Genomic DNA, 71,546 nt, shown 5'->3' with positions numbered 1-71,546 from the left:
CTCAATATCCCTTCCAGGAAGGCTGGAGCACACTCATACACACACAGACACATTTGATGATGTGGCATGCAGGCCTACTGGGCCAAGTCACAGCAGACATGTGCCTGCCACCCACTAGGCATTTGGAGAATGTCCTGTGACAAGATATGGCTACAGACCCGGGACAACCATGATTTGTTTGTCTTTATGGGTTCATCAAGGACAATCTCAGGGATGTTTCTTGTCCAATACCTTCTTCACATTCAAGGGGACTGGGTCCAGGGTGGCGCATCATGTCAGGGCAGCCCGTGGGTCTCCAGATGCTCAGTCCTTGCTTGGCACATCCCATGTTTATAAAAAAAAAAATCTGCTGAATATATACACAAATTACTTCAGGACTAAAGGTGGGGCCATGAACCAAGGCTCTGCAAAGCCAGATTTTTGGTGGAGAAAGCCAAATATGCATATACACATGCACATTAAATTGAATCAACAAAAAATACTGTTCCCAATAATTTCTGAACAAACAAAATCATAATCAAATCCAGAACCGTGAGTACTAGGGCCCCCACCCTCAGCCTTGCTTTGCCAGGAGGCATGGGGGCCCCAAACAGGCAGAACAGGGAGACTCTGACTTCTAGGGATGCAGTCTACCTGGGCTGGGGTCTTGAGGAGGCCCGGGGAGCACCCTGACCATCAGGATCCCAGGAGAAGGGAGTGTCCAGCAAAGGACAGTTGCATCTTACATTCTCCACTAAATGACCAAATGCCCTCTCTGAGCAGCTCTGCTCCACGCCCTCCTGTGCCCCCACTGCAGCTCTACTGGCCACTGAGCCACAGACACCCCCAAGGACATCCTCTGCTACCTCATATACCCCAGGCGAGAGCCCTTCCATTCCCAGAGTCAGAGAGAAGGAAAAGCTGGCCCAGCCTGCCAGGCCGATTCAGTGAGAGGACATTGCTCCCCATCTGGATCCCTATCGCCAACTCCCGTGGTCTCCCAAAGGGGCTTCCCCTGTGTTCGCCTGCAGCAGCCCTCCTTGTCTAGTGGTGGACATTCAATGTACCCTTTGTCACAAACCTCTTTCAAAAGCACAGCTATTCAGATGGGGCAGCAAACTTCGGGACGATTCATTACCAGGCGGAGAAGCAGCTGGCAGATTGACTCCCTTTTCTCCCCATCTCCATCCTTCCTTTTGGTGGGAGTGGCGTAGGGGGCGGGGGGGGGGTGGGGGGGACGGGCTCAGCCTGAGTAGGAGCTCCCCTCTGGGGCTTCCTGTGGGGGAGGGGGAATAGACTAAAACAGGGCATGACTGACAGGGCGGCCCTCGTGGCTTCTAGGGGCATGTCCTCGGAGAAGTGCGCCGATCCAGGCACCAAGTGGCAAGGTGGGAGGTAGATACCGGCTGTCCAGAAACAGGCAGATCCATTTCCTCAGGGCTGCAGAAAATTATGAAGTCCCTGCTCCGCATCACTCTGATCCCCTCTCCTACGGCAGCTGGCACAGAAGACGGGCCTTGTGCCCAGCACAGGCCAGGCACACAATAGTTGGTTGACAGATACTACTGAGTAATGAACAGGTGGCCTCTATCCACTATCCACTCTATCCCGCACCCCTGGGGGCATGACCTGGGCCAGAGCCTCCAGGATCAGGGAACCCACCTGTGCTCAGGCCCCAGCCCAAAGCCAGAAGCTACCCTCCCTCCTTCCCTTCTGACCTGCCCCCCTGAGCCCTGGCCTATGACTCCACTTCCTTTCTCTCCCTCCCCCAGCACTCCACCCCATTCTCTTCTCATTTTTCTGTCTCAGCCCGTGTTCCTCTGTCTCTTCTCCCTTCTATCTACTCCACAGACATTTTCTGCACTTTTACACTGTGCTGGGCCCTGTGGGAACAGATCAGATGGGCCTTGGTCCCTGCTACCAAACAAGCAAGGGGCAAGCAGTCACCTTATGCTACAGTTTAGGTGCCAGGGGTTCCAGAGTCCCTGTCCTGCCTGGGAAAGGGAAAAGGCTTCTTTGAGGAGGGGCCGTTGAGATGAGTCTTTAAGCTGAGGGCTGCGGGAGGGCAGGGGGGCAGGGGGATGAGGTAACTGGGTGATGGGCATTAAGAGTGCACATGATGTTATGAGCACTGGGTGTTATATAAGACTGGTGAATCACTGATCTCAACCTCTGAAACTAATAATACGCTATGTGTTAATTGAATTTAAATATTTTTTTGAAATGTATGGGTGGTTAGGAAATGGAGAAGGTGAGGTGGGGGCGGTATTGCTGCTAGGAGGAGAAACCAGACTGAGCTTGGCATGGTGGGGAGGGGGCCCAGGGATCCAGAGTTCCTGAAGTGGAGTTACATCAAAACCCTCGGGCCCTTGTCACCTCCTCGTACCCAGGACCCACTTCTCCCTCCTTTTGCCCCAACCTGTCTCAGAATAGCTCCCCACCCCGACCATGGAATCATAGGCGGGCACTGGAGAGGGGTGTTTGGAGTCATTGCCTGGCGCTGCCGCCTGTAGGGGGCCTGCTACCGGCCTCTCTGCCCAGCCCCTCCACCTTTCCCCAGCATCAGTCCCTCACTACTTGCAGTTCTGGCAGGACAACCAACTCCTGTGGAATAGGGAAGGCCTGGGATCAGAGACGGCCAATCACAGGATCCTATCCCCTTGGCCTGAATGATTGGCCCCAGGATGGGCACGTGATTCGAGGCCTTGCCTGGATTTTGCCTCCAGCCACCAGGGAACGGGGATGCTCAGCAAAGAGCAGTATCGGAGCTGGGGTTTGAAGATTAAGTAGGGTCATAATACATAGAGTGAAAGTGTTTCATTCAATGCCTCCTGAAGAGCTCAATTCATCTTTTGTTTCTATTTCTGTTTGTTTGTTTGTTTGTTTTTTTAAAGATTTTATTTATTTATTCTTGAGAGACAGAAAGGCAGAGACATAGGCAGAGGGAGAAGCAGGCTCCCTGTGGGGAGCCCGATGCAGGACTTGATCCCAGGACCCCGGGATCATGACCTGAGCAGAAGTCAGATGCTCAACCGCTGAGCCACCCAGGCGCCCCTGTTTCTATTTTCTGTTCCCTTCCCAAACACACATCCCCAAGAGTCCAGGTGAGTCCAAGACCCTCCTGTTACACAGGGGGACATTGAGGCCTGGAGAGAGGCTGTGACTTGCTCTCGAGTGCTGCTCCCACACTGAGAGGTGGCTTCCCCATGGTGACAGGTGTGAGACTCTTCTGTGCAAACGGCAGCTAGGCTCAGAGGACCCACGTGCCGTGACCCACGTGCCGTCAGCTTTGCCAAGCCTGAGCAGAGAGGCCGAGTGAAGACCCCCTGGGGTGCCTCCCACCTGGCACACTCCTCCCCACCGTGCCTCCTCCCACCCTGCCCCACAGAGCCTGGCCTCTGTGGGCTTGTTCTGTGTCAGCACTCTGCCACAGCCTGGCACAGGAGCAGCCACAGGCCATGCCAGGCCTCTGGGATCACTCTGCCCAAACCACTGCATGTTTCAGAGTAACCTCTGCTGTTCCCGTGGGAGTGGGACAACTAGGAAAAGGCCTCGAAAACCAACCTGGAAGGTTTTTCAAACAAAAGAGTGTGATTTCCTTCAGGGGAGGCGAGGAGAAGGGAAAAAATACCCCCCACGGTCTTCCTTGGCTCCAACTACCTCAGTCACTGTCTTGGGTGCATTTAGTGGTTTGGCGACTATGGGCGTATTTTAAAATCTGCTGTCCAGGCAGAGAGACAAAGGACGCTGGTGTGGGGCCAGGGGAGACCTCAGAGGACAGGGGTATTCATCTTGTTAAAAATAGCCCACCCGTTGCTATTTCTATTGAGCTTGGCATACAGAGCTGTATGATTTTCCCTTTTTTCGGCCATGCTTTGCTTGGACCATCTGATAAAAATAGTAGATAACAAGCTTAAAAAAAGCTGGGATATTTTTACATGTAAGCGCCACTCGGAGTGGCCCTGGAGTGGGGTAGCTGGCGAGCAGGGAAATGGACAAGAAGGGGAGAGGCCTGGGTAGCTGGCTGGGGGCAGGGCCTGTGACCACAGAGGACCAGGGACGGGAGGAGGGCCGAATGCAGCCCAGGGAGGGGATGCAGGAAGGGATGTGGTGCTCTCTCCTGTGTCCACAGCTCAGGGTCAGCAAACACGGGCTGGGCCCTCCTGACCCACCATGGACTTTGCAGTTTCCCAGGCCCTCTGGCCCCAGCCCTGACCTTCTGTGCTATTCCTACTGCCCTCCCCAGCACCGGGAGGCTGGGCTGGGTATGAAGCAGGCACGGGGCCTATCTCTGGGCTAGCTTGGCAGTGCCAGAGCCTACGGCAGGGAGAAGAGCCTCCCGGGGTGCTACATGAGGCCCGAAGCCACCTGGAGGCAGATGAGGAAGGAACGGGCTGCCCAGGCTGGACAACTGGCCCGTTCAGGTGGTGTCGGTCAGCACACGGTCTCGGGGTGCTGGATCCATAATTCTGAGCATACAGCAACACGAGGACTTGCAAGGGGCCGGTGCGTGTGTGAGCAGTGGCCAGGCACTCAGGTGTCTATGGGGCACTCCCCTGGGGTGATAGTCTCATGCAAGTCACTGCTGGGTACCCCCACATCCCCTACCCTGATGGCAGGATCGGTGCTGAAGGAGTGAGGCTAGATAGACCTGAGTGCATAGCTGCATGGGGACCAGACGTGCTAGGACTTAGCAGGGATGGGTCACACTGTGGGAGGCTCCAGGACTGAATGGGCCTGGCCATCTGGCGGAGAGGGGCTGGGAGACCCCATGTGGGTCAGCCTCCTATCCCAGTGAGCTGGAGATTAGGGCAGGCACCTAGCTCACACACACAGACTTCCTTCTTCCTTCCAGGGGTGCCATGGGGCCGGTGGGGCCTATAGAACCACTGGGTAAACTCTTCATAATTTAAGCCCTTGGATTTATGAGCCTGGGGACTCCTCATAGGCAGGATTTCTGTCTCCCCAAGGGCAGGGGGCGTCTCACCACAGCCCCCAGTACCCACAACCACAGACTTCCCAGAAGTGCAGACTTACTAGTTGAAAAGCCAGACGCATAGCACAGGAACCAGGAACTCACCTTCTTGCCCCCATCCCTACTTTGACCCACACTGCTCTTGTCTGGGCGGGCTGGGGAGGGGCAGGGAGTGCTTTAGAAAATCAGTGTTCCTCACAGTGACCTTGACAAGTTGGCAGAGAAGCCCATTCCCACTTAAAAATTGATCCGGAAGCGGCACCTGGGTGGTTCAGTGGATTAAACATCTGCCTTCGGCTCAGGTCATGATCCCAGGGTCCTGGGATGGAGCCCCACAGCGGGCTCCCTGCTCAGTGGGGAGTCTGCTTCTTCCTCTCCCCCCCACCCCCAGGTTCTCCTAATTGCTCTGTCAAATAAATAAATAAAATCTTAAACAACAACAACTGACCCAGGGAGATGACCCTGAGTGGGCTGAAGTCACATGGCTGAGAGGCATCACCCCTCTCTGGCTGGCCCAGGACACCCCATCCCTAACCCCCACCAACCCAGCCAGACTGGAGACACACCTTCTAGCTTCTGCAGCCCTGAGCTGAACACAGCCACCTGCCCGCTCCCAGGTAATGCGCTAAGGATGGAGCTCCCGGGGACAGGCACAGGCTAGCCTCTGCCACCCAAGGGGCAGCCACAGCAGTCGGAACACTTACTGGTCAGAGCACTGTGCGGGGAGTCAGGAGTCCTGGAAGGGCTTTGCAGGAAATTGCCATGTGACCTTGTTAAAGTCACTTCCTCTCTCTCCTGTCACTTTCTCTAAGGAACATTCCCTGTGGGAGGAACATTTTTAAGCCCAGGCCGAGGCACACAATTGGCTTCATTATTTTGAATAGACAGATGAAAGAGGGAATCAATGCAGGGGTGAAGCAGGGCTAGACCGACACCTTCTGGGCCCCACCCTTCAAGCTTCTAGGCTGATGTCCTCCAGGGAAGGCTAAGGTCCTCAGCTGTCCCTTGTCCAGCACAGCCGTGGCTTGTCTACCGCTGGGAGAACCAGTCCCATGGGCACCACAGCCCCCAGCACCTGTGCAGAGACCTGAGTTTCCTCCTTAGCTCTCCTCCTTCTCTGGGCTGGTTCCCCATCATTACTTCCAACAGTCATTCCCCCAGGGTCACATGCTTGCCAGGGAGCACAGAGAGCTGTCAGACTTCCAGCTGTCCCCTCCCCCTTCAATTGTTCCTGGGCACTGTTGACTTTGCAGGCACAGCTGGAAGCCCATTGGGGGGAGGGAGGGTGCTGGACCCAGTAACTGGTGGGGCCGGTTTCTCAGCTGAAACTTCCACGCAGGTAAAAGGCAAACAAATAAATAAGAGGCCAAGGGCACCTCTGCCTGGGGGCATGGGAGCCTGAGACTGGCAGGGAGAGGACAGTAGCCAGCTGAGCCTTAAGACCTGGGGATTTAAATCTGTTTAAAGCTCTCTCCCCGCTGAGCCAACTCACCCCTCACATATTCTGGGGTGGGGGTTTGGGGGCTCCCGTTAATTCCACCATGAATATGTGGTTCCCAGGGAATGGGGTCCTGGGGGTTAATAGTGACTAAGTGGTCCCTGAATGAACCCCAAATGTGAGCCAGGCCCTGTGCTTAGGTCTCAGGCAAGCATCACAAAAATCCCACCAGATAAGTAGGTGAATATCTTTATCAACCTTGTCTTCTAGATGAGAAAAGAGAGGCTCAAAGAGGTTAAGTAATCTGCCCAGGGACACACAGCTAAAAAGTTGCAGAGCTGGAATCCAGCTGCTTTCTGTCCACTCCTCACACGGCCACTGCTATAGGTATCCCAGCCACCACCACCTCTTGCCCAGACTGCTGCAGAACCCTCTCAGTAGTCTGCTTCCACCCACGCCTTGTCTTTTGTAGTGGATTTTCCACACATAGGCTACAGTGGGCCTGTTTTTTTTTTTTCTAAGATTTTATTTATTTATTCATTAGAGACACAGAGAGAGAGAGAGACAGAGACTGCAGGCAGAGGGAGAAGGAGGCTCCCTATGGGGAGCCTTATGTATGACTCCATCCCAGGATCCTGGGATCATGACCTGAGCCAAAGGCAGACGCTCAACAGCGGAGCCACCTAGGTGCCCCACAGTGGGCCTGTTAAAGTTTAAGTCAGATCATATCCCTCCTCTGCCTACCTCCATCATGGCTGTACTATGACTGATGGTGGGCGGGGGGTGCGTAAGTCTAGCTCCCCTGCTACTTCCCTAAACTTAGACCTTCCCCTCACTCCCTCATCCCACTCTAGGCTCACTGGCCTCAGCCTGGTTTCTTCAACATAACAAACATACACCATTTCTCCTGCTGCCTAAAATGCTCTTCCCATAGGACTCATTCCAACAGGTTTCTGCTCAAATGCCACTTTTTCAGAGAAGCATTATCTGCCTTTCCTACCACCTCTTCTCTAGTCCCCACCCCCCTTGCCCTGCTTTATGTTTCTTCAGAGCAATTCTGGCCACTGACATGTGTATGCAAGTGTTATCTGGTTTGGGGGGGGGTTGTTTTTGTTTGGTTTTGTTTTTACTGTCTCTATCCACCAGAATGTGAGCTCTATGAAGGAAGGGGTTTTAATCCGTTTCCTTCATTGTTACATCCCCAAAGCCTCTACTGGTACCTGGCATATAGTAGGTGTATAATAAATAGTTGTTGAACAAATGAATCAAAGAACAAACGAGCAATTCTAGAGCTTGAGGTCTGGTGTACTCTGCTGTTCCTACCTGCCGGGTTCTCTAACCTCAAATTCTTCTATGGTGTAGGTTATATTAGCGCCCTCTTGCAGATTAGGGGCCCCTCAAGCTGAGGACTGACTGTACTTCCTGATGATTCCACTACCTTCCCCCAATCCACACACAGCGCCCCTCCACTAGCGGCACCAAGTATTGCCCTAAGCCTATAGAGGGTGATCAAGAAAAGCCCATGGAACTGTAGGGCTTGGCATACCCAACTTACCCTTAATAACCTTAATAATACCCTTAATAACCATCAGCAAAGCAGAGGAATCCATTGTAGACATTCTGGGTGATTTTCCAGCGATGACCGGCACTGTTGGGGGCGCTGGGTCAGACCCCAGCACTCGATGCTGCTCAACAAAGGCAGGATGCCTTAGCCATGTGGATGAAAGTCCACATGACCCAAAATGGGCTGTCAGATAGCCAGACTTCTGGTCAACCTCAGCAGGGGCAAGCGGTCCTTGTTCACTGCCGTGGGGCAGCGCAAGTCCCTCTTTCCAACTCCTGCTCCTGCCAGTCATGGCATAGAGTCCCCCTCCTCCCCAGCTCCTCCCAGGGGGCCAGGTCTACTCTCTACTAAGATTCTTCCCCAACCAGCAAGGTGCTTGGGCCGTCAAGACATTTGTTTCCCCTTCTGGAAAACAGGGAGCCCAGGGTGAGTTTTTGCTTCCGTTTGAGCAAACCTAGATTGGCACAGAGGTTCCCTCAGGGAATTCTCCCTCTAATTTAAAAGGATTCACCACAGATCTCTTTAAATAGCCAGTGACTTAATGGCTTAGAATATAGGCTACAATTTACAAAATAAAATTCTGATCGAGGGCTCGATCACTCACTCCTGCTCTCCTGGATGGGTCCCTTGGAGGCTGTGGGGAGGAGGCCAGTGTATTAATAGAAAAAGTTTGTCAGTTTCCTTGTGTGGAACTGAAATTACCTCGTCCCTTTCAGACCATCTGTCTGTGCCTTGGGGTCTGTGGGGGTCAGTCTGGGTCCAGCATGCTCTGGGCATTGCTAGGCCTCCTGAGGGCTGGGATACTCAGGAGTGAGAGTGCTAGTTGGAAGCCAGAGTACCTTAGGTAGGTGCTTCTCCTGGACCTTGGCAAAAATGTTCCTTTGGCAACCCAGGACAGAGAGGTATCAGACCTCCAGACTGGGAAAAGGAGAGGAGGTCTCTTGGTGTAAGGTCTGACATTTGGGAGATACCTCTTGGTTTCTTCATCTAGCAAGCATTTGTAGAGCACCACATGTGCCAGGGATGGTGCCAAGAGCTGGGAGTCAAACACAGTCCCAGCCCAGCCCCGGTGGAGTTCACAGTCTGCGGAAAAGACAGATGTGAGGCCTTTGTATAGGGCTGGCCCTTGGTAAGACTACAGAAGGCACATAGGACCTCAAAGTGCCTTTATAAATCTTGTTCCAAGGTTTTGCCACCACTTAGAGAGGTGGTTTGTAACAGAACTGAAACCTAAATCTAGCTCTGCAGTAGCAGATGTTAGGCTGATGTTCCTGCCACTCCTCAATGTTGGTCCTCTGGAGACTTCCTTTCTCCTTGCCTCTGAGCTTAAACTTGAATTTGTATTTTTTAGGAAAGGCAGTAAATTTTCTCTAGGACTTCTATTTTTCTCCTGGATCCTTTGTTCCAGTAGAAGTGATCTGCAAAGGCAGCCCGGGTGGCCCAGCAGTTTGGCGCCGCCTTCAGCCCGGGGTATGATCCTGGAGACCCAGGATAGAGTCCCAAGTTAGGCTCCCTGCATGGAGCCTGCTTCTTCCTTTGCCTGTGTCTCTGCCTCTCTCTCTCTCTCTCTCTCTCTCTCTCTCTCTCTCTCTCTCTCTCGGTGTGTCTGTCAATAAATAAATAAATAAAATCTTTAAAAAAAAATAAGTGATCTGCAAGAAGATGAGGGGATTTAGAGATTCATACCATGGTGAGAAAAACAGAGCCACTCTAGGAAAGCCATACAGAGTAGTGGTTTAGAGCAAAGACTGATGCCAGACCAAGTAGTTTTCGATCCCAGCTCTGCTACCTATCAGCTGTGTGACACTGTTTTTAACCTTGCTGTGCCCCAGTTTCCTCCTCTATAATATAGAATGATAATAGTACCAATCTCCTAGGGATATGAGGGAAAGAGGATTCGTATACACGAACACCTCACATACACCAGGCACTGCTAGGCCCTTTCTAGAGTTTGTTTCATTCATTCTCCACAGTGACACAGAGAGGTGGTATGATTATCCCCTTTTTAAAGGTGAAGAAACCAGGGTTCAAAGAGGTAAGAGACTTAGTAAGCCAGAAATCAAACCCACTTAGCATTTCTCACACTGTGTTTAGTTCTCAGTTTCATGTCTGCCTCCCCCACGAGGCTGGTGGTATTTAGGAATTGTTAACCTACGCTGGTGACATAGGCAGTTTGCTGAGAGAGGGGATGTATTCTAGGCATCGCTCTTCAGAAAGATTTTTGCTTCCAGAAAGGTTGGAGTGGGGGGCGCCTGGGTGGCTCAGTCGGTTAAGTGTTTGGGTTAAGTGTCTGCCGTTAGGCTCAGGTCAGGATCCTGGGGTCCTGGGGTCAAGCCCCACTTTGGGTCCCCGCTCAGCTGGAAGGCTGTTTCTCCATCTCTCTCTGACCCTCCCCCTTGCTTGTTCTTTCTCTCTCTCTCAAATAAAAAAATTTTTTTAAAGTTAGGAACCCTCATTTCCCACTTCTTCAGACCCCCGGAGCCTACTCAGCAAAAGGCCAAGTACTTGTCAGGTACTCAGATGCATTTATTTACTGAATGAACAAATGAAGGAACAAAAGAACTAAGGAAGGAACAAAGAAAGCAGGCGCTGAGGGGGAGGCGGGTTGAAGCATTAAGTGAATCTGAAGGAAATGAGATCCTCGTCTTGATTCTCTTCTTACTCTGGAGGAAAACCAAGAACCCCGGCAGTAGACCCCTCACTGCAGGGGGGCTGCCTGTGGAGGGTAAGAGTGAGCTCTGTTTTTGTTTGCCTCCCGCAAGCCAGTGGGGAGCAAGCCCAGTTCCGACTCCTCACCCCCTAATAAAGCCTCACCCCCTGGGGCCCACTCCTCCATGCCTGCCCCCTCTCAAAGGAGGCCTCTCTCTGCATCACTGGAGCGGGCTGAGGGCCCCTTTCTCTTGGGTGCCTGCCCTCGGGCCTGGGGATGCTGGGGGAAAGGGCCAGCCGGGGTGGAGGCCTGGGAGGATCTGGCCTCTTCCTCCTCTTGCCCTCTGAAGGCCAGTGGGAGCCTGGCACAGGGGAAGAGCTCGGTGGGTGGCGGAGAAAGGCAGGGAGCTCAGCCCAGCTTTCAGCCACAATGGGCCCTGAGAGGCCCCAAGCACCAGGGCCGTGGAAGGAGCTCCCCCTCTCTGCCCTGCCACGTCTGCCAGCTGCTTTGTACCCTAGAAGTCAGTGGTCCCCATCAGCATGGGCTTTCCCCAGGCCCCGAGCCCATGCCTATCAACACCCTCCTGGGAGTCACTTCCCCAGTCCTGGAAGCTCTGGCTTTCCCATCAAAGGCCCCAAGGGGGAAATGACCAGTGGGGTATGGAATAGAGGCCAGAGTCTTGGTCACTCTGCCTGTGGCTGGCGTCCCGTGGGGTGCCGGCTGGCAAAGGGCACCTCCCTCTTCCCCACACAAAGCTGGCAGGACAGTGGGTTCATCCTTCTCCAGCCACAGCCTGCAAAAAGCATGTTCTCCCGGAGCCTCGGGCCACCGGCCAGTCCACTGGGGACATCCCTCAGGGAGGGGAGGCGCAGGAGGGGCAGGGCGGGCACCCAGGCTGGCGCACTGTGGCCGGCCACCCCACTCTGCTGACTGGCGGTTTTCACGTCTGGCTCCCTGTGGCCCAGACAGCCCCAACACGTCACTGGGGGATGAACAGGCTCCTGTCCAAACTCGAACTCACAGCTCAAGCCTTCTGAGGCTCCAAGCCAGGGCCCAAAGAACGGGGGAGGGCAGTGCAGGGGGAGAGCACAGGCTTCTGGAGCCTGTGCAGGGCTCCCAGGCGTGGTTCAGCCCAGCCAGAGGGGATGGGCACCGCAGTGGGTGGTGCACAACTGGAGAGGCCAGGAGCACTGAGAGGGGCAGATCAGTCACGGGACCCCAGGACGACATAGGGCAGAAATGGGAAGAGAACCTGGAGGCAAAGGAGGGAAAGACAGCATGGAGGAAGCCTCAGGAAGCTAGGGGGCCCCCTTCCACTTACCTCCTGACCCGCCCCTAACCATCAGGGCCTTCACCCATGCCCATGCCTGTCCCACCTGGCAGTGTTCCTCTCAGCCCCTCCTCATGACTTCATCCCTCAAGTCCAGCTCCAAGTTGGCCCTCTGAAAGTCTGCCCTGATTCTCCCTAGCTGGAAGCAACGTCTTCCTCTGAACACTCAGAGCTCACAGCCCGGGTTGAGGAGAGTTTAGTGCCTGATGAAGGGGGATCCAGGGAGTCTTGAGAGCACACACCCAGGGCGGGCATTACCATAGCTGAGGGTCCAAGGATGAGCAGGTCTCAGCCAACATGGGAAATAGGAAAGGGCCCAGGGAACAGAACTGTGAAGATACAGGCTTGGCAAGTTGGGGCACTGCGGGGCACTGGGGCCCTAGAGGGTGTGCCGGGGCCAGAGGGCCAAGTCAACACAGCTAGAGCTGGGGCGCACACTGGCTCCCGCCCCCCACCCAGGTCCACTCTCCATCCTTCTCTGTTTGGGAAGGCTGGCTCCCATGGGCTGCATCACCCTGGCTCCCCTGCCCTCTGTATTCTGGTTGAATTGAGCTGGTGGAAGGCACTAGCAGGTGATCTGAGGATGGGGAGAGAGGCTCCCTAGCAGTCTGGCTAAAGCACAGCTTGGCAGGTGGTTGTGTCCCTCTATCTATGGCCACAGATCCTGGCAGGTGAGCCCTCTTCTGAAGCAACATCTGACTTCCTGGTGCCTTCAGGTCAGCAGGTGGCTCAGTCCCATCTTGGTTCCCTCAGCTCTGTCCACATCCCTGTAAATAGCCCGACATCCAACTCCCTTCTGTTGCCACTTGAAGACAGTCTTGGAGGCCCTGCTGGGACCAGGACCCAGGACTTGGGTCCCAAGGCCTTGGAGGACCACTGGAGGGTTTTAGGACAGGGAATGAGCCTGAGGAAGTGACGGAGGTTCCACTGAGGCTGCACTTTGTGGGTTGGAGACGCGGAGGAAAGTATTCTAGGGAGAGGAAAAAGCGACTACCATGGCACAGAGGTAGGAAAATGTGAGGAATGTAGGCCAGAATGGGAACTGTCAGAGCTCTTTAAAGTATGACACAGTATACATTTTAAGCAACTCATCTGTGACCTGTTGGGGAATAGAGTGGGGGGCAGGGCACGGGGGGACTGGATGAGATGCCAGAGAAGCCATGAGGAATCAGATGAAGGAACAGCTCTGGTGAAGGAGAAGAGAGCCTAGGAGGACCCGGGAGGTTTGGGACCATGTCCAGACAGCTGTCTGGTGATGGGTCTCAGGAGTCGTGTCTGGCCTGACTTCATGGGTAAGCAAGGAAGTGAGAGAAGAAGCGGGTCTGGCTGCGGGGAGAGGAGGAGGGGGTCCAGGACAGAGGTGAGAGCTGGAGACAGGAGCAGGTGAAGGAGGTAACAGGGACCGAAGAGGTGGATGAGATCCTGGCCCCTCTCTCTCCAGAGTAGGCAGAGAAAGAAGTCAAGGAAATCACAAAGCACAGGGTGTCCTGAGAGCTGAAGAAGGACATCTAGTTAGTTTAGAAAGGAGTCAATGGTCTATAGGGTGGACATCCCACCATGCCCTGGGGCAAACATCCCACCATGCCCTGAGACAAACACCCCACTGTGTCCTGGCAAACATCTCCCCATGTCCTGAGACAAGCACCTCATCATGCCCTGATATAAACACCCCACCATGCCCTGGGGCAAAGATCCCATCATAGCCCAGGACGAACATCCCACTATGCCTTTGAGCAGGCCAGCTCTTGGGGAAAGGTTTCATTTCTGTGCACTACAGAATTTCCAAGATCCTTTTTGGGGGAATGGGACAAATATTTCTTATTTAACCCTCACAACCCCTGTCTTGGAGAGATGAAGTAACTTGCCCACACACACAGCTGGTAATGTGAGGCCAGGGTCTGAACTGGGCAGGAGAGTGGCACCATAGCAGTGCAGGTTCTTAAATGCCACATGTGCTGGCATATGCCCATGTAGCAACTAGCTTCATGGCGACACACATCTCAGCTGCTCTCTTTCCATATGGAGAGCTTGCTTCCTTCCTTTCCAGGGCAGCACTTGTCCTGCCATGGAGCTAGAGCTCTGGGCTGTCTTATCTTGTTTGCTCTCCCCCGTTGGTATTAATCCTGCCAGGTGAGGGTGACTCTACAGACACCCAGTCCGGCCTCCCACAGAAAGCCTGCTCCCACAGCTCCACTTGTCTTAATCCTCATCTCAAGCTGGGTTTCAGGGTCCTTCTCCATCCCTGGTTGCCAACCTTCAGAGTCTGAAAAACTGAAACACAAGACAAAGCCTCATGGGAGCTGAGAAGCAGGCTCCGCTTCAAAGACATCTCATATAGGAAGAGTGAGACCAGTGTTGCCTGATGGCGACTTCCCATTCCCTCCCCCCACTGCCTGTTACAGCCCAGGGCCTGGTGGCATCATGATACCTGGACTCTCTCCCAGCCCTGAGATTCTGGGATTCCAGGGACCCCTTTGCGAGGCCCCAACCCTCCCCAAGCCATGAAACCTCCTCTTGAGAGAGTTGCCGGCCATCCTCCCTCCTAGTCCAGCAGACATCATGCCCACCCCCTACACCCTGCCCCTGCATGGGAAGCAGCGTGGCCAGTCCCCCAGGCCAGATGCACCCCCACACAGACACCCCCTGCATCTCACAGCTGCAGCCCTAATCCTAAACTTGTGTAAAACTGAACTCTGAGCCTGTGGTGCAGTAGCTGAGAGGCAGAGGCGGAAAAGGATTTACTGGCCGCATTAAATCATGTGCTTATTGTTAAGCGAGTTGGGCCAGGAGGTGCTTGGGAGCTCCGTGTCCCTCCCCCTCCTCCCCAGATCCCACCAAAGTGCCCACCCTCTTGTCCACAAAGACCACCTCTGGGGCCCTGTCAGCTTCTTCCAGAGGCCCATACCGCGCCCCCGCCCTGCCCTGTTCCCGTTGCAGTGGATGGCAGAGGTTATGCTATCCCCATTGTACAGATAAAGAGACCTGAGGTCTCAGAAACAGGAGGCAATTTGCCTTCAGTTGTACTGCAAGGAGGCAGAAATACAAGGAACAGCCTCCTTAACCTGGCAACACTGGGCCCCTGAGTTTACAAGCACATGTAAGCACTCCGGACTGACCCTTTTCTGGGAAAAGCTCCTTAGTCTTAAGGAGAACGGGCACAGGACCCAGAGCAGGCCCAGAGCAGGCCCAGAGCCCAGCCCTCCCTGTAGGATCTCAGGCCTTTCAAGCACAGAGGCCTGGCTTGCAGGGGGGGGTGGCGGGGAGGAACCCCAGCACCCACCCCATTCCTCCTGCTGAATCACAGCGTGAGTCCTGGGGGACAGTGTGAAATTCTATCCTGGGAACCCAGCCCTCAGCCCTTGCCCTCACCTCCAGTGACTGCCAGCCAGTGCCCCCTACCTGACCCCCACCTGCTCCCACATCCGCAGCCACGTTCCTGCTGGTTCTACTGTTTGTTCTCACACCCTGCTCTCCTTGCTCACATTCCTGGCCAGTTCCTTCCCAACCCACTGTTTCCAGGCATCCCCCTTTGCACCCTCTCCCCACCGCCCTGGGTGCCTCTGGACAGGACAGGCCATGAAATCTCCAACGGGTGCTATGAGACTCCTGCCAGGCCCCCTGACCCCAGGGAATAGCTGCTGAGAAGTGCAGGGGGCTTGACTAGGGCACCCGGGCAGCCGGCAGGCTCTCCGTGTTGGTGTTGGCAGGACCCGCTGCCTCACACTGCCCCTGAAAAGAATTCGGAGGCATCTCTGGCTCTGTTTAGCTGGCATTCTTACAGCTTAAGGCTGGAGGAAAGACAGGGCCAGTGAAGCATGGCCCCTAGGCATTGGCAGCCCGTCTGCCCACCAAGAATATGCTATGGTCTAGCCTGAACCCCACAGCTCCATTCAGGTTCCCAGGAGGGACCCCAGTTCCATCTGAATGGCACTGCAGGTATTTAAAGGTCTTTCTTATTCATAGTTTTATGAGATGCCTGTAGCATACCAGGTTGCATAGACTTGGTGGGGGCCGGGGGCTGGTTATTCAACCATTTTACAGGAAAGGAGACGGAAGCCGGGTAGATCTGAGGCCCAGGTTGGAGCAGGGGCACAGCAGGGGCAGGGACGCAGCAGTTCCCATCCCCATCTAGGGTGCTCACCCCCATCCAGGCTGCAAAGAGAGAGGAAGGCTATCCAGGTTCTGCAGACTCCACCAACTTTATAGGGGCCACTTTCTATTCAGCTAGATATTTCTGCCACAGATGCCCTCACCCCAGCCCCTGCCACCTTCACCTAACAGAGCTAAGCTGCAGAGCTGAGAGGGGAACAAATGTCCCAAAGGGGCTTTGGAACCACCTCTCCTAAGACATACTGGGGCTTGTAGAAATCTGCATTTCTCTCTGGGATCAGCCCCTCAAGGGCATTGAGAAAGGACTTCAGCGGCTGGGTGAAGTGGGTCTTCCTGGGAAAAGCTATGTCCTGGGCTGAGAAAGCCAGAGAAAGGGGGAGGGAGTGCCTGTGGGTCTCCTTATCTCCTCTGGGTAGAGGATGGATGAAGTTAGAGGCCACAAGGGAGGGCTATTGACCCCCCTAGCATGCCTCCTATTTAAGCTAGCGTGGGGCTGAGGATGGTGGGTAAATTGACAAAGTTGGGCTTAGAATTCAGATGTTTTCAAAAGAGGTGGTCGGATTCTGAAGGAGTGGCCAGGAGGGAGGGGAAAGAAGGAAGCAGAAAAGAGCCTGGCAGGAGGAACAGCACCTTTCTGTGAGGGGCGCTACGACAGGTATTTTATATATCTAATCCTAATGGCAGGCTTGAAGGAAAGTAGACACATTCCCATTCTAGAGATGAGAATACCAAGGCTCAGAGAGGTTAAAGTGACTTTTAATCAGGGTTGTATAAAGAGAAATGACCCTCTAAGTGGGAACTCAGACCCAGACCCTGTGATCCCACGTGTTAAATTCTTTCTTCCCCACCAGACTATAAGCACCTTGAGAGCTGTGCTCATTTAGTCCTTCATCATATTAACTACTGGACTCATAGCTCAATAATATAATAATAGGTGTTCAATGAATACTGTTACCCTAATGCCTTGTCAGGGTTCAGTTTCCTTATTTGTAAAACCAAGTTAATAATTCCTGAGGTTGGACATGCCTGGAGGTGTGTTTAGACCAGGGTTCTTGGAGGCCCTCTCCAGCGCCCTCATCTTGATGCCATCTGGGCTCAAAAAGCCCTTGACGTCCCCTTCTATGTCTTTTTTTTTTTTTAAGATTTTTTTTAAAGTAATCTCTACACCCTACGTGTGGCTCGAACTCACAACCCCAAGATCAAGAGTTGAATGCTCTACAAATGAGCCAGCCAGGTGCCCCATCCCCATCTAGGTCTATAGGAAGACAAAAAGGCCACCCAGATTCCTTCCAGCATCAGAGTCCAAGATCCTAATCTGTGTCTGGGGACCACAGCCTCCACCTTCCACCCCAGGACTACTCCAGGTAACTCAGGAGATTTAATGAAAAGTTCCCCAGTAGCTCATGGAGTCTAATCCATGTTATGTTTTGGGAGAAGTCCCACAAATAAATGACAGAGAACACATAACGAGTGATTCAGAGAAGTGGCTTCAAAGAGACAAGTCTCAGTCCTGCTTCTCCTTAGTCACATGATCACAGGCAAACCTCTCCGTTTTCAGTCGGTTTCCACATCAGCAAAATGGGGATAACTCTACCTACCCTGGTAGCCTCACAAGGCTCTTGTGAGCCTCAGATGCATCAAGGATGTGAAAGACAACTTTGTGGGGCGCCTGGTGGCTCAGGTCATGATTCCGGGCTCCCTGCTCAGAGGGGAGTCTGCTTCTCCTTCTCTCTCTGCTTCCCACCTGCCCACCTCTCAAATAAATGAAATCTTTGAGGGAAGAAAAAGACACTTTTGCAAACAGGAAAGAGGTGTGCAGAGGTTATTTGCATTTGTTGCATTTTCATTACCATAATTTCCCTTTCTTGTTGTAATGCCCAAAAAGCTAGGGAAGCATTTCTCTGATTGATGAGTTCATGGGAAGCCCATACTCACTCCTGCTTAGAAAAGGTTTTTCATGGATTCAGGTGACTGCAGGAAGTTGAGTTGCTGAAAACAATGTCTCATGGTCCATAGATGCTGGTTCAGAGAATGGAAGAGGCAACGAGCACTGTAAATGGCTATTACTGTGCTGTGTGCCAGATGTCAGGGTGGTAACATAGTGGTGGGACTCCTTATATGCCCCCTGGGTCAGCAAATAAAATCTTCCTGAAATGAAGATGTTGAATTTGACTCTGATACCAGGTTCACGGTGAGGCAGAAATGGCCACAGAGATTCACACCTTTAAGAATTTCGAAGCAGTTTCAGGAAAGAGTTCAGAGAGCTCTAGGCAGAGTGTGTCTGAGGAGGGGGAGGGGCAGCACTGAAATGGGCCTCGTACCCGCCCCCCCCCCCCCCCCCCCCGCCCCCCGACTTTCTCCCACTGCCTTCTTCCCCTCCCCTTCCCTGGTCCTGCTCCCGGCCCCCAGCCCCCTCTGGTAGAGCCAGAACCTGGCCTTGTGTTGGGGACAGTGGGGGAAGCCGTGGGAAAAACAATCAAACCTTGGTCAGCCGGATAATTAGCTGCTCCTCTGTGACCATGGCCTCTCTGTCCTCTTCCCGTTGCCACCCCACCACCCCCGCCCGGACAAGGGTTTCCGAACACCCGGGCGACATCACCTCATTAATGTTAATGGCAAATCCGGACACGGGCCCGGATGGTCATAAATTGCCCTGTGGGAGAAAGGGTCAAAGAGTTTGTATCTGTGTGTACCGCGTATATGAGCCTGTGACCCAAGCATAGGATGTGTGTGCCAGTGTGTACCACTTGGGTGTTGCACACAAGTACGTGTGTGTACAGCACATGAATATTGCACAAGAGAGGAAGCATACGTGTGGGAATTGAATGTGTACACCGTATATATATGAGTGCGCCTATGCGCGCACTTGAAAATATCTCTGGGGCCATTTGTGCCTTTGTAATAAAAATGTGTATTTATGTCAAAGTATGTACTGCATGACGTTTACATGCCTACACGTCATATACACATGTGAGTACATGCACAGGATTCACACAGACATACTGTGAGCGGGCTCTGGCAATATTTGCGAATCTCTACGGGCTCTGAAGTATTTGAAATAACACCTGGCACATACCATGCTCTCGATCAGTGTTGGTTATTTTTATCATTAATAATTAAGATCTATTTACACAGGTAAACGTGTGCAAGCATGTGGGTGTGTGAATGTCTACATCCAGGCAGGCACCAAGAATACATCCATGAGTCTAAGGGTGTGTGTACACACGTAATGTCCGAGTCCGTGTGGGTTTGTGTCCTTCTGTCCCGTACGCGTTTACTGGCACACTAACAGTGCGCAACAGCCGGCGGCCACGACCCAGCCCCCCAGTCCTGACCCACGGGCCGGCTCCGAGGAGTGAGGCTGGCTCCAGCGTCCACACTCCCAGGCCCTGCAAACAGGGGCACATGATGCACAGATGCATGACGTCCATCCGCTGGCACCACCCACCATCCCAAGGAACTGGCTGGAAACCTGGAGCCTCCCCTCTTCCTGCCTCTCCCGACAAATCCCAACAACCTCCAGTTTCTGTCAACTCCCACCCTAAATCTCTCAATTTATCCATTCCCCTCTCTGTCCCCTCTCATGACTTCGACAGCCTCTAGTACTCCTAATCCACTCTCCACACAGCAGCGAAAGTGATCTTTTAGAAATGCAAATCTCATCACCTCGCTCACGCTCACTGCTTAAAACCCCTTAATAGCTTTGTATTGCTCTCGGGATAAGGTCTGCAACCCCCTCCTCTGCCTCCGAGGCCTGCTGGATCGCCCCAGCCACATCTTCCACCCTCATGTCCTGCTCTCCCCAGCGCCTCTGCACAGCTTGCCTGGTCCCCTGCGGTGGGGGGGGGAGGGGGTACGCCCTTGGTTCCCTCTGCCTGGAAAGCTCTTCTCCTATCCTTCCCACCTTCTCCTAACCCCTCAGGTCTCTTCTCGGGAACCCTCTCTTTACAGATTCCCCTGGATTTATGTTTTCCTGCCACCCTGTAATTCCCTCCAGAGACTTCAACACACAGGTGCTTTGGCTGTTGTGCCAGTGCCACCGTGTCATCCTTGTCTCTCCTGAGCACAGCGAGCTCTCGAGAGGTCCTGGTCACAGGGCATCCAGGTGCTGTACACAGGCCGAGGCCCTGTGTGGCCCCGGGGGCATGACTGTGCCCCAGCTCTCTAGAAGCCCACTTCTCTCAGGAGAAAGAGACACAGACAGAGAGAAGACTGCTAGCTTAGTAAGTGCCCTGAGAGACCTTAGGAGGGGCAGGAGGGGGCTCCCAGGAGGTACCCACAAAGTAGGGCCTCAAGAATTGGAGAGCAAGGCAGGAAAGGGGATTCCAGGGAGTGGGAACAGCAGGAGCAGACAGCAGGGGGTGCGCAGCTCGATGTGGCTGCAGCTTACGCTGTCACACAGGAGGGAGGTCGTAAGAAGCGAAACCAGGAAGGCCAAAGGAGATCAGATCCTGGAACCTCGAACACCCTCTCATTTTTTAAATTAATCCAACACCCACTGGCCCGAGTCCAGAGTCTCATTTGTACTACGGACGCTCCTGTCCGTCGGGCACATGCCGCTCAGAGGTGTCTACCCTGAGGCCTGTTGGAACCAGCTCAAGGACCCCTAGCCGGATGGCCACTGGGTCCACAGCCCCAAATTCCCACTTTATCAGCAGGAAGGAGAGGCCCAGAGAGAAGCAGCGATTTCTCCTCAAACTTAGAGCTCAGCCAAGTGTCTAAGTTCAGCCCAAATTGGGCCACCCAGTCTGCTCAGAGCCTGTGCCCCAAGGGTCAGGGGTCAGGGGTCAGGCAGCTCCTTCCCCAGGAAGGCTCACGTCCCTTCTAAGTGGAGGGGACCAGCCCCTCTCACAGGCCCCAGGCAGGAACTTGGGCTAGGCAGCAGATTAGCTCTGTGAGGAGGCCCAGGCAGGGACTAAGGGGGTGGGGGCCTCCGTGAGAGGGCCAGGAGCTTTAATTCCCCCTTTTCAGTTGCTGTTGCTAATTCAGGTCCCAAGGGGCTTGCTGAGTTTGTCCTGGACCAGCCACTTAATCTTATAATACCTCCCAGCAAAGCCCCTTTGTTCTCCCTCTTGCATAAGGTGGTAGGAACTGTAGCAGCCTCCTCCCCCTCGGCACCTCCTTCATCACTCAGCCTGGAGCCTCTGCTGGAGGCTGTGGCTGCACCTCCAGTCCCTTCCCTGTGGTCCCTAAGAACTTTCCATGGGAGATATTTAAGACAGCTAGTTGCTAATAAAGATATACCTCTGGATCTACTCGCTCACCTTTGGAAAGCCTGGCATTACACCCCACTGCCCCTCTGTCCAGGAGCGATCCCCAAACAGTGGCTTTCACTGATCTTGGAAATCTTGGCTGGCTCAGAGACACATCCAGCAATGAGATGCACATCCTTCAATCTCCCAGGGGCGACCAGGCTGGGGTCCGCCCTCCTCCTTCCGCATTCCTAGGGTTCAGACAAGCTCTATGGACACGTGAGTTGTGCCTTTGTACAAGGGCCCATGTTTAGAAGGGCTGCACACTTGGTTTAATGCTCTGCTGTTACTATCTTGAAATTCCTAATAATGTTTATACAAGTGGACTGGCATTTTCATTTTGTGGTAGGCCCCACAAATGATGCAGCTAGAGTTTTGGAGCAAGCCCAGGAGGCAGCCAGCCTGGGAACCTGGAAGCCCGGGTGCTGGTCCTCACTCAGCCTTGGCTAGACGGATGAGCCCGAGCAAGTCCTAGTCCTAACTCTAGAACTCCATTTCCCCAAGAGAAAATCAGTCAACCAACACGGACTTGGGATATTAAACTAGTTTAATGAATTTGAATACTAAACATACTATCTGGAATTACCCAAAAGGCCAAGCTCAACAGGGATCTAAACAAAATGGAGATTATTGAAAGGTAAGGGACAGAAAAAAAAGGAGTCTTGTCAATGTTTGCCTGTTTGAACTCTGGCAAGAGCCCAGTGCAAGAAGTTTGGAGGAAGCAGAGCATGGCACCTCTCCTGAACTTCTGCATCCCTTCCCTAGGAGCCTAGAAGGCCAGGAGGACGGCATGGCCCAGGGAGCCATCACCCCTGTGGAAGGTAGGCCACCACTCCTCCATGGGCCAGGTCCCCCATGAACGGGCCTCTGTTCTGATACCATCTTGGCCTTTGCTAGGTTCCAGGGCAGGCTTGTGCTGGAGAGTACACCAGGGGGTCAGCTCCTCATGTGGTGCTAAGCAAGGCAGCCCCTCTCCACCTTCTCAAGTTCTGGAAGGACCCAGAATCTTCCCCAGGACATGACCACTTCCACAGACAGTTTCCCCAGACCCAAAGTGTGATGGGGCCATGTCTAGCCCCCATTCTTCAACTCCTTCTTACTGAACATTGTATTATCCATAAGCAGAAGCAGCAGCCCAGAGAAATACTCCCTGCTTCTTGGGACCTGCTGGTTGTCCTCACCCTAGAACCCTCCAGGACAGGGGCTGGCATCGCACTTCCTGATGCATGGCTCCCATGGGTCCCCTGAGGAGCCAGCTCCAGAAGTCAGGGCTGGGTATTGGCACAGCATGGGGGCTTCCTGGAGCAGAGACATATTTACTCTCTTTTCCACTTCCCCTTCAGTGGTTAGGACAGGGTTCTACACAATTAGGGTGGACAGAATCCCACTGGGTCTTGGGGCTCTCAGGGATGACTCTTCAGATACTACTGTATCTGAATTGGGCCTGCTGTATTCCAGCTTCTCAAGAAAAAGTAGGCCAGGCCAGCCCAAGAGCTCCTGTAAGGCCAAGGACTCTCTGCACATCTGTCTCACTAGTAAATCCCAGGTCCTAGCATGGTGTCTGACATTTAATGGTGCCCCTTAATATTGTTAACCAAGTGAATGAAGAAAGGATGAATGAATTCATTCTTCAATTTCGTTGAATGAAAGAATATATTAAATAATGAATGAAGCAGCACCTGGAAGCAACCAAAACATCCAAGAAGCTCTTCCTTGCTCTTATGCGGGTCACACATGACCAGAGTTCTTCTCATGCCTGTGGTTTGCTCTTTGGAGCTGGAACTGATACAGAATAAATGAGGAGGGGCGGTATGGCCCTTGCTCTGAGTCTGGGGAAAGGCCTCACAATCTTTCCAAGGGCTCAGGTCACAGTAGCCCAAACTCCCAGCACTCCACAGTGGAAGGCATCCTGGACCATCACTACCAAATGTCCGAGGCTCAGCTAAGGTGACTATGGCCCCGAGAGGGCAAGGAACTTACCCCAGGTCACACAGTGAGTTGATGGGGGAATTGGGACTAGAACCTAGAACCCCTGACTCCCTGCCCAGAGCTCCTTCCATTCCACCAGGGACCCTGCTATGCCAGAGCCAGACACTGTGAAACTAGACTTACCGTTGGTCAGCCAGACCTGCCTGGCCTGTGACCTGAGCCCTGGCTGCCCAGACCAGCGGCAGCCTGGCCACCTGCTGGCCAGAATGCTTGGAATTGCCAGGGAGGCGGTAGGTTAACAGTTTGTTTGGAATCAGGCAGCCTTGCACAACTGTGAGGCCTGCCGGAAGCCAAGCAGACCCCTCTCGTCCCCACCCCTGCTCTGGGGCCAGAGAACTGGTGGGCCGCGGGGCACACAGGGCCAAGGTATCAGATCAGGAGACACCCCCGGCCTGACTGTTTATGGTGGGGATAGCTCTCTAGGCTCTGTTATCAGACCTCCCTCGAGGAGGGATATCACAGCCTGCCGCTCAGGCAGCAATGGAGATGGCAGCCAGGGGGCTCTGGTCCCCCCAGTTACAGTCTTAGCCTGAGCTCCAGTCCCCCGCCCCGATAGTTCTCATATAGGCTCTCTCACTTGCTCCCTGCCACTTGGCCATCAGTATTGGATGGCTCCATTCTGCATACGTGGCAGCCGAGGCTCAGGTGGGTTCCGTACCTTATCAGAACTCTAATAGTGAGGCATCTAAATCCAGACTTTTCTGTCTTAGAAGACTTCTCTCCTTCCCCCAGATTTTGCAGCTGAGTGGCTCCCAACACTGTCCAGTTCTTATGGCAGCCTACCTTCCCAGAGCTATTTAGAACCCAGAACCAAAAGAAGAACCCAGAGCCACAGGGGGCCTGGGTGGCTCAGTCGGTTAAGTGTCTGCCTTCGACTCAGGTCATGATCCCAGGGTCAGGGATGGAGTGTCAGGGGCTCCCTGCTCAGCAGAGAGCCTGCTTCTCCCTCTCCCTCTGCCCTACGCCCCGCTCATGTATACACACTCTCTCTCAAATAAATAAATAAGATCTTAAAAAAAGAGAGAAAAGAAAAGAAAGAACCCACAGCCATGGAAAAGCCACAACAGCTGCTATTAATGGACAGTGTCAAGTTGGCAGACTGATCAGGTCACTCTCTCTTCAATCTGAAACCTTCCATCCTCTCCACCAGCTTCCCTACCCGGGGTGAGGCCCTGGCTCCCCATGCTCTACTATGACCTTGCCCCAAAGGCTTCTCCAACCCCAGCCCCCCACACTCTCTGCTTTGAACCTCATAATACAGCCCCTAGAAGTTGGCTTCGAAAGCATCCCTGGCCCTGCTATTTCCAGACTCCAGGTTTATGTTCGGTCTGTTGTCTCTGCCTGGACACCCCCAGCCCACTCCTCCCTTCTCACACTTTGAGATTCAGATAATAAATAAAATGTTATCTTCCTCATGAAGACATCCTTGTCTTCCACGTGCCCTCTGTGCCCCCTTAATTCCTTGGCATACTTATACCATGCTAGAGAGAGACGATCTGCTTCTGTGTGTGGTCATCTGTCTACACTGTCACCATGCACTACCAGGCGCTACCTCTGGATCTCAGTGCCTAGCCCTGTATGGAGAGTCTCATGGTTGTTCATTGAAGGCTTGTTGAATGAATGAATGGAATAGATCAATGCCCTGGGGAAGTGTGACTCCAAAGGTAAGGAGTGTCCAGGGGGCTGGGAAAGTGACTGGCCTGTTGGAAGAACCAGAAGAATCCCATACCACTCTGGAAATGCTGGCTTAAAACCAACAAGGTGAAATTTAACTAGGATAAATGAAAAATCTCCCTGACAGTATTCAAGAAGCCTGTGACCAGGTGGCCTGCAGCCCAGCCCAGAGGAATGGAAGGTCACCTCCTGTCCTCCCTGCAGGAGGGTCTGGATTCCCAGGACCAGACAGGGCGGGTGTAGTCTCCAGGAGCTCCTGGGACTCAGTCCAGCCCTCTCTCCCCCTCTGAGCAGCACAATATCTAAAGCTCCTGCCCCACAGGCAGGCCCGGAAGTCCATTCATTCTCCGAGGGAAGAGTGGAGACTTTAAATAAAGAAAGTTTATGTAACCTTGCAGAAGCATGCCACATGGCAGTGAGCCGCAAGGGGAGGGGAGGTTGTCATACTGTACAGCCTCCCTGTGTTCAACAAGGTCCTCAAGATGACTGAGCACTTCAGCACCAGGATTCTTGATCCAGGGACAGGTTGGAGAGAAATGTGCTGTCTGCAAAAGCATAATCAATATTTTAGTTTAATATTTGGAAAATGAAAACATATACCCTGTGGTTTCCAAAGGCCAACTGCAGGCAGGGTTCTTGGCTGGTGGCACTCTGTGGGGGAGAGTGGGGCAAAGCACAGGGCCACGGTTTAAACAAAGTTGGTCTGTGCTACTTGAGCAGTGTTTTTCAGGAAGATTGTTTATAAACAATTGGTGAGTTATTAATAATAACAGCTGTGGCACGTTGTTCCCTTCCTTAGCGCTGTACTCAGACAGCATTTTCATTTGCGTTCTTTTACTTTGCCTCATTTACTGCATTAAATATGCTTTGCTTTACACTCCTCTGCTCAAAACAAATCTTCTGTGTGTCTAATTCTCCTACCTTGCCAAGCACATGAAAACGCTTTGAGAGGGAAAACGCTTTGCAATAGTTAAACAGAAAATGCTTTGGGATCGTCTATAAAATTTTAGGCAATTCTTGCAACAAGACAGGAATAATTTAACCTAGTGGTGGTCAGAAACAAGGGAGAAACTTACTTCCTTGCAAGGCTTTCCTGAGGCTTCTTTGAAAACGGTCATGTACACCCTTTTATCCGGGAAATCCTTGGCATCAACCCACTGAACTCACCAGGCAGCATTACTGGTGTTTTCCACAATCCTTTTTTTAACCTGATGAGCCTTTTGAGGCAAGGTCCCGCAAGTATGGTCTTAAAACCGCTGCAGCAGGGGCTTATTGAAAGTGAAGATTCCTGGGCAGCCCCCAGCACCTTTGTGCTCCAAAGTCCCTGAGGAAGAGCCTGGGAATCGGCCTTTTCCACAAGTTTCCTGGGTGATTCTTCTGTGCACTCAAGTTTGAAAACCTCTGGACTAAAGCACGGTAGGTATTCAGGAAATGTTTGCAGAGTGAGCTGTTGGTAAATGAGTTTCGAGAAGTACAGAGCAAATAGAAGTGCCATCTGTGGAGTTGCTCAATGTTCTTCCCGGCCATGGCATTAGGCAATGTTGCCTCTGAGCCATTCACTGGACCTTCCTTGCCTGGGTACTGTGCTCCATCCCCAAGGGGCTTAGTCTGGTGCTGCTGGTGACTCTTCAAGTTGAAGCTTTCTCCGTGAGTGGTGAGGCTCCCCACTCTGTCCCTAGTAACTCCCGTAGATGAGTTCCCAGAGTGGATGGCTAAGGAATTTGGCAAACTTTCTCTCTCCACCGAACTCAAACTGCATTCTCTGCCTTCTATGATCAGATGGGCCAGTATCACTTTCTGTGGCCAATGATAGGTTCAGTTTCAGTGCAAAACACACACACACTTACCCCTGGGTGTCTATTAACCCCTAATTCTGGGTATAGACTATTCTATTCCTAGGTATAGGCTGATCCTTGACCTATGCACACATTCACTCCTAATCTTTTTTTAAAATTAATATATTTATTTAAGTAAGCTCTGTGCCTGATGTGAGACTTGAACTCATGACCCTGAGATCAAGAGTCATGCGACTCTTGTTCTACTGACTGAGAAGCCAGGTGCCCTTGGACTGACTCCTAATCCTAAGCATAAAGTGATCCTCAATCCTAAGTATAGAGCCTGGGTCCTGAATGCAGACTGAGTCCTAATTCTAAATACAGATCAACTTCCTACCTCTGGATATACACTTATCCCTGGTCCTAGGTGCAGACTGACTCCTAATCCTAGATGTAAACTGATCCCTAATCCTGGATTTTTGATACAGCCTGATCCTACCTAACCAGACTAAGCCCCCTAAATCCAGAAAACAGGCTGACTCACAACTCTGGTCAGAGCCAGATCCTCAACTCTGATCTCAGTCCCCAGAATGCTATCCACAGAGTGGTCCAACTCTGCATAGATTATCCTTAACCCTGACCACAGACTGACCTGCTGGGGCTGTTCTAGAAGTGTGGAAGGGAATTGGAAACGGATGTCCTGCCAGTAGAGCAAGAGAGCCATATCATATAAAAAAGGATGGGGTCTGGCCAGCCAGTGCTTTGACAGCTTGTGTCTTCCCTACCAGAGCCAAAGCCTTCGTGGGACCTGAGGGCGCTAGAACCTTGAGAATAAGCCAGACACCGATTCTCCACCTCCCACTATTCCTGCCTGTCTGCCCCTGACCTCGGGCCAGACCCGGCCCCCACCCCATCCCCTGGCTCACTGGGACAGGGTCAAACATGAAAGGGAAGATGACTGGCCCCGATACAGGTCCCGGGAATGTGCAGGTATTATTAGTGGACAGACTGCTACACGCTGTGGCCTGTCTGCTCCCAAGCCCTCCGCAGGATGGACCCCAGACCACAAGCAGAGGAAGCGAGCCCAGAGTACGGTACCAGCAGGGCCAAGTAGACTATCCAGATGGGTAACGGAGATCTGGCTTCTCCCCCCCTCACACAGCTAAGAGCTTCAGGTGTCCTGTAAACAGGTATGGAGGTGAAGGCTGTGGATAGGCTGGTGTCCAGTCCATAAGACTCGGCCGGCCCCTAAAGACTCCCCATTCTGCAGCAGGTTTGAAGGCAGTCAAGTCTTGAGCCTGGAGGAATGAGGATGGAGACTGCAGCTTGTGCGACCAGCTTTGAAAGCCACACATGCTGGCCATGAGAGGCATTTGGGTGAGGGGTGGCACAGCCCTCCCATTAGGTGACTTCTATTTGATGGGGGCATCAGAACCTCAGTCTTTAAGGACTCCCTAGCCTGAAGGAACGGACAGATGCTAACCTCAGCGGGCTCTCCGTCTAAAGGAAGACACAGAGGTCCTAATTCCAGCCAAAAAACAATCTTCTTCCCTCCCTAAAGTGAAGCTCTGTGTCCACAGTGCCACCGGCCAAGTCAGCGGGAAGACTGATGGGAGTTAGGGGCATAGACTGGTCTATCCCAGTGGCCTCCTTCGGGGTGATCCCCAGAGAGGAAGACTATCTCACTCCTCACACATACACCCACTCACTGCACACTGGCCTGGGAGCCCCGGCCCAGGAATGTCAGGGCTCAGACCATTTCCCTCTCTGCTGCCCAGTGGCCGGAAGCTTGTGCTCACTTTCCCCTGGGGAGTTGAGGACGGGTGGGGGGCAGGCACAAGCCTCCCAGGCATTCCTCCCGCATTCCTGGGGCCATGCCCTCCTTCCTCCCTGCCTCAGCCTGGCCATAAACTATTTCAGGCTTGCAAAATCTGGTCTGTTGTTCTCTTGTTCACAGCCCCTAGTGAGGCGGGGGCCTGGGTCCTGGCCAGGAAATCTGCAGCACCCCCAGAGCCCAGAGGGTTCTGGTCAACTGGGACAGAGGAAACTGGGTGACCTCTTAGGCCATCAACCACAGAGGGCTTGGGGAGCAGAGAAAGTAGAGCCTGGCTCACTTCTCGGGGCAGAGACCCAGAGCCCCACTCCCTGGAGACTTCACCCAGGGAAAATGGAGAAGTGGTTAGGAGGACAGGCCATCATGTGTTGGGGTGGGGGTTCAGATCATGTGTGTGGGCAAAGGGCATTCAGACAGATCATCTCTTATAAGGTTCACCTCCCTGCACCCCCAGAGTCGTGTCTTCAGCATCATTTTACAGATGAGAAAACTGAGCCTCCACCCAAAGCTCTTCTCTAGACTTGAGTAATGTCTCCCTATCTGACCATATGCACTGCAGGGGCTGGAACCTGGACTTCTTTCTCTCTGCCCCAGTCCCCACTCTCCAGGCCATACAAGCGTCAATAAACATCTGTGTCCTTCCTCCTAAACCCCTGCCTCGAACAGTCAGGGCCCAGGATCTCCACAGCACCAACTCTGACCTTCCAGAGTTCCCTAGGCAAGCTGATGCCTCCCACCTTCAGGCAGCTGGGGCCTGGCAGGAGGGACCTCTGTGGAACAGGGACCAGCTCAAACTCCTTTCTGTGTTATCAGTCTCCAGAATGGAGAGAGGTGGCCAGTGAATGAACAAATGAAGGCCATAATTCCTTGTTGTGCAACTGTGTGTTCTAGATGTTTATAACAAGGCAATGAATAAAATGGGGGGAAAAAATCTTGCCCCCATGGGGGGCTTCATTCTAGTGGGGGGAAGGGGCAGAAAATAAGCAACAAACTGTGTAATGTCAAGTACTGCTTTGGTGCAAAATAAAGCCAGAGGTGCTGTGGAAGGGTAGGCTAGGTGTACGTGAAGGATGTTCACCAAATAAGTGCTTTTGTGCATATTTAGTCAAAGAATGAATATGGAAGATGCTGGACCAGGTTCTGACCCCACACTGCACTCCTGACTATATAATCTTTTTTTTTTTTTTTTAATTTATGATAGTCATCACAGAGAGAGAGAGGCAGAGACATAGGCAGAGGGAGAAGCAGGCTCCATGCAGGGAGCCCGACGTGGGATTCGATCCCGGGTCTCCAGGATCGCGCCCCGAGCCAAAGGCAGGCGCCAAACCGCTGCGCCACCCAGGGATCCCCTGACTATATAATCTTAAGCAAGTTATGCTTCCTGTCTGGACCTCAGTATCCTAGTCTGTAAAGTAAGACAGTTGGACTAGAAGGCCATCAAGGTCTGACTTCAGCTTTGACCTTCACGGACTCCAACACATTACACCTCTGCAAATGCAATGGGGAAATTATAGGCAGTTTATTTATTTATTTTTTAATTTTTATTTATTTATTTTATGATAGTCACAGAGAGAGAGAGAGAGAGAGAGAGGCAGAGACACAGGCAGAGGGAGAAGCAGGCTCCATGCACCGGGAGCCCGACGTGGGATTCGATCCCGGGTCTCCAGGATCGCGCCCTGGGCCAAAGGCAGGCGCCAAACCGCTGTGCCACCCAGGGATCCCTTATAGGCAGTTTAGAAGCAGTTCTGAGGGAGACCCTTCTGTGCCCTAGCAATTCCCCAGGCACCAGTGTTTCTGTTGATGTCACAAAATCTGCATGTTGGGGAGTGGATTTGCATCCTAGGTCACCAAGCTCCCAAGTGGCATGTGATGCAAATGTTGATAATCAGCACAAATAACTAGACTCCTACCATTCAGGCTTCTTCCCAGAGCAAGGGGAGGCAGGGTCACTTTGGGCTGCAAGGAAGGTGGAATTTGCAGGAGGCCTGGGGACTGGCCTTACCTCCTTTCCCCTGTCCTGGTGCCCTCAAGCCCACTTTCCAACCCCTAGTCAGACATCCCCACTGGACTGCTGTACAAATGCCCACAGGGACCCCTTCAGGACCAACTCCCAAGTCCTGACTTCTGAGGACCAAGGGTGGAGGACAAGCTCACTTAAGCCCTGAAGATGAGCCGCCCAACCTGGAGACAGCCCTGCCCTGCCCCATCAGCTCTTAAGGCAGCAGCTTTCAGGCTTTGTCACAGCCTGGGGGGTCCTGCAGCACCGCCCTCTCCAGGCACCCCCCTGCCACCATGCCAGGTGAATCCTAGGGGCTCAAACCTCTAATGCGTCCCAAGATCAGTAAACATTGTGACTTCCCCTCGCTGGGGCTACCTGGCCAGGATTTGTGATTCTCAATCTCCTCTCTTTCTCTCTCTCTCTCTCTCTCTCTCTCTCTCTCTCTCTCACACACACACACACACACACACACTCATCCAGAGTCTTATACATGCTCTCTCATGCACAGCAGTACACACAAACACACGCTAAGTGCACAGAAAACTCCCACCCAGGACTAATAATTTGTGGAGGAAAGAAAACTAACGCTCATAAGGAGCTTTACTTCTGCCTATCTTGCTGAATCCTGCCCTCACCCTCGCAGCGGTATTTGGGCACTCCTATTTCACAGAGGAGAAAACAGAGGTGCCCAAGGACACTCCCCTTCAAGTGAGTGGCAGGCCCAGGAGTCAGCCCGGTTCTGTCCAACTCCTGCCCCAAGGGCCCACTGCTCCTCACTTCCACACCCACGTGCAATTGGAGGTGCTGTTGCAAACACAGCTCAGAGCCGGGAGTCTGAGGACTGAGGTGCTGAGCCTGGTTCTGCTGCTGCCTGTCCAGGGGACCCTAGACACAACTCTTCCCCTCCCGAGGCCTCAGTGTCCTCATCTGGGAAATGGGAGTCATAAAACCTCTCTTCTTTGCATGGGAATGAACCGGATGGTCCTGCTGATTTCCGCGTCTGGGGTTCTCTCTGACTCCAGGTGCGAGCCTCAGGCCGCCCAAGGTTGCACACCTACTCCATGAAGCTGGCCAGAGCCTCCTGAGATGGCCTCTTGCCTTGCCTTCCCTTTGGGGTGTGGGGGGGTCGGAGGAGACCATGCCAGGCAGGGCCCTTTCTTCCATTGGCCCCTGAGCACAACCCCCACTAGTGCTGACTTATAGGTTTACCTCCTGCTGACATCAGCACCCATCTGTTTGTGGTGGGAAAAGAGGCCTCCTGGGGAAACAGGTTTGCTAAATCTCAGCCAGGAAGGACCTCCCAGCTGCACGGTTGGAGCAGGTTCGGTAAATACCCCGAGCAGGCACCTCTGGAGAGAGAGTGGGTAATCCGAAAGCAATGCCTCCTCCAGGCGACCCTCCCCTCTCCCCAGCCACCTCAAGCCATGATCAAATTTCCATCCCTGGCTTTGGATCTTCCAGCTGGTTCCCTGAGCCATTCAGCCTTTCATCCCAATAACCACCCTTCCTCAAACACCCCATCTCCTACTGCCACCCCCCACCACCACTGTTACCATTCTCTGTTATGTCCAACCATTGAAACTGCACCATCCTCACTCCTCCCCCACCCTCATCCTCACCCCTGCCACCAGCCGCCCAAACCCAAAGCTCACTATCTAATCCATAACCGGTCTCACTCCCTGTCTGAATTCTTTACTGAGCGATAAACTTTGGCTGGAATGAAATTCCTAACACAAATCTGGGTCCCCACAATAATTCCAGGAGGCAGCAGCATCCTGGATGCTACTCGGTTGGTGTCTGTTCGAGCAGAGCTTATGCATATGACCATGTGCACACACTCAGAGGAGGTAGACACTTCCCTTACTTAATACCCCTCTGTCCCGGGGTGAGCTGAGGGGGCCCAGCTGACACAGCACCATCCTTAATCCCCCTGAGCAAGCACTAAGCAGTGCGCCTGGTTGGTTAAGCACACATATTCCAGGTGCTGAAGAACAATTAAAAGTGATCACAGTGGATCATCTTCCCTGATCAATCTTACCTGTCTTAAGCTCACATAAGCCTATAAAGGAATCTCTTTCCAAATCTGTCATTTCTGACAGCAGATATGCTAGATTTCTTCTTGTTGAGCCTGCTGGGGTTGATGGAGTTCACACCCCGGGTAACAGAAGAGCTTGCCTTAGCCCTCGATTCAACTGATGTGTCTACCATTTGGCTAGAAAGTATTGGGGAAAATCTCACTAAACATCCAGTATTTAAAATTTTAAGAAGGGGAGCTACACCACCTCACTTTGGGGTTTAAAGTCTGAGGTGGAATAAAAGAAAAAAAGACTCAGTGTTGGAATTCTGAATCTGCCATTTAACTGTTATGCCTCAGTTTCCTCATCTGTAAAATGGGAATGAGAAGATCTGCCTCATAGGACTGGCTTGGAGGTTGAGTGTGTTAAAGAACCTTTTTTTAGGCCTGGCCTGACCGCAAGATTGAACTAGACAATCATTCTAGCACACTGCCAGAAAAGCTGCACTTACTATCTTGTCTGACCCATGTAATTTTGAGTTCTTTTTCACAGGGGTTACTTCCAAAATCAAAACTAAGTTTATCACTGACACTGCAGTTAAAATAGGATAGTGAGTTCTCATGATCTCTTTTATGAAACCACTTACTAATTTTTATACTCAGGTACTCCAGCTTTGATCGGTTTTTGTCCTTACGATACGCTGGCCACAAGACATTGTATCTGCCCCCTTCCTGTGGAAGTCTTGCCATGCCTTTTGTCCAGAGGCAAGTCCAGTGTGAGTTTCCGACCATCACTATCATGGTCACCAAAATCCCAATGTTTCTTGGGACTTGTGCAGAGAAGGAAACAGATACCTCTCCCTGCCCTCCCCCAGCTCCCATCAGGCAGGAGGAGGGTTTAAGCTGAGACCCTGGAGGAGAGATCAAAGCTTTAGAGCAGAAATTTTCTTTTTCTTTTTTTCTTTTTAAGATTTAGCGGCACCAATCTCATACCACCACCCTGTCCACTCTTCTCCCTCCCTGTGTGCCTGATGCTGCACCAGGCCTGGAACTACAGTGGTTGAGCACCTGCCTTTGGCTCAGGTGGTAATCCTGGGGTCCTGGGGTCAAGTCCTGCACCAGGCTCCCCGTGAGAAGCCTGCTTCTCCCTCTGCCTGTGTCTCTGCCTCTTTCTAAGTGTCTCTCATGAATACACAAATTTTTAAAAAATCTTTAAAAGATTTATTTATAAGAGAGAGAGAGAGAGAGCTCACAAGCAGAGGAGAGGCAAAAAGGAGAGGCAGAGAAAGAATCCTCTAAGCTGAGTGTGGAGCCTGACACAGGGCTTGATCTCATGACCCTGAGAGATGAGCTGAAATCCAGAGTTGGATGCTTGACCTACTGAGCGACTTGGGTGCTACAGAAGTAATTTTCAAAGACTGGTCGCTGGCCCAGCAATATGAGCATCACCTGGGAACTTGCTAGACATGCAAAAAAATTCTCAGGCCTGACCCTCCTATGCTGAATGGGGAATTCATTTCTGCACTTGAGCAGGCATCGCTCAATGATGAGAACCACTGCATTCGAGGACCTCCAGCACAACAGTGGAGCTACTAAGGCACATTCAGATCCGGGGACAAGGAGGGAGGTGGGAGGAATCACTGGCCCAGGCCCGGGAGCCCACACCCTCAGCACTCCCAGAAGCATGCAAAGAGAGCAGCCGAGAGTCTGGAGAGAAGTTAGGAACCGTGGGAATTACGGGGTAAGAGGGTGATGAGAGGAAAGCACTGTGCCTGGCTGCTGCTCTGGCCTCTCACCAGCTGGGGGGTCCCGGCCACCTCTCACAGTGTCCTTAGCCTCTGTTGGCAGGAGCCTCCTCATTCCCCAGCCTCACTAAGAACTCGTTAGTGATCCTGGCATTCCCAGCTGTGGTTTGGCATCAGAATCTGGCAACCCTCAGCCCGGGCCCGGGGTCATTCCTAATAGGGACCTCCCTAGGCTTTGACTGTAGAAGGCCCCCCCATACCACCACCCTGTCCACTCTTCTCCCTCCCTGTGTGCCTGATGCTGCACCAGGCCTGGAACTACAGCAAAAGGATACAAAAGCCATGATTTCCCTCAAAGAGCCCACCTGGCACCGAGGGCCACTGTTTCCCCAGTCCTAAATCGTGTGCCAGGATGTGCTGAGCTCTTTGTGAACTTTGTAAGACTTAATAAGACAGTCAGCCATGAAAGAGATACCAATCCGGGGCAGTGAACTGTGGACACTAGCAGAGGGCGGCCGGCCAGGTATGCAGAGTTCAGAGAGATAGCTGAGCACAAGGCAGTCGGAAATTTTCTGAGTAGAGAGGAGGCCCAGTGCTGATTTGGATGGGACCTGTGGAGGCAACAGGAATATTGCCTTCTCTGTCTCTAACTCTCTTTGTCTCTGCCTCTCTCCACCTTTTCCTCTTCCCATAAATAGACCACTCCATAAATGGGCAAGGACAGATTGTGATCCTGTTATTAAAACACTATGGGGACTGGACCCTTGGGTGGCTCAGTAGTTGAGCATCTGCCTTTGGCTCAGGTCGTGGTCCTGGGGTCCTGGGATCAAGTCCTATAGCAAGCTCCCTCCCTCTGCCTGTGTCTCTGCCTCTTTTCTCTGTGTCTCTCATGAATAAATAAATAAAATCTTTATTTAAAAAAACCCAAATGGGGACAATTAACAGGAGAATGGATAAACAAATTGTGGTATATCCACACAATAAACTACTACTCAGCAAGAGGAAGGAGCTAGTGCCCCTATTTAAACCACCTGAACTTGAAATGTATAAACGTGATGCTGTGTGAATTTTGCCTTCCTGAAGAAGCATGACAAAAAAAAGAAGAGAGTTGACGGATGGATAGATGATTAGACACATGGGGGAAAAAATGATCATCCTGAATGTCGATTACGTGATTAGATCTTGCGATCGTGTTGATATGGGTCCTCACGGCACAATTGTTTCAGCTTTCTCTGTATGTTAGGAAGTTTTCACAATAAAATGTTGGGGGCAAAGCGGGAAGGTGATCAAAAGATCTGTGGTTTGGAAAGGTCATTTTGACCACCAGAACAGTAAATGGAAACCACTGACAGTGGTGTGGGTGGGGACGAGGAGGAGCTGTTCAGAGCTCTGATGCTCCACCACTGGAAAAGCACTTGCGAAAATGGCCCTGTCTACCCTCTGGCACAGTGATTCCTGCCCTCCGTACCTAAAAAGCCTGGACACTTGTATACTACAAGGCATAGATAAGAATGTTTACAGCAGCATTATTCACAGTAGCCCTGAACTGGGAACGGCCCAATGACTGTCAGTGGAATGGATTAAACATTGTATATTCACACTACGGGATACTACAGAGCAATGAGAGTAAACGAACTGCTACACACACAACACAGTGAATTCACAACGCCGAGCAAGGGGCATCAGACACAATCGAGTACATGCGATGTGATGCCATGTATGTAATGTGCCAAAGTCATGCCATGCGAATTGTCAGGAATAGAAAACAGAAGAGTGCCTGCTTTTGATGGGGGTGACAACTGGGGAGGGAGATTGAGCAAGAGTTGTGGGAAGCTGGCAGGGCGCTATTTCTTGATCTGGATGATTAATTGCATGTAAAACTCATGAGATGCACATTACAACATCCTCAAGCTATGAACTTATGATTTGTGCACCTTTCTTTGTGTGTGTTGCAATTAGATAAAAATAAAGTGCGTTAAGCAAGTGGAAAAAAACGAAACCTATTTGACCTTCATTCAAGGGCACCCTCACCTCAAACCTGATCCCCTAGGGGCTTCTGGAGATGCAGCCAATTTGTTTCCACCACTCTGAGCAGCTGGGATGGACTCTACACCAGATCTAGCGTAGACAAAGTCCTTGGCATTTGTCAGATCTGTAAGGTCATCGGAGGGGAAAGAGGCGTCGGAGGCTTTGATGCCAGAGTAGGCCAGGGAGCCCACAAAAGTCCTAGAAAGTTTGGCACGCCAGCCTAAATCAGAGTGAATCATAAGGGAGCGCTCCAGCCCGGGGCTTGCGAGATCGGAGTACGTGGAGGCTGTGGGTGAGAACAGTTTCAAGTCAGTAAGAGATGCAGCAGGCCTGCTCTCCCACCCTAAGCCCCCATCCTCAAACAATCCTCTGCCTGTATTAATCCTCTAAAAGGGCTTCAATAAAAATCTACTAAAATGAATTCAGCAGAGACTCTTTTGTAAAGGAATATTCACCCTTCTAATATATTTAGTGTTGGTGAGGTTTCAGTGTTCAGATGATAGGTTACTCAATGCAGGGTCTGCTTTTTTATATTTTATTTATTTTTTTATAATTGACTCCAATTTTCCATGAAGAGAAGGAAGAGAGCTAAGTTTATTTTTTATTTTCTTCATTTTAAAATTTATTCATGAGAGACACGCAGAGAGAGGCAGAGACAGAGGGAGAAGCAGGCTCCTAGCAGGGAACCTGATGCGGGACTCAAGCCCCGGTCCCGGTCCCGGGGATCATGCACTGAGCTGAAGGCAGATGCTTAACCACCGCGGAGCCACCCAGGCATCCCGAGAGCTTGGTTTATAGGTGATCCACAGCAGGAAGTCTAACTCCAGGTCGAATAATCAGGCCTCCCCATTATGACAGCTAATTGTATACTGGCATTGTCTGTGTGCCTTCATATGTATGATAAAATGTTAAAAATGTAATTAGAAATCGCAAATCCCTGGCTCAGACATGAAATGGTGACAACAAGCACAATCTTGAGTATTATCAGATTTAACCAACAGTTGTGCTGTGCTAACAGGCCCAGAAAAACCAGCCACCAACAACGTATAAACACGTGGTGAGCACCATACGTTTAATAAAAATGTATAGAATGGGTGCACATGTCTGGGTCTTGCCAGAGCCAGCTTGAGGCTTCTGCAAGCTGGAGACCATTCTAGCCCCATCGTGGGCGGGCTTCTCCCAGCAAATACCCTCATAGACTTGGGTGGGTATGTGGGGAGGGGGGTCGAAGGCCAAGCAATCCCCCAAGAAGCTCCATAAGTTTGCTGTGCCCCGTAAATTTGAGAAATGCTGTGTTCCAGCGAAACACAATTGTGTTGGCAAGGCTATGGGGGAACGGGCTCAAACACAGCATTGTGGCTATGAGGTGAGGACCCCCTAGAAGGGACAACCTGGCAGCGTCTTTCCAGATTAAAAATGCACGTAGCCTCTGACCCAGCAACTCCAGTCCCTGGCATCTTCCCTACAGATACATTCCCACAAGTACCAAGTGATGTGCAGACAAGGATATTTGTGTGTGGCATTGTTTATAATAATAAAAGCCCGGAACCAGCCCGGCTCTCTCAAAGCAGGGGTCTGGCCAAATTATCTTGGGAGCAGTGGCTAGTGTTTATTGAGTGCTTACTGCATGCCAGGCAGTGACCTATACCCTTTACAAGTATTATCTCATTGAATCTTCAGAAAATGCTTTGAGCCAGACGCCGTTAATAACCCGTCTTCAAGTAAGGAAACTGAGTCACTAAGAGATTAACTCACTGGCTCGACATTAAACAACTGGTTTGTGGTAGGGATCTAAACTCCAAAGTCTATGCTCTCTTCTCTCTCTTCATGATACAGTATCTTCCCAATGAAAATTTGAATCACCAGTTCAGTGGAATACCCTGGAGCCATAAAAAAAGACAAGACAGCTCTATGTGTACTCCCATCACGTGGTTTCCAAATATGTTAAGTGGGAGCCAAAATGCAGAGCAGTGTGGGGGAATGCCACCATTTATATGGGAGAAAAAAAGAGTTTATAAATGTATTTTGGACTATCTTTAGAAAGATGTACAGGAAAACTGGTTAACTCAGGGGCCTCCAAGAAAGGGAACTAAGTAGTGACTGGAGAAAAGGATGGAAGAGAGATTCACATTTCTGTTTTGAATTTGGCTATAGCTTTTTATTTTATTTTGAAGTAAACTCAAATTTATAGAAAAGTCGAAAAGAACTGCCCATAGTCTTCACCTAGATTCACCAATTATTACTTGAATATTCTGTACTTGAATTTTCTGTCTTGCCATGTCCATACCCTACCTCTTTTTTTTTTTTTAAGATTTATTTATTTATTCATGAGAGACACAGAGAGAGGGAGGCAGAGACACAGGCAGAGGGAGAAGCAGGCTCCCTACAGGGAGCCCAATGTGGGACTCATCCTGGGACTCCAGGATCATGCCCTGAGCCAAAGGCAGATGCTCAATGGCTGAGCCACCCAGGTGTTCCTTTACCGTACTTCTTTGAAATAAAAATCAACAAGACCAAGTTAGACACACATTTCCTACCTCAGAAATTCTAGAGAGTATAAGATGCTAGGTGTCCAATCTCTTAAAAGGAAGCCAACTGCATAGCATTTTCAGGAAGTCAACCTTGAAACACTCATTCTCTGGAACAGATGCTTCCTCATCCAGAAGAATGTGGCTGAGCCTAGGATTATAGAGAAGGGGCATAAGGAAGCTTCCAGAACTGCGGAGCTGAGGCCAGAAGCAGCTGTGCCTTACTCTGGGATTGGGCAGGACAGGGCAGAGGCAGGGAAGGACCACAGCAGGTGGGGACGAAATGAAGGTATGCCAGGTGTCCAGGCAATGCCCCTTTTATCACCTGCTCAGGCTCTGGTGCTACTGAGTTCAGCGCCTGAGGTGGACTGGGTCCTTTACTCTGTGAGCCAGATACCAGGGGGGAAACCCAGGTCTAAATACAGGGAGGGCAGAGGTGAGTTTCTTGCCACCTTTAAAGGTATTGCTTCCCCTGAGCACTTGCTACTTAATCCCAGAGGCTGTCACTTGCCTCCTTCCCAGCCTAGTCACTGGGGCTCTACTACCCTATAATCATCTGCCCTGATTTTTCCAGAGCTTTTCAAGGGTCATCAGCCTGTTTCATGTGTGCGTCATTCTTTCCTGCCCTCACCCTCACCTGGGATTTTTGTGAAGCCACGGCTGTGTCTCCAGTTCAGACTGGGGCTCCCTGAGGGCATGTCTGTATCTTCCCTTCAGACTGGGATTCTTGAAGGCAGGGCTGTGTCTCCCCTCAAACTGGGATTCTTGAGGACGGGGCTGTGTCTCCTCCCTCAGACTGGGGCTCCCTGAGGGCAGGACTGTGTCTCGCCCTCAGACTAGGGTTCTTCAAGTCAGAAACCTTGGAGAGCCATAGACTGGACACTGTCCCCCTCCTCTGTCCAACCCTTTTGGTCCCAAAGCCAAGGCTCTGTGCAGGCCCCATTTCACACACCTCCATGTACCGCCTGAGGCCCTTCGCTTGCCTGAAAGGTCTGGAGCTGACACTAGCAGGCCAGTGGCAGGGCTGTTGCATAACAGCGGCCAGGCCGCAGGTTTCCGATGATTCAGCACTATGGCTGCATAAGACTTCTGTGTGGCTGGACGCAAGACAGGGATCCTCAGAATCAAGGGACAGGAGGCCCAAGGAGTCTGGCTCACCTGGGACTCTACACAGTAGCCCTGACACACTGGGGAGGGGACACGCTTCCTGGGCCCCTCCGGCTGCCCTGGGCCTGAGTATAGGTACCTGGGTCTGGATAGGGGTTCCAGGCTGGCATTGGGCCAGGAGAGTCATCTTGCCATTGAGAGCCCATTACTGGGGCTGTAAACCCCTCCAGCAGGGTGTGGCCCAGGAGAAGAGGGGCCTGGTGGCCAGCAAAGGAACCCCAAGGGCCAGCCTGGGCCTGGGGGGCCAGCTTGGCAGTTCTTTTTCAAACCACTAGATGTCACTTCCATTTCAAAGACCCACTGGTTGGAATTTCCCCAGTCAGGTGCCCCCATCCAACTCCTCTCAGAGTCTTAAAGGCACACAGCCCATAGGAGAAAATTCTACTTTCTCCTGAGGCCCTAAATGCTGGACACCTGGCCAGGAGCGGCCTCCAAGGCTGAGCTGAAGCTTCCAGGAGTTCCATGACATCCCATCCCACACTTGCAGAGAGCCAGAAGGGGCAGAAGGCTGTCTCCTCATCCCTCACCCACCCTACAGGTTATTATGGAGATGGTATTTCCTGAAACCAAAAATAAAACTAAGGAGAGTCTATTTAGGAGGAACAATACTTGAAACAGGGGATACATGCCCCCCAAAGATCCTACTCAGGGCCAAGAGATTCTGGATTCACCAGGGCTGTGTCGTCCATTGCCCTGGCTTCAGACTATCAATATACTGGCCATGAATTTCTGGTGAGGAGCGATCTGAAGGGAGGTTAGAGGGACCCTGCTTTTCTCCACACACACCCCCAAAACTCAATTGACATCTCTTGGTTGACTGGTGCCTATTGTAACAACTTACAATGTGCTTTATTCCACTGCAGCTCCCCAACAAGGTTAATATAATCTTAACTCCATTTCTCAGATGGAGAAACAGAAGAGTGGAGAAGGTTAAGAGAGAAAGAAAGCTCTTCCTGGCATCTCTTGGGGCTCTGTCTCCACCTCCCTCTGTCAGACCCCCACTGGGAAGGGGCCTGAGGCCAGCTGGTGGGTTCTACCCACACCTCAGGTGGCTGCTTAAAGACTCATTCTCTTTAGCTCATTAATTAGCATGGGCTTTTACCCAGTGGTTTCCAAACTTGGTTGCCCATTAGAATCACCTGGGGAGATTTTAAGACTCCCACTCCAGTGAATTCAAAACATGGGAGGGCTGGAATGAGGGCTGCCCTCAGAACGATTTTAAAGATGTCCAAGGAGTAGCTGAGTTTGGGGAGTACTGCTTTAACCACCTCACCCCCAGCCAACCGCGTGACCACTGTGGATTTACCCATAGGCCCGTGGGGGTGCAGAGTGTGGGCTGTGGCACAATTAATGACGACTGAGCTTATATTTTATAAGAGGATGCTCAGTAACAGACCTTACCCTCTCGGCAGGCAGATAGTGTTCTATAGAGGGGGAAAGAAGCGCAGAGAAGTGAGGCCACTTGCCCCCTACCCCCACCCCAGGGCTCGGCTCCTAAGTTAGCAGAAGGAGGCCTAAAACCCAAGTCTTTAGGGCTCTCTCACACATTCTGGGCTCCTCCGGAGTTCTCTAAACAGAGGCACTGGGCTCCGAGGATAATGCCTCTGACACAAGGTCAGCGTCTTCCAGAGCTGTTAGTTTAACACAAAGAAAACAGTTCCCAGTCAGTATCTGACCCCTCACCCTGGCCACTGATCCACAGCCAGTCATAACCACCACTGACCCTTTATCTCAACCACAGGCTCACTCCATCCTGGACACAGCTTGATCCCTAACCCTGGCCACCACCGACCCCTAATTGAGACCACAGGCTGTCCTGACACTGGCCACTGTGCCACTCATGTTCAGCGCTGGTCAGAACATGGAGTGCCCGGGGCACCCCAACACAACAGCAAGACCTAGCTCTGCATCATAGTATCATCACTAATGATAATAAAATCAACACATGGAGGCCTATGTACCAGACAGGAGCCATTTTTGTGTGCATGATTTCTTAAAAGGATCTGGAATATGATTCTGTTAGCCATCAGGTCAGGTGTAAAGGCTTCCCCAAAGCTCAAAAACCTGCAAAGAATCCTCCCATCTCCCACCTTTTCTCCTCCACGTACCCAAGGCTCATCAAACACACACACGTGTGCATGCACACACACCATCATACTCAAGTATCTCCTTGCTCCTGCTGTCCCCAGGCTGGAATGCCCTCCTCCTCCCAGGATCCCCCCACAAGGCCTTGTCCCCCCAGGAAACCTACAAGGCCCATAGAGTCCCTTGATGTCCATGCTCACTGACCCCCTTCAGAAAGTGTCACCAGGCCCAAGAGAGCAGATAGCACCCAGCTGAAGCACCTTCACCCAGTAAGGAGGTTAGGCCTGCACAGCCATGGAAATGAAGGTCTGATGGCAGTGGGGACACTTGTCTACACATGCACTCACATATGCACACATTCACCAAGTATGTTTATAGAGTTCTGAGCAATTGTAAACTTGGCTAGCTCTGGCTGCCCCCAGGAGAGGGAAAACCATAAACACCTCCTGCTCCAGCCAGTTCCTCCAACAAGGCAAGTCACTCCCAGGATTCGGACACTTCACCATCTCAGGGAACGGGCTGTGCCCATCCATTTTCTGTTCGGTGAATGACACCTCGTCTCCTGTCCCCACCACAGGGGAAGGGCTCCCTCCCAGGATTCTGCTGGTGGTCCTCCTGAGCCTTTGCCCCAGCTAGTCCTGCCCTTGGGAATGCCTCATCCCTCTCTTCTTCCATGAAATCTTACCGCCCCGAAAGGCTCATGTTAAAGTCTTACCTCCTCTAAGATACCTCCACTGATCTCTATCACACTAAACACTTTCCAGAAGGGGCTTTGGGACCAAAAAAAAAAAAAAAAATCTGTGGAATAAGGCCTAATATTTCACTATTAGAAACCCATTCCTTTGGCTTAAGAATTGCTCTCTCCTCAGGAAAGATCCCTGAGTATTTATTGTAGATGTACCCCCATCAGAAGCAGTCAGTACTTGGGCAGGCACCAGCTTAGAGCACGTATTCGTGCTCAAACCTTGTCACTACCCATTTGGGGGGATCATGGCCTCTCTAAATGCACAGTGAGGGGGTAGGCCCGCAAATCTCCAAGGTCCCTCAGCTCCAGTAGATAGTAACTTCTTCCAACTGCAATTTTTTACTGGGAAATTATACACTTGCCCTTGACACTTTGAAATGTCGCCATAACTTTAAAGGGGAAGAGAAATCCTACTAAGTCCAGTCAAAAGCAGGAGACAATTAGGTTAGCTCTAAGGGAGCATCCCAGACTGTATCGTTACAAGGCTTGGGGAATTGTAAAGCAAAACAACAGTATGTCTCCTCTGGAAATATTTAAAATGCAAGAAAGATGAGTCTGACTTTACTGGGTATGGTCCTTTTATTATTACTATTAAAAAGAGAGAGTGTGTGACCTCTCTTCGAGCAAGGAAGGGGGGGCAGGCATTGATGGAGTTTCCAGTGCTGAATGATAGAGAGCTGAATGCACCCAGGGCCTCACCCCCACCTCTTCCATTGTCCCCCGTTCTCCTTAATGAAGGCTCAAACCAGAGCAGCCAATGAGGCTTGGAAAATCCGCCTGTTGTGTGAGGGGATTTTCCATAAATCTCCCTCATTCAGGCGGCGGCGACAGCCCCGTGCCCTGTGGAGGGAGGGCTGCCCAGCTCCTGGGGACCCTCGTTAAGAACAGGTGCCTTCTGGCCAGCTCCCTGCTCCTCTGGGTCCCTCAGCTGCCTGGGGGGTTTGGAGTGGGGGAAGAAAGCCCCCAGCCTCCTCGGAGCCTCCTCCGAAGAAAATGACCTTGGACTCCTTCAGGCCTGCCAGGGCAACGAAAGGGGCTCTCACTCGCCAACAGCATGGCAGTTCAGAGGGTTGTGTGGCATAAATTTGCATGCCACCCATTCAAGTCCCCCCTCTGACACTTTATAGAACTGTGCTGTGAAGTATGGTAGCCACTAGTCACATGTGCTATTTAATTTTAAATTAATTAAAATTAGATTTTACAAAGGCAGTCATTCAGAGGCACGATTTAAGTGCTCAGCAGCCCATATATGGCTAGTGGCTACTGTACTCAGCAGTGCAGATCTAGAACACTACCACCATCTATTCTTTTGGACAGCTCTCCTTATAACCAGTACTAGGCGGAGCAGCCTCCCCCAAGGGCAAGGAGGCACCCGCTCAAGGCAGAAATTCCAACATCAACAACAGGAACAGAAGTCTGGTACTGACAATGGAGAAGTCTCCAAGGACTGGGGCGGAGGGGGGGGGCATCTGAGGGGGAGACATAGCCCTTGTCTTCAGGGAGCTCCCAGCCCAAGGAGGGTCAAATAATTCATTGGCCAGATCTTGTTTTCCAGAGCAGGTGAGGAGGAAGGGTCCAGCTGTCACTTAGCAGGCTCATTAGCGACGTCTTCTGAGGCCTTACCCTCCCCCGGGGTAATTATTAACAGGCCTCAGGTGTGAAAGAGCCTGCAGCCAAGGCCCCGCCCTCCCAATTCAGCTGACTGGGCCAGCTGGGCATCCTGGGGGGCCAAGAGCTGAGAGTCCCACCTGGAAACAGCCCCAAGTCTGGATAACTGACCCCCAAGCCCCCACTCTGAGCCCACCTTGCTCCATGTTTGATAAGATGAACCTCCAACCGGGAGACAGGGCAGTGACCAGGGAAGCTGCCTACTACCTCCCCATGAAACCATGGAGACACTGGGGGTCCATCCCCATAGTCTCAAAGTGGAAGGTCTAATCCCCCCAAATCTGGGCACGGCCTCTAGCCATGTCAGCAAAAATTTTCCACATGTGCTGAGATTTCTGTTTGCCTTCCCCATTAGCTCAACAAGCATGGATGGAAAGATGACTAAGGTAATTAGTGACTGTAGTCATCAGTCAGGGACCAAGGGGCCAGGCCAGGATGGGGGTACAGGGGCTGGAGCAGGGCTGGGGAAGCTGTGCGTCAGCCAGAGAGCGTGAGCACACCAGACCTGTGCCAGGCCTGGAAACCTCAGCCGCCAGGGAAGGGGGCCCAGGAACAGAGAAAGCAAATGATGGCTTCAGCCTCGTTGCCATGGAAACAGCTCCAAACAGAGGCTTCCTCTACCAAAGAGGGCGCAAGCTCCTGATAGGTCAACGGGTACAGGGTTATTGACAAAGGACTGGAGATGCCACTAGAGAAAATAACCCGAACCTCTTGATGACAGGTGGAGAAAAGCAGGTTCTTAGAAACTTCTTCCTGTGGCGTATCCCACGCAGGCCCCAGCCATCATCCACTCCAATAGGCTCCTGAGTCTTTTGATCCTATGCTTCTATTAATAAAACGTCTGTGATATGTGCCCCATCCATGTGTATATTTACTTGTTTAAATGTACATGTACCACCATACTAATAAGTTAAGTACATTATTGAAAAATGCACCCCTAAATAGACATTTTTTAAGGATGAAAGAAAAAAATAAATAGAAGTAAAGTTCCAGTGCCTTCCTAAATATTAATGGGCCAGGCTTGCCCAACTCTGTTTTGGAGACCATTGGTGTACTTCAAAGAGTATGAGCGACACATGGCTAATGAAGCTCCTTAAAGGAGCAAATGTTTCTGCGTTTGCAAATTCAACATCAGTCAGTCTTTCCAGGTTAATGTTAAGATTAATTGCTATCTCAAAATTACTTTGAACTTGAGCTGACCCTTACTCTGGGGTACAGATGGTGGCAGAGCTGGTGACATCAGCTGACCACGAGCTCAGGAGTGCTCCCTGCCCCCATGTGACTGGGTCCTACTCTTCCCTCTGTGTGGACCGCCCTGCCGCTTTCCTCCACCCCTGAGGAGTCATTCCTCCAAATTCCAGCTCCCTTCTCTTCCTTGGGACATCTTCCCGAAATCTCAGGCTGGCCAAGGGTTCCACCTCTAAGTTTCCATGGCCCAAGATGGATACTTCCATTCTGGTATTTACTACATTGTACTGGAATGATGTGTTTAGCACCCTGCTCCCTCACTAGACTGTGAAGTCCTACGGGGCAGGGGTTGCTGTATTCATCCTTGTACCCCCAGCTGCTAGCACACACAGACACAGACACACCCACTCACATCCCCCGCAGCACTCCCCATTCTGATGTTTGAGCCCTCTTGGCTTCACACACAGAGCAGGCCATGAGTGCCAAGGAGTTGACACCAAACCCCAGGATCCCTCAACTAATGACCACAGGATCTAAGGATAATACCTGAGCTCATTTCCCCTTGGGTGGTAACTTTGAGGTGACTACTCCACCCAGTCTCCAGGGGGTCCCCAGTTCGGCTCCATCCCAGGTGCCCACAGGGGCATCTGCCCAAACATGCACATTCTGTCAGCTTCCTTCCTTTCCCCGCCTCAATTCCTTACTCCCTGACCACCAGTTCATGGGATCACCTCCCAAATCAGCTACAGGTGCTCCAGTCCTTATCTCGGTGGGGATCCAGTCCAAGACACCGATATATGTCAGGTGCTCGACACAGTCTAATTAATGAAGGTTTATTGAGCAACTTCTATGTCCCAGCCACTGAGGGTTCAAAGAGCGGAAAGCTCATGGGGCTGGAACAGTAGCAGAAGATTCCTGAGGAGGTAGATTGAACAGGGCCATTCTCAGTTGGGGGGGGGGGGGAGGGCGGGGGGCAGGGTGGAACAAGCAGACAGCAGTGGAGATGAAATTTCCAGGAGCAGGAAATACAGGAGCAAAAGAGGCTGGCGGTAGGGCGACCAATCAAGAAGGCAATGAGGAAGCAGAGTGACACATCTTATTCCTGCCACAAGGGCTTTTCCCTTTTCCATGCCTCGTTCACAGCTTCCTCTTTCCTTGAATTCAGAGCCTTAGCAGCTAAACTTGGGGCTTGGCATCTTGGGGGAGTGGTTCTCAGAAATTCCAGGCACTGGCAGAAAAGCAAGCCCCACCCCCACCCTGCCCCCACCACTTGGAACAATCCTCATTAAGAGTTCTCCCAAGACACGCAAAGGGATTAGGCCGACTTCTGGGAAGGCCGGCTGCCTCCACCTGCCCCTCTCCCTATGTCTGGAGGAGGGAAGCCTAAGGAAGGAGCCAGCGATTCTTTCGGTTCCTCGCTAGTCATTAGGTGCAATTAAAAGCAGGCGGGAAACAAATCTGGGCATGCTGACGGTGGTCCCTGTAAATACACTCATCCACTCTGGCTTCTGGGGGTCCTGCCTAGCTGGCAGCCACCCAAGCAGTGGCACCCACCATCCTAGGCACCCACATTCAGCCAGAAAGAGTGGTGAGGAAACAGGCTCAGCCCCCACCCCTTAGGACTGAGCTCCGAGAGGACTGGCCTTGGTGTCCAGATATTTGTGCCTTGCCTGGCCCTGCCATCTGCTAGTTGGGGGGCCTTGGGTGAGTCCCTTACCCTACCTGTGGCTCAGTTTCCCAGCTGTACCATAAATAAACTGGGTACTATCTGGGGTCACTTGAACTCTGGTGTTTTATATTCTAAGTCTGAGCTGCTTTGTGTCCAAGATCCTGGGGTGCTGACCCACAAATCCTACTAAGTTGCTCTGGGGTCCCAGGCTGGGGTCAAGATACTGTTGTAAACATTGTGGCATTTGGAAGGAAGGAGGCCCAGCATCTGAACCCTCAAGTAGGTTCCAGGGGCAGAATATCCCACCCTGGCCCTTCTCTGATTCTCCCATGCCTCAGCAATACCAGGCCCACATATTTTCGGGTGAGGTTGTCTCTGGCCTCTCCTTGAGGAATGAATCTCAGGAAAGAGTGGTGATCACCTGGAGCAAACCTGGGTTCACACAGAACAATCATGCTGGCACCCTTGTTTTCCCCTTCTACAGGGTCTCTGGTCCTGAGGGACACCATGGATATTGTGATTCTAGCAAGACTAAAAGGGGCTTAGCATCTAGTCATTCCTTGGAGCCTCTTATCTTGTGATTCTCACATACCAGAGAGGACCAGCCTGGAAAAATGGCATGGTCTTTGGTGGAGGAGGTTAAAGTTGCAGGGCAACTTCCCCCCTGGTGTGAGGTCCCAGCAACCTATCCAACATCTGGGAGAATGCTCCAAACTGATACACCCAACGCCCCACCCAACCCATCCACAGGCAAGGATAAGCTGATGTGGCTTTTCCAGAAGACTTCAGATCTGGAGATGAGTTGGGTGGGTCCTGCTGCACTTAGAGTTTCTCCTGGGGCCAGGTGTCCATGGATTAAAGCAAATAAGGTCAGGAGCTTGAGCCCTGCCCTGACGGCTTGGCCCTCGGAAATCCTTCACTCCCCCACAGAACACTGCATCCTTCACCTCCCAGCTACACAGTTTGTAAATAAAAGCATGTCTAAGAACTATAGTAAGATACAAGTTTTCACCTATCAGATTGGCAAAAATCCAAAAAAAAAAATTTTTTTTTTTTTTTTAATAGCACACTTTGTTGGCCAGGCTGTGGGGAAATAATCACACTCAACCATTGCTGGTGGGAGTTTAATTGTTACGATCTCCGTGGAGAACAATTTGGCAATATGTATCAAGATTACAAAGGCATATACCCATTGACCAACAATCCTAGGTCTGAGAATTGATCCCACAGATATACCTCATACGTGGGAAATGACGCATATGTACGAGATTATTCACTGGGGCATTGTTTGTAAAAACTAAAGAAGGAAATGACCTAACTCAACAAAGGACTGGTTGAATGAATGACAGATCAGCCATATAATGGAATATTATGCAGCTGTAAAAAAAGGTTCAAGGCATTCTTCACATACCATCAGCAAGAGCCTTCCAAGATGGAGTAAACTGAAGAGGTAAGATACAGAACCATGTGGAAAGTATGCTACCTTTTGTGGAGAAAGGGGAGAAAATAAGAATAGAAATTTAAAAGTTGGGATCCCTGGGTGGCGCAGCGGTTTGGCGCCTGCCTTTGGCCCAGGGCGTGATCCTGGAGACCTGGGATCGAATCCCACATCAGGCTCCCGGTGCATGGAGCCTGCTTCTCCCTCTGCCTGTGTCTCTGCCTCTCTCTCTCTCTCTGTGTCACTATCATAAAAAATAAATAAATAAATATTAAAAAAAAAAAAAGAAATTTAAAAGTTTATGCCTTCCCTCAAGGAGACAGGGTAAAAACTCAGAGACATGGAACAACTTACCCTGCCCAGCTCTCCACCTTAGAAAAAGAAGCAAATGAGCTCATGGGTGAAAGTCAGGAGCTCTGGAGACAGTAACCGACCAGGGAAAAGCCTGAGTAGAACCTGGCTGCAATTAATCGTGTCCTCAGACCTGCCCCTTACAACCCCAAGGCCTTTGCACTTAGAAACTAGACTCAGTGCTGGGCCTCTGACCTTATTAGAACCAATTGTCCTGGGCCAATTAGGAAAGAGCAGAGGCGGGGCTTAATATGTAAACGAGGTGTTGGGTCCAGTCAGCGCCACCCACTCTCCGGTATCCCTGCGAAGGAACAAAACCCTGGATTCCAGCAGTCCCTGGGCTGTTCACACTCCAAGTGATGATTTGGTTTCAGCACTAAGGTGCATGTCCTCCATTGGAAATCGATTGCTCCCATTGTTTTCTTTGTACTTAAACTGCAAATTGATTTTTGTTTCTGAGTTGTGCATAAACTGAACTTGAAAAGTATTTTGTATCTAGTTGTATGTCTGCATATATATCTATACAACCCTGATCTAATACTGGGGTCCCATGATACTAGTCTTTCTTGAAATGAGGTCCTAGACGTTATTGATCGTTGAGAAAAATTTGTTTGATTACAAGCTTCTCAAGAGCCTAGAAGTCTTTTCTTCTTTTGGAGGTAGAAGGGCACTAGCTTTCCCGAACACCCTTAAGTGTTGATGAAATGTATGCGGAGGTAATGGTCTGATTTAAATAGGAATCTAAGGTCCTGTTCCCCTCCCTCACTGAGCGCAGTTGGCAAGGAAGCCAGAGCTTCATGATGGGGAAGCGGATAGGGCAGGGCCCAGCGCCCACACCTGGCCCGCATCCTCCGCGCACCTGCCTGGGAGTGGGGGTGGCGGGGCGGCAGCCCAGGGCAGACCACTGCAGATGTCGGGCGCGGCCCGCCAAGTCGATGGGAGCGCGTTCCTGAGATAGGGGTGCGATGGTTGGAATGTGAGACCAGAGGCAGTGATGGACCATGCCAGCCCAAGAGCTGAACAAATATTGACCCTGAGCAGGGTAGCCTCTTGAAAGCCCTCCATGGGATGCCTCTCGGTGTTCCCCTATCTCCAGCCAGCCTCACAGCCTGGTGTCTCCAGCTGGGGTGGAGTGGGGGAGGAGGGTGCTGACTCTGCCTCTGGGGCCCAAGGCCCAGAAACCCTGTGTCACCCCAGGTCCTGGCATGAAGTTCCGGGGGCTTCCAGGCCTGGTCTTACTTCCTCTGGGATCTCTAGCCTAGACTAAGTGGTACCTGGATTAGGATGTGGGCCTCCCTGGAGCCAGGCTGCCTTTAAAATGACCTACAGAGGCCCTTTTTCCAGATCATTCATTAAAAAAGAAACCCACTAAAGGCCAAGGACAACTACTCTCCTAATTATTAATAATAAAAATAATGAAAAGAATAATAAAAATAATGATAAGTAACATTTAGTAAGAGCTTTTTGTGTGCTAGGCACTAGATGCTTTACATGTATTAACCCATTTAACCCTCACAATGAACTTGGGAGATAAGTATTTTTTATCCCCATTTCACCGAAGTGGAAACTGACCCACAGGGAGAGTAAGAAGTGCCGGATCCCGAAAAGTCTCTCAAAGATAACATGTAAATCATGTTTTATCATGTAAAAACATGGATATGAGAGGTCCTTTAAGAAGGCTGGGTACTAGTCTCCTTTTACAGATGGGGATACTGAGGCCCTGAGCGGGGATAGCCTGCCCAAGATCACCCTGGGCTGCAGACCAAAGGCACTCTTTCAAAGGTGCTGCTGGCTGGCTGACATTCCTAGGGAGCTGATTGCTGAGGCTTGGGGTTATCTGAGGTCTCTTCCAAGATCCCAAATGCCTTTTCTCTCCTGCCAGCCTGATACTCTGGGCAAACACCCCCGGCCCCGCTCCCCATCAGATGGCTTTCTCTTTTCCCATCTTCTTCGCCCTAACCCTGACATTTCCCCCGTATCATTCCAGCAAATTGCTTTCCAGGTCCCGGTCCCAGGGCCCTGTCTTCTGCAGCCTGTCTAGGATGTTTTCCCAAATTCTCTATGGGCCTTGGTTACCCGACTTGTCCAATGAGGACATTGGACCAGATCATGCCAAGACCCTTCCTCTGTACCTCTGAGGTATCTCAGACTCCATGTCTGTACTTGATAGAGTAGCTGCTGTCCCCACTTGGGCCTGCTGGGACCCCGCAGGCAGCCAGGGTCTCCCTCTCAGTTTCACAGCCAGCTTGGAAGGGGACAAGGGAGGTCAAGATTGGAGACAGGAAGACAGGCAGGGGATATTCAAGAGGTTCACTCCATTGCAACCCCCTCAGTCTTCCAACCCGATTTCCATCACTCTCATCCTCATATATGTTCCAGCCTCTGAGGCCTGGTCCAGACCCCTAGGACCCCTCTGCCAGTGGGGAAAGAAAAGGGAATGTAGGCTGGGGTGGGGTGGAGTGAGCACCTTCCCAGAGCAGGGTGGGGTGCAGTTGGTGGTAGCCCACTGGCCTCACAGCCTGGCCTCCCCTCAAGGATGCTGAGAAACCCTGGCTGGAAATGGGACGGGCCCCGACAGTTCTGCCAAGGGCAGTGCCTTCTGCTTAGAAGGAAACACAGCCTCTTGTGTGTGTGTGTTGGGGGGGGGGGGGGTGCGCGTGTGTGTGCATGTGCCCACGCCCTGGCCTGCTCCACCCCAGGCTCACCCTTGCCTTCCCAGGTCAATGACCTCTGGAACTCTGAGCACACTCAGAGCCTCCCATCCTTCTGCCTGTTTCCAGGTCAGACTCACTGAATGAGATGCCCAAGGAAAGAGAAACTTCCCGGGCCCTCTCTCTAGTTCTCACTGCCCATGTGCTACTTGAGCAAAGGGCAGGGCAGCCCCCAGATCCCCACACAGACCAGCACTGTGGCCCACCCTCGCTCAGCGCGGCTCAGTCTGAGTAATAGCATAGAATCTGTGCCTTGCAAGCCACCCACCTCCTGCATGCCCTCACGCCACGCATTCCCCGGTTCCAGGAGAGACTGGAAGCAATGAAGGACACACAGACACCTCTGGGGAACCACAGACAGCACTCAGGGGAAATTAATCAAGTGTTGACACACTGAGCAGGCCAAGAATGAGAGAGGTTTCCTGCTGGGAAATAGGAGCCAGGCCCAGGGCAGAAGTCGGTGCTTTAGAGCACAGAGGAACAGCTTCATTTCCCAGACATAGGCCAAAGGAGCTGGACTTTGGGAACTCTGTGAACACAGGGCTGTCTTCCTCAGTTTGGGGGTCCTTGAGGATAGGACTGTGTTTCCCCTTCAGACTGGGGCTCCCTGAGGGCAGGGCTATGTCTCCCCTCAGACTGGGGCTTCCTGAGGACAAGGCTGTGTCTCCCCTCAGACTGGGGCTCCCTGAGGGCAGGGCTGTGTCTCCATCACAGACTGGGGCTTGTTTGAGGGATAGAAATCGATTATTTTCCTCATCAGACTGGAAGCTTATAGAATAGGAAATGGGCACCAAGGATACAAGTTTAAGAAGACCAATTCCAAATCATAGAAAGAAGTCACTTTTTTGACATCCAAATTAATTAATTGATCTTTATGGAAAATAAGGCCCACACACATTCTGGACATCAAAAAATTTTCAGCTCAGCCATCAAGCTCATCTACTCATTTTCCTCTATCAGGAGGGAAAAAAATGAACAGTTAAAATTTCATCTCATTTGTTTTAAAAATAAGGTAATAGATCGAAATGGTTCGAAGATCAAAGTAATACAGGGGGATATACTTTGAGAGTTCTCACCCCCAAAACCTCCATTCCTCCCCACTCCCGCTGCCATATGTAATCACATTAGCTTCTAAGTGTCCTTCCAGTGTTTGTTTATGCAAATACAAGTAACTATTCCTGCTTTCCCATCCCCAGAGAGAACTCTCTGGTAGCTAGAACTAGTCCAATCAAAAGCTCAGGTTTGTATCCCAGTTGTGACTGACCTATTTGATTTGCAAGTCTCTTTCCTGGAGGGCGTGGGGGGGTAGGTGACAACCTGTGGCCCGCATGCCTCAGGAAGAAGGCAGCCTATGTAATGGCCCGGCATACAGCAAGTGCTCAACAAGTGAGTGCGATTGGTTTGGGTTGTTTGGTTTTTTCTTTTTTTAAGAAAATATTATCTGAACTCCATGTGTTCCCCATGTCCTTAAATCTTAACGAGCTTAGCTGGGCTTGTTGGCAAGTGGATTTGGAGAGAAGAGGCCTTCAAGTGAAGAGGTGGTTTGTGAGAGGGACTGAGGAGTGGGGCGAGGCCAGTGCACACGTCAAGGCAAGTGGCACTTCTGAGATCTGCGGGTTCTGAGACTCTCCCAGCGAGGCATCCTGGTCCTGGGAACAGAAGGCCAGCCTGTGTTTCCCCGGCAGCTCAGGGCCCAGCAGCCTCATAGGCCAGGCCCAAAGCCCTATCTAAGGTACACAGCGTTATCTCCATTCCTCCTGTGGGGAGAGCCCAGGCCTCCCAGAGGGCCTGCCTCCCACCTCTTCGTTAACATTTACCACAGCTAGAAAACAGCGGGCACACAAGGCACAGGCCACCTACCACCCAGTAACACGCATGGGGACGTGCCAACACGACGCACAGCGGATCGTGTCCCAGGGTGCACAGAGGGCCCCTTCCACAGCCAGGCAGGCACCAGCTCCACGTCCCTGCACACCCATGGCAGCCTTGGCTCCTTCAGGCACAGGGAAAAACATGAGACTGGTAACTGAGCCCTCAATGCCCAGCACACATGGCTGGTCCAAATCCAGATAGGCAGGCAGCCCGGGTGGTTCAGCAGTTTAGTGCCGCCTTCAGCCCAGGGCCTGATCCTGGAGACCTGGGATCGAGTCCCACGTCCGGCTCCCTGCGTGGAGCCTGCTTCTCCCTCTGCCTGTGTCTCCGCCTCTCTCTCTCTCTCTCTCTCTCTCTCTGTGTCTCTCATGAATAAATAAAAAAATAAATAATAAAAAAAAACAAATCGAGATAGGCTATTACATACGTAAAGAATGCACACGGATTGTGAAGACTTAGTATGAAAAAATCATCTAAATGATCTCATTAAGGTTTCATACCTTGATTACCCATTGAAATGAGAATAGTTGAGGATATTTTAGGTACAATAAATACACACATGACTATGTACAATATATTAAAATGTTTCTCACCTGTTCATTTTACTCTTTTAATGTGACTTGCTGGAAGAATCTTTAAATATGGATGTGGCTCATATTATAGTTTGTGGGATGGCACTGACCGGGAAGGTTATAGGAATTGTCTTAGAGGCTGTACCCCTCCCCGCCGCCAGGTGTGGGGTATGGTCATACCACCTCCTTCCAGTCCCTGGAGCCTGTTCCACCATCATGTCCCCATCAGACTGGGGGCCCCGTGAGGCCAGGAGCCAGTACTCTGCTCTCTCCTAGTTTCGCGCTGTTGCCCAGACTTGGGAGGGATGAGAGGTGGCTCTGTGGGAGCCAGCTGCCCATGCCTTCTGCTAAGTCAGTGACAGCATGTTCCCAGGAAGGCCAAGCCCCCAGCCCTGTGGCCTACCACTATAAACCTCCTCTGCCGTGCTTGACGATCAGATTAGAAGTTGCTCGTTTCATTCAACTGATCTTGAGAGGAAGCATTGTTTTTCCCAAGACTTGAGATTTAGGCATTCAGCAAGTTGTGGGTCACTCCTAGGTCAGAAATGGTTTGAAATGCTCACAAATTATAAAATTTCATGGAGAAGCCACAATAAATAGAGAAAAAGTCACAGCACCAAGTCTGGCACATTTCAGCCTCCACTCACTCAGCTTTGTTCCACCACTTTGAGACATACCTTCATGGGAGAGCTCTTCCTGGAATGGTGGACACCACTCACCGCCCCCAAGTCCGCTCCTCTCCAGGCCCCAACCCCTGTGCCTTCCCCACACACACTTGCCATGTCTACTCCCACCTCCCCTCCCCCAGCTAAACCCAGTTCCCCTGGGTGCCTTGTGCTGCAGAACCCAGCAGGTCATTCACCTCCCTTGTTCTGGATATGATATGTCCATTAACCCAGCCTATAATTGCCTTGCTCTTCGGATCACTAACCGTCACTGCTGACACACTGGGAGCTGTCAACAAGCCTCCAAGTCTTTTGTTCTTAGACGCTGGTGTGGGGGACCCCCCCCCATCCCCATGCAGAGACTGCCAAATGCCACCCGTATCATTAGATCCTTCATGGCCACCTATTGTGGCCCTTCTGGGTCCCAACTCTCTCCCTGGTGTTCACTTTTCCTCCCAATGGGACCGGTGTAACATTCAGGCCTCTGCCAAGTCCTAGCTAGTGATAGGTGGGATTCCCCGGCCCCCACCCCACCCCCTGGTGCTCCGGCCCCTGCCAAAGTCTATCCGCAGTCCTCATCCCCAGTCACCCCTTGGCATCATTTGGAACAGTTAGTCATGCCTCTTACTGAAACCTTTCTTTCACTTTATTTTCAAGCTACCTCCTGGTTGCCGCCCCCCTCCGCCCCGCCCCCCCCCCCCCCCCCCCCCCCGCCCACCTCCTGGCCACTCCTTCTCAGCCTCCTTTGCTGCTACTTCTCTGTTACCCAACTCTGTGATCAGAAAGCCCCATGGCTAGCATTGGGACACCTTCTCGTCCTTGTCTTCACTCACTCCCTGGGCGATCTCATCCAGGTGAGAGGCTTTAAATATGATTTATAAATTGCTGGCTCCCAGACTTAAGTCTCCAGCCCAGCCTCCCCCTCTGATTCCAGGACTCACATGTCCCATTGTCCCCCTTCATTGCCACCTGATGTCTCACAGGCATCTCAGACTCAGCATTCTAAACCCAGCCTTCCCGTCTGCCCCATCCCAGCCATCCCACTCACCCACAGGCCCCACTATCTCAGGATCTCTGGCCAGGTCAACTCCATCCTTCCAGTTGCTCAGACTAAATACCTTTGCCGTCCTATTTCATGCATCCCTTTCTTTCATGTCTCCTGGTCAATGTGTCAGCAACTCTTATTGGCTCTATCTACAGAGCACATCACAATCCAACCATTTCTCTGTCACTTCCAGTCAGGTTCAAACCACCGTCATTTCTCGCTTGGATTTTTGCAAGAGCCGCATGACTTTTGCCCTTGCTCTTTGGATCACTACAGTTTCCCTGCTCTGCCCTGAGTCTATTCTCAACACAGCAGCCAGAATCAGCCTGTTAAAACCCAATTACAGGGGCGCCTGGATGGCTCAGTGGTTGAGCATCTGCCTTTGGCTCAGGTTGTGATCCCGGGGTCTTGGGATCGAGTCCTGCATTAGGCTCCACCCAGGGAGCCTGCTTCTCCCTCTGCCTATGTCTCTGCCTCTGTGTGTCTCATGAATAAATAAATAAAATCTTAAAAAAAAAAAAAAACAATTCTGAAGCTAACTCTTCTGTGCTCAGACTCTCCAATGGCACCTGCCTCACCCAGGTAAAAGCTGCAGACTTCACAAGGGCTTTCCCAAGCTCCCCACAATCCAGCCCCCCTTTCCCTGTCTCTTCTCCTCCACACACCTGCCCTCTCTCTGTTCCTCCAATATTCCAAGCATTGCTTCAGCCTCCCAGGCTTTGCAACATCATTCCCTCTCCAGAAAGCCTCAGGGCTCTCCTCCTCCTTCTTTCAGGTGCTCAGATGCCACCTTCTGAGTGAAGCCTTTCCCAACCACCCTGTTTGGAATCGTGACTGACCACCCCCTCCCCCAGCCTTTTTCATCCTTCCCCATCTTCTTTTTTTCTTTCTAATACGCTATATACTTTTCTTATTTACGTTGCCATTGTCATTCTGACACCAATGGAGTATCAGCTCCAGGAGGGTGGGGATTTCTGTCTGATTTGTTCACAGCTGTATCCCTAGTTCCTAAAGTGGCACCTGACACATAGTGGATATTCAATCACTACTTGTTGAATGAACAGGATGGGACTAATGACAGAGCCCCCATGGCATCTATTGTCCTTTTCCAGACCAATGTGGATTTATTAAGTAATACCCTTGGCATATGGCCTTCTAATATACCATATAATTTCTTTATTTATTCTGGTTTTCATTCATTGCCTGTCTCCTCCTATAGAATGTAAGCTCCGTGAATGTTTGCTCAATGAGTGGATGACCATTTTTCCAGCTACTGACCCATAAAACTACCTCAGGATCACAGGTGTATTTTTCCATCTTAACCATCAAAACACCTGAGAGACCTTATCAAGAACTTCGTGGAGTTCTCACACTTCCCACAATTTCTGCACCTATCAGTTGCGCATCCTTTTGAGAGCCAGAGAATCCATCAGTCAGAAATCTTAATAAGAGAACTGCATATTAAATCTAGAGATTCTGGGACACCTGGGTGGCTCAGTGGTTGAGTGTCTTCCTTTGGCTCAAGGCATGATCCCGAGGTCCTGGGATTGAGTCCTGCATTGGGGTCCCCACAGGGAACCTGCTTCTCCCTCTACCTATGTCTCTGCCTCTCTCTGTGTGTCTCTCATGAATAAATAAATAAAATCTTTACATAAAATAAAACTAGAGATTCCTTCTATCTGGTCGCCCAGCACCAGTTAGAACTGAAGGCTGGAAAACACACTGTTAGCCAAAATATAGGGAAACAGATCCTCCCCTTTATGAGGGTGGAGACATGAATCGACACAACTTCTACAGAGTTGGACAATTTGACGGTATCTATCAAAATTCAATGTGTGCAAATCCTTTGCTCAACAATTCCTTCTCTAAGTATTCTATAGAAATGCATACATATCACACATATCAAACATGCAGAAAGTGCTATGCATGCAAAGTTATTCATTGTAGATATGACAACGATGAGAAAGGAAGCCTGGGGACTGTGGGGGGGGGGGGCTGGTGTAATAAATGACGGGGCATTGTATTATGATACTCCCAGAGCGGAAAAAAAATAAGGTAGCCCCATTTTCACTGTTATAAAAATCTCTGAAATCTAATAATTAGAGGAAAAGAAAGTTAGAATAAAACGTGGCAAGTGAAGTACACCAGATTTGCCTTTTTTAAAAGGGTAGATGGATAGATGGATCATATACATGAACAGCAGTAACACCAGTTGCCTTTCAAGAGCGCATCTGGGGGGCTAGTAGGCAGGGGTGAGAGGCGGACTTTTCCCTGTATATTCTTGGGTGCTTTTTGAATTTTATTCCATGGGCGCTTCTTATCTATTTCCCAATACTCTTGTTTTTAATTGGCCTGACGTGCTTGCCATGCTGGCTCCCAGACGCCCCCCTTCCCTTTAGTAAATGCTCATGAGCCATGCCTTTCCCAGGCTGCAGGGATCCTGGCCCAGGACTGCCCTCAGCTGTGTGGTTACAGATTCCAAACTCCTCCTCTCTCTGAAACTCAGAGCCACATTTTCCTTGCACCCAGCCTCTTGCTCAGAGGTTCCTCAGAGGGGACCGAGAAGACCCAGTGGTCCTGTCCAGAAGCTTCCTTTGTGCCTGAACTGTTGTGTTATGGGAAGAGGCCCCCCCTGCACACCTCGTCGAGGAGCAGCCTCAGGTGGGCTCCTCCCAACTCCAGGGGCCCCAGGCTTCTCTTTCCTCTCCCATTGTGGGCCCCTTGCTGGTCTCTGGCAGAAGGGCAGAGACAACACAACCCCAGGAGCACCCCTTTCTCCACTCCCCATGGCGCAGGCGCAGACACAGCCCCCTCCCGGCCTGGTCTGCACAGGCTGATCCCCGGCTGTACGAGCCTCTGTTGCCCCCAGTATCTCTCACAAAGTTCTGCCTATTTTTGTCTTCCAGGCACTGCGTTCGCGGCTCGTAGCCCGGTCTCGTATTTGCCCTTCCCTCCTCTGCTCAAGCCTTCCGAAAACAGCACCCCCGGAAGAGCTGCCAGGCCGCCCACTGATCTCCTCAGCCACTGCTCCTCTTCCTTCGGCACCGGGACACAGACTACCCTGTGTGCGATTGCACAATCTGATGTACATTTTTGGGAGCTTCCCAGCCCTCTTGAGACATCTGTCCCTCCAGAGATTCGTGCCATGGAATCCTTCCTATCTTGTCGCTGAAATATTGGCAGGCGGATTTGGAAAATCTTACTACAGGCCCTGGGCAGCTCTTGTCTGGATGGCGCAAGAACCTCCCTGCTGCAGTCTGAGCTTCTCCCAGCCTCTCCCATCCATTCTCTGTGCCAGCACCTTTCCAAAATCCCAGCTCATCACGCCCCTCCTCTGCCGAAAGCCATTCAAGACCCTGCTGGGTAAAAGCCAAGTTAGCAGCAGGACTTGCAAGGCCCACTGTGGTCTGGTTTCTTGTCACATCTCCACCTGCATCCACCTCTACCTCTCTAACTTCATCCTTCAACTAATTATCTAACTGTGCACACATCCCTGGAAGCACTGTACTATTGCACATCTCTGTGCTTCTCCTGCTATCTATTCATCTACCTAGGTCCCCCTTCCAGCTGGTCTTGACAGGGGTGCTCGAGGCCTCGCTCAGGGATCGCCTCTTCCAGGAAACTTTCTCTGACTCCCACCAGCCCCCTACCCCCGGGAAGGCTAACTCTGCTCCTCTGGTTTCTCTCCACATCCCAGACCTGATCTTAGTTCTTATTGCACGTGGCGAACACTGTTCCTTCTACCTAACAGCCATTCTGCCCCACCCCTTCCTCCAGAACCCCCACCTTTCAGGTGGCCATGTATCCAGGCCCCGGAGATGAATCAGGGCTCATCCAAGCTATCTCGAGCATCCCCTCCCCCCTTTCCCCTACCCTCTGCTCACCACCTGACCCTTACTTTCCCAGTCTCCCTTGCAGCACTGCCTTTCAGTCCTGGCCAATGAGACACAAGAGGTCATTTTCTGACGGAGGTTCTGGGAAACACTTTTCTTCCCTGATAAAAATGCAGCCCCAAGGACGCCTGGTTGGCTCAGTAGTTGATCATCTGCCATCCTCTCAGGTCATGATCCTGGGGTCCTGGGATCAAGTCTGGCACTGGGTTCCTTGTGGGGAGCCTGCTTTTCCCTCTGCCTGTGTCTCTGCCTCTCTCTCTGTGTCTCTCATGAATAAACAAATAAAATATTTTTTAAAAATTGCAGGGACACCTGGGTGGCTCAGCAGTTGAGTGTCTGCCTTTGGCTCAGGGCATGATCCGGAGTCCTGGAATGGAGTCCCACATCGGGCTTCCTGCATGGAGCCTGCTTCTCCCTCTGCCTGTGTGTGTGTGTGTGTGTGTGTGTGTGTGTGTGTGTGTCATGAATAAATAAATAAAATCTTTTTTAAAAAATGCAGCCCCATTTTCTCCTTGGCCTTTTTGTTTTCTGCCTTGAATACAATTGTAGGAGGCTCCTTGGCCACCATCTTGTAACCCTGGGGCAATAAGCATGTGGACAATAAGCTAATGTGTTCAGGAGAACAGAGGAGAAAATAGGAAAAGCCTGAGTTTTTGATAACATCACTGAGTTCTTTCATCAAACCTGGAGCCATAACATGTTATAGGAGGTGATCTTGTTGGAGTCGGCCTCCACAGCTGTATGATAAGCTCTTGAGGACAGGAATGGTGTCTTATTCCTCTTGGCATTTCTGGAACCTAACACAATGACTCAAGAAATGACAATTCAACTGAATTGGATCAAATTCCCTTCCCTGACGATTCTGAATAAGGAAACAGGTTCACTTTTATCCCACGTTTCCCTGATCACTGCCACTCTGCTGATCCATTCTTTCAACCAATCCTTTTTCCTTCACTTACTTCCCCTGATCCTCTGAGACATGAAATGATCCCCAGAACCAGTCAAAAACTAGTCAGATGCCTGGCAAGTCTTCACAGATTAGGGGTCTAACCCACTGGGTCCTGCTCTGGGCCAAGGGGTCACCATGTGTCAAGAAAGCACCATTTCTGTCCTCCTGCTGCCCCTACAGGTAGGCAGGACTCACTCTATCAGCTCTGACCAGGAGGTCACTCCTTCCTGGCTTCCTGTTCCAGATCTTGACCAGCTCAGGATATCTCCTCTTCACTCTCTCTCTCTCTTTTTTTTAAATTTTATTTATTTATTCGTGAGAGACACAGAGAGAGAGGCAGAGACACAGGCAGAGGGAGAAGCAGGCTCCATGCAGGGAGCCAGATGTAGGGAGCCCAGCATGAGACTCGATCCTGGGTCTCCAGGATCACACCCTGGGCTGAAGTCAGGCGCTAAACACTGAGCCACCCAGGATGCCCTCCTCTTCACTCTCTTTAGGAATAGAGGTTCTTCGAAGCCTGAAGCCTGGCTTTCAAGATGGACCCCAGCCGACACAAGTATAGATACACAAAGAGGACACTGCATCCACCACCCCCAAATGCACTACCTACCGCCTCTCACAGAGCTTGGCTCAGGAAAATATGAGTTCCAGAATAAACTGCCAGTCCAGTGCCCCAGTCTGGCTCATTCTTAAGGGAATCAATTATTTAAGGTATGAAGCATACTTTTTAAAAACTAATTGATGCTTAAAAAAATAAAAATAAATAAAAATTAATTGATGCTGAACATTTATTATTATTATTTTTTAATTTTTATTTATTTATTCATGAAAGACACAGAGAGAGAGAGAGAGAGGCAGAGACACAGGCAGAGGTAGAAGCAGGTTCCATGCAGGGAACCCGACCGATCCCGGGTCTCCAGGATCACGCCCTGGGCCAAAGGCAGGCACTAAACCACTGAGCCATCCAGGGATCCCCAGATGCTGAACATTTAAACCACTGATAGCATTTCCTGTTGATTCCTAAGGGCTCCAGCTATGTGTACTGAATACTGAATATGGACTTCGTCTTTTGGTAAAACATAACAGAGAGCATCACTCCAGGTCAGTTCTCCACCTTGCCCACATTCTTGTCAGGTAACTGACCTAGCCCAGGGCTTCATGTGATACCCCTTCACTCTCTCTGAGAAGCCTGCAGACCACTGCCCACCCTGGGAGATCACCAATGTGCCCGCCCACTTCTGCTCCCGCAGCCAAACCACATGTGCCCCAAGAGCCACTGTGTTCATCCCCAAATCTGTTTGTGGCACTTGTTACTCTAATTACACAATTTAGTTCAATACAACATAAAACAATGAAATATGACTGTGAAAAGAAGAGTTTTCTTGTCTTCTCAAAAATCCAAGTTGAATGTTTGGAAGAATCTGGTAACAGTAAACCACTGAAAACATTGCCATTGGGTTGGATGTGAAAAAGGCAGAGTGTAAAGAGTGGGGCCAGCAGGCCAGGTGGCTGGGCGTGCTAAAAGTCTGGAGGAACCCTGCCTTTGAGTGGCTCTTAAGAGTATGAAGTCCTTGCTCTACTTTAAACCAAAACTGGAACCCAGAGAAGATAGAGTGTCACAGGGTGGTTTATACAAGAGAGAACGTTCAGGGACGCGGAGGGCCTATGCCCTGGGGAGGCCTCTGCCACACACCAAAAAGCTAGCAGATGTTAGCACATCCATAGGTCTCCAGTTAAAATGAAATATTTACCCCAGATATGTCTATGATCCCCGTGCTACCCAGCCAACTGCAAGCCTTGATGGTATGAGGTGTTAGGAGGGCTTCCCTGTGCCAAGCACAAACCCTACAGCGGAGGACTTATCACTCTGAGCCTTCCTTTCCCCGTGGATGATATCTGACCCGCCTCAGAAGGCTAGGAAGATTAACCGGGAGAGTGAAGCGGTTAGTGGAGCACCCAGCACATAGTAAGCACTCAGCCCACCAGCGAACCAATTAAGCAAGCGAGAAATCTCAGACCCACTCCAGGCAGCTCCCTCTCCCACACATCCCAATGCCACCCAGCTGACCCTGGCTACCCCACGCCATCTGCTGCTGAAAACCTCCTGACCCTGTCCTAGGGGCCCCATTCCCACTGCAACTACCAGCATGGAATCTGCACCATCTCTGCCCCAAAGGACAATACCGGGTCCCCACCGAGTCCTGCTGCTTCCATTCTCCCCACCTCAGATTCCAGCCTCCTACAGCAACGAAAGGGCTGTTTTTAAAACACAAATCTGACCACATCGCTCCTTCACTTAAACCATAAGTGACTTTCCAGACTTCTTCAAATGTCTGAGAAAGCCCTACACATACTCATGCAGGCATGTATGTATGCACACGCACGCAAGCATGCGCAGAGCACTCCAGCTGCACCAGCCACGGGTCTGCTCCTCAGAAATGCACTCTGCCCCCTCCTGCCTCAGGACCTTTGTACATACTGCCTGCCACCTAGAACAGTCCTTACCCCTTCTTGACCTGGTAAATACCTCCTTACCCTTCAGGCTTCCACTTAAATTCCATATTCTTGGGAATACTTTCTCTTTCACTTACACAAAAAATGTTTATTCAGCACCTTCTACGTGTAAGGCACTGTTCTGGCTATTGGGAATACAACATGAGCAAGGCAGACAAAAATCCCTGCCCTCATAAAGATGATATTCTAGTGTGAAAGAAAGATAATAAACAACTAAATAATATTTTCAGGTAGTGATAATAAATGCATCTGATCAAAACAAGATTCATTTTATTATCAGGAGAAACAAATTGTTAGAAAAAATATATTTTTTATTTGTTTAAGAAAATTAAGTTTCAACAATATATCAAAGGCATTATACATATCGTAATTTCACAATGACTGTTAAAATTTAGTTCTTTTTTTTTCTTTTTCAATATTTTTGTTTTTTTTTTTTAAAGATTTTATTTATTTATTCATGATAGACACAGAGAGAGAGAGAAAGAGAGAGGCAGAGACACAGGCAGAGGGAGAAGCAGGCTCTATGCAGGGAGCCTGATGAGGGATTTGATCCCGGGTCTCCAGGATCATGCCCTGGGCCAAAGGCAGGCACTAAACCGCTGAGCCACCCAGGGATCCCTAAAATTTAGTTCTAGATGTTGTTTCCGTTTGCATAATTTTGAAAATGTGATTCTGATGTGTTCCCCCAAACAGTACAATCAAATACAATGGCACTGCTCTTGCATACACACCCATAAACACACATACCTCAAAACTGACATGCAGAGCCCATCACAGGTCACAGACTCACATATGTACATACACAAAGATACACCAGACTCATACACATCATACACAAACAGAGTCATAAACACACAGAGGCCGGGGTCAAGGTGTAAGCACCCCCCACGAAAGCTGGCCCTCCCACTAGAGGTGTGATTGCTGAGAGTGGCAAGTCCCTCTTCTCCTTTTTTTTTTTTTTTTTTAAGATTTTATTTATTTATTCATGAAAGACACAGAGAGAGAGAAAGAGGCAGAGACACAGGCAGGGGGAGAAGCAGGCTCCATGCAGGGAGCTCGACGTGGGACTCGATCGTGAGTCCCCAGGATCACGCCCTGGACTGAAGGCAGCACTAAACTGCTGAGCCACCTGGGCTGTCCAAGTCCCTCTTCTCCTAAGACATCATCAGATGATAATCAGCAGCTGGGGTGGCAACAGGAGGCCCTAAATTCTCCCTTCACTGCCAACAGTTACCCAGCAACCTGACCCCTGGCAGAGGCTGAGGTTAAATTAAAATAAAGAGAGATCAAGGTACATTGTAATTTTGTGGTCACTCTCTACTCTGGCCTCCATGCAGCCCCCAAGCCCAGCAGCACACTCAGTACTCACTCCATCGACAACACAGCCCACCTCACTCACTGCACACGCACACACACACACATACACACACCCTCACTGTACCCACACCTCACGTGACCCCCTTCCTGGGTCCCTGCACTCACACTCACAAATCACACCTTCCTGCATAAGCCCACCTCACACGCACAGAGATCCAAGGCAGCTACCAGGGTTCTCAGGAGATGGGAACAACCTGGGCTCCCCACCCTCCACACCCACACATACCCAGTGCTCATGCCCTGCTCTCTCTCCTCACCACTGTCTGAAAGGTGTGACTCACTGCTCTTACACCCAGAGCCAGCCATGCAGGGCAAAGTGGTACCCCCACCCCAGCCCCAAGCCAACCTCCAAGTCTCCCCACTGTCCACTGGCACCTGACCTACCTGCCACACTGCCCAGGAATATCCGAAGAAAGGCCAAAGTCTTCAGGAACAAGGTCCCTCCTGAGTGGGGCGGGGCAAGTCATAGGACCTAAGGTGACGTCAGGGGACTTGGGACATCAAGAACCCAGGGAGGGATGAACCCTGGGCAGAGCACAGAGCTCTGGGACACCTGGACCTCAGCTGGTCAGGGCATCAGTGCCCATAAATGGAGGGTAGCAGGGCAGTCCACAGAGGAGCTATTGCCCCAATGCCAGTGGACCCAGGGAAGGATCAGGGATCATCCTTCACCCTCCCTCCAAGACTTGGCTCCCAGGGACCTCTGGGAGTAACAACAATGCTGAGGAGGCCATCAGAAGAGGCCTATCAGGGAGACCAAGACCTAACTGTGAAGCAGAACACTTGAGAACAAGACAAAACTTGCCAGAGAACCACAGTAGGAGAAACCAAAGAAAGAGGAAAAGACTGCCTTGTTGACAAAAGACACTTTCATTCAATTCATAAAGAGCGACCAAGTACCACTGGGCACTGTGCTAGGTGCTAGAGACACCAAGACCTGAGAACACACCAATGTGTTCTCTGACCTCAAAGAGCTGAGACTATAATAAAGCAATAATAATAACAGCCAGCATCTGTATCATGTTGATGATATGTTAAGCCCTAAGTGTTTTATGAGTCATCTGATTCTCATAACTAACCTTCTAAGCTAGATACTGTTATGACTTCCATTTCAAAGATGACAAAGAAATTGAGGCCTAGAGGTTAAGTAACCCGCTCAAGCCTGCACAGCCAAGAAGAGGATTTGAACTAGGCACTCAGGCTCCAGAGTCTGTGCTCCCTTCCATCTTGCTTTCCACCTCCTGGATGGTCATCTCACACCCATTGTCCACGCACCAGAAGCCCTCCATCTCTTCCACCACGCTACCCCAGTCCAAATCACATGTCACTAAAGATCACCTTCATCCTTTCACCAAACACACACAGGGCACTTGCTGTGTGCCCACCCTGTGCTGGTGCTACTCAAACAGACCTCAACTAGGCCAGGGTCCGACCTCTAAGGAGCTATGTGGTTGGTCAGTGAGGTCAGCCAGGTGGTCCAGCTGTCCAACTTGGCGAGACAGGTCTAGAGGTGACATAGGTACGTGACTCTGGTATCTCAGGTGAAGTAGCCAGCTTCGAGCATGACAGCATCAGGAAGAAGAGTCCTATACGTTTGTAAAACTTATAATCTTTTGTGCATCGGGACACCTGGTGGGCTCAGTCAGTAGAGCATGCGGCTCCTGATCGCAGGGTGGTGAGTTCAAGGCCCACGTTGGGTGCAGAGATTGCTTAAAAAAATAAATTGAAAAAGATCTTTTTTTAAAAAAGATACTATCAACAGAATAAAAAGGCCACCCCCAGAATGGGAGAAAATATTTACAAATCATGTATCTGATACCCAATAAGGGATTAATACCCAGAATATAGAGAGAACTCCCAAAACGCAACAACAAAACAAAATAACCCAATTCAAAAACAGGCAAAGGACTTGAAGAGACATTTCCCCAAAGAAGACATATGGATGGCCAATAGGCACATAAGAAGATGCTCAACATCACCTACCATCAGAGAAATGCAAATCAAAACTAGAATGAGGTACCACACCATACCCATCAGGATGGCCACTATCAGAAAACCTGAAAATCACAAGTGCTGACCAGGATTCGGAGAAATTGGTACTGCTGGTGGGAACAGGAAATGATGCAGCCTTTGTGGAAAACAGTTTGATGGCTCCTCAGAAAATTAAAAATGGACTTACTGCATGATCCAGCAACTTCACATCTGGTTATATTACCCCAGAGAATTAAAGCAGGATTTCAAAGAGATATTTGTATACCCGAGTTCATAGCAGGGACACGGTGAACATTATTCCCACTAGTTAAAACGTGGAAGCAACCCAAGTGCCTATTAAATGGATGAATGGATAAGCCAAATGTAGTCTCCACATACAGGGGAGTATCACTCAGCCTTCAAAAGGCAGGAAACCCTAACATAACGCCACAACATGGATGAACCTTGAGGACATTTTGCTAAGTGCAATAAGCCAGTCACAAAAAGACAAATACTCCGCTTACGTGAGGTACCTAGGGTAGTCCAGTTCATAGCAACAGGAAATAGGATGGCGGCCGCCAGGGGCTCAGCTCAGTGTGTGGGGGCGTGAGGGGTCGGCTGTGAGTGAAGAGCTGCTGTTGGAAAAGAGGAGAAAGCTCTAGAGAAGGATGGTGGAGATGGTTACACAACAGTATGAATATACTTAATGCCACTGAACTGTACACTTTAAAGTGGTTGCAACAGTAAATTTTATGTTAAGTGTAATTTACCACAATAAACAAAAATTAAGTAAAAGAATTAGAAGCAAAGTGTAACTCCAGAGCATGCCAAGCCTGAGATGAGAAAGTTCTCTGAGGCACAGGGCCCAGAGAAGCAGCACAGCAGGAAGCTGCGTGAGGCCCAGGCTAAGGGAAGCTGCTTGAGGCCCAGGCTGAGGGCCTGGATGGGCTCTGCCACCAGGCCTTGCTAGGCTCCAGATGAGGCACTTCCTCTCCACGGCTCAGTGATCTCATCTGTCTAGTGGGGTTAATAAAACCCGCTCTCCCAAACCCCCAAGAAATTGTGTGTGCAAAGGGCTTGAGAAAGGATAAGCAGCCGGCGTGTGGTCTCCGAGCCAGATGATAACAGTTAAAAGCCCCAGGCAGGAATCTGGTGGAAGTCATTAGATTTAAATGCCTGAGAACAGACAAAAGTGGTCATGAATTGCTCTGTGACCCGCGAGTAGGAAAGCAGAGCAAGCTTGAGATAAAGCCTTCGCAGAAGTAAGGACAGCCTGGCCACAGCAAGCTTTCCTGGAAGGGTCACCTTGTCCATCTCTCTGCCTCCTCCAGAGCTCTGGCTCTGCCCCTGGGGAGCCCCCAGGTTACAGGGAGGCCACAGCCACTTGCAGCCACAGAGGCCAAGGCAGTGACAGACGATCCAACACAGCCAAACTCGAGAGCCCTAGATTCCCACCTCTTTGCACCGATGCTCACACACACTGACATCAGGGACTATTGTGACCCATTCCTGCTCTTCCCGTAGATTTGTTTTTTTGTGACTGGCTTATTGCCCTTAGAAAAATGTCCTCAGGTTTGATCCATGTTGTGGTGTACGTTAGCACATCCTTCCTTGGAGGGCTGAATAATATTCCGTTGTATGTACAGACTGCATTTTACTCATTCATTCATCCATTCCCAGGCTGGATGGGGCAAATCATAAAAGCCTTCTGAAGGCTTGGCTGAGCCAGTCTGCTAGACAAACAGCAGGGCCACAGTCTATCACCCACAGTGGTAAAAAGCACGAAACTTTGATGCAGCACAGACCAGGGGTCAAGACCCACTCTGCCCCGGGCTCTTTGCATGATCTTGAGCAGTTACATAGCTCAAGGCTCCCTTTTACACTCTGTTAGACGTGGGGGTGAAATTTGTACCCTCGCACAGGACTGTTGGAAGGATTACAAAAGAATCTATATATAGCCTTAGGGCCCAACAAAGGGTGGCCCTTATTATCAATATTACTACAATTATTCTGCTTCCCAAACTGGGAGGCAGGACCGAGATGGAGAACGGAAGGACCAGGGAGCTGCCGGGCAGGATGGGGTGATGTTGGTGTACCTTCGGAGTGTATGGGATAGGAGTCTGTCTCATGGGGGGTGGGGGTGAAGGGCCCCGGGGACCTGCCTAGCCAAGGCCTGACCTCCTGAGGTCCCAAGACCTGCTCTTCCGTCTCGTTTGACTAGAAGACCTCCCACCCCTACTGTGGGAATCTAAGCCAGGTTTTTTTTCCTCCCCCAAACTGCTCTCCTGTCAGAACTGAGGGGAGCTGCACCCCGGACTTTACCCTCACTTTTGCACTCACAAGTTCCCTGGGCTGTCTGCCCTTAAAGACACACATGGCCCAGCCAGGAGAGGAGGCAGCCCCTGAGAGGAGGTGTTCAAAGGAGCCACTCTCCTCCCCTGCAGGTGTCTTCCCAGCCCCTCTGTCACCACCTCTCCCACCCATTGTTGTTGTTGTTTTTTGTTTTTTTTTTTTTTAAGAATTTTTCTTCTATAGAATTTCCCTTATTGTCCAACATAGATTTTTTTTTTTTTTTTTTTTTTTTTTTTTATGATAGTCACAGAGAGAGAGAGAGGCGCAGAGACACAGGCAGAGGGAGAAGCAGGCTCCATGCACCGGGAGCCTGATGTGGGATTCGATCCCGGGTCTCCAGGATCACGCCCTGGGCCAAAGGCAGGCGCCAAACCGCTGCGCCACCCAGGGATCCCCCCCACCCATTGTTGTACACACTCACATCCCGGGCTATTGGTGACCTATTAACCCCAAGTGAAGGTGCTGGCCCTTTAAGGCTACCCTGGGAAGAGATGACAAAATCACCCCACTGGACTTTGTGCCCTGGAGCTGCTGGGGAAAACAAGGCCTGGGAGCTGCATGTGTGCAGCCTGCTCCTGAAGGCTGGTGGCCAACAAGTCCTGTGCCTTCTCCCTTCCTCTGATGGGTTTGCCCTGCTTGTGAGAAATGGGGCCTCTGCTGTGCACACACGTCTCCAGGAGGCATACTCTCTCTGATGGCCATCCTCTCTGCCCCTGATTGCTAGGCTTCCTTCACACCCACCTTCTTCCAACAGGTATCTCGGCCTGGGCCATCTTGTCAATGCCCATCTGCCACTGGGAGAGGAGGGGACCCGGTAAGGAGCACTCTATCCACAAGTGGCACCCAGACCAGAGCCTGGCCTTGTGAAGGCGAAGGGAGGTGGGCAATCTCCGGGAAACAGCACAGGGGTGGGAGTGTGGACACTTGGGTCCTGGACCCAGATCTGCCCCGAGTCACTGCAGGGCCTCAGGAGTATCTCTGCTCACCTCTGAGTCAGCATGTCTGCCAGCAGGCAGGCAACAGGCCCTCTCCCTGCTGCTTGCTGGTGTCTGTGGCTCCAGGCCTTGCTGGTGCTAGGAATGGCCTGCATTCTCCCCCTCTCCATGAACCAGGCCCACAGGTGGGCCACTGGCATACCTAGGACTAACGGAGCTGGGCAAGACTTCTCTTAGCCAGCTTGCACCAAATGAATGGTTGTGTAAAAATATTGTAAGGGACTCATGTGCCGCTTCTCAGGGAAGCTTTCTGACTGCCCCCATTGTTTGGCTCCAATGCTGAGGCCTCCTCTGGTAAATAATCTCACCTCCTTGAGGTCAGGAACCATACCACCTCCAGCTCTGAGAACCACAATGAGCACTGTGCCTGGCACATTGAAGGCTCTGGCCAAATGTCTTTTAAGTGAAAAAATGGGTAAACGTCGATGGTTTTAAAATACCAGCACTGCACACAAAAGGAGCCCTGGGTCTGAGGAATGATGCACAGGTTGGGCCAGGACAGACTCAAGCTCGTTCGTTTTCTTTCTTTCTTTCTTTTTCTTTCTTTCTTTCTTTCTTTCTTTCTTTCTTTCTTTCTTTCTTTCTTTCTTTCTTTCTTTCTTTCTTCCTTTTTCTTTCTTTCTTTCTTTCTTTCTTTCTTTCTTTCTTCCTTTTTCTTTCTTTTTAAAATATTTTTATTATTTTATTTATTCATGAGAGACACAACAGAGAGAGGCAGAGACATAGGCAGAGGGAGAAGCGGGCCCCTCACAGGGAGCCTGATGTAGGACTTGATCCCGGACCCCCGGATCCCTAAGAGGAAGGCAGATGCTCAACCTCTGAGCCACCCAGGTGTCCCAGGCCCAAGCTCTTTCACTAAAAAGCTGGGAGACCTTGAGAAATAATCTAACCTTCCTGCCCCCCTACCCGGCCCAGATCCCATGGGTCAGTTAGTTAGTAAGCATCAATTAGGGATCTGCTGTGTGCACGGCACTGGAGTGGGAGTGGGGTCAGGGAGCCACACAAGAGAATTAGAAGACACTGTTTCTGCCTTCACAGAGCTCACTTGTGGTGCGTGTAAAACGCACATCTAAAATAAGCAACAGCAGAAGTCAGGACAGGATAGACAGGCAGACCAAAGATAGAGAGGAGAGGATGATGAGAGCAGGGTGGAAGTAATCCCAGGAGGTCTCCTAGAGGAGGTGAGCTCTGAACTGTAGACCAGCACATGAGTGTCATTCTTCCATTCACCCATCTGTGGAACAGACATTGTCACCAGGCTTTGAGGATACAATGGTACACAAACACTGTCCTTCCTTCCAGCAGCTCACAGTCTCACTAAGAAGCCAGCATCTAAACCCAGGTGACCACACCATCTGAGATGTGACCTGACAGATATAGAGACCACATACCAGAAACGGGAAGAGTGGAGAGCACCTTGATAGGGTCAGCCCAG

The 71,546-nt window shown here is 51.1% G+C and overlaps 1 long non-coding RNA gene across 2 annotated transcripts; it reads right to left on the bottom strand.

Annotated features, from left to right (window-relative positions):
* Positions 1-21,880: 21,880 nt before the first annotated feature.
* Positions 21,881-56,206, bottom strand: LOC112641645 (uncharacterized). 2 transcript variants are annotated; one of them, XR_003124744.3, is made up of 5 exons: positions 56,064-56,206; positions 41,596-41,682; positions 38,894-39,035; positions 36,360-36,642; positions 21,881-25,506 (listed from the first exon to the last, which is right to left on the bottom strand). It is a non-coding gene; the product is annotated as an uncharacterized LOC112641645 (long non-coding RNA). The 2 variants fall into 2 exon arrangements; XR_003124743.3 differs by lacking the exon at positions 21,881-25,506 and having other exon boundaries at positions 36,021-36,642.
* Positions 56,207-71,546: the final 15,340 nt, after the last annotated feature.

The sequence above is a fragment of the Canis lupus genome, chromosome 12 (genome assembly GCF_003254725.2).
Source record: "Canis lupus dingo isolate Sandy chromosome 12, ASM325472v2, whole genome shotgun sequence".
In the NCBI taxonomy this organism is placed as follows: domain Eukaryota; kingdom Metazoa; phylum Chordata; class Mammalia; order Carnivora; family Canidae; genus Canis; species Canis lupus.
Note: the sequence above shows the minus strand (reverse complement) of the source record. Positions and strands in the feature narration are given on the sequence as shown.